This window comes from Cibotium barometz, chromosome 42, assembly GCF_041138505.1.
Source record: "Cibotium barometz isolate CiBa-2024 chromosome 42, ASM4113850v1, whole genome shotgun sequence".
NCBI classification, from domain to species: Eukaryota; Viridiplantae; Streptophyta; class Polypodiopsida; order Cyatheales; family Cibotiaceae; genus Cibotium; species Cibotium barometz.
The window spans coordinates 31,546,480-31,618,568 of NC_141087.1; the positions used below are offsets into that span (position 1 = coordinate 31,546,480).

At 41.5% G+C, this 72,089-nt stretch overlaps 3 protein-coding genes and 1 long non-coding RNA gene across 5 annotated transcripts; 2 read left to right on the forward strand and 2 right to left on the reverse strand.

Moving 5' to 3' along the window:
* Positions 1-20,361: 20,361 nt before the first annotated feature.
* Positions 20,362-22,859, reverse strand: LOC147614370 (uncharacterized). Its single transcript, XM_086780511.1, has 2 exons — positions 22,689-22,859; positions 20,362-20,637 (listed from the first exon to the last, which is right to left on the reverse strand). Exons 1-2 carry the CDS (start codon positions 22,857-22,859, stop codon positions 20,362-20,364), a joined length of 447 nt encoding a protein of 148 aa, XP_086636637.1.
* Positions 22,860-58,797: 35,938 nt separating this feature from the next.
* LOC147614371 (uncharacterized) lies at positions 58,798-59,539 on the forward strand. The gene is made up of 5 exons (XM_086780513.1): positions 58,798-58,842; positions 58,942-59,004; positions 59,105-59,256; positions 59,351-59,483; positions 59,525-59,539. The coding sequence occupies exons 1-5, from the start codon at positions 58,801-58,803 to the stop codon at positions 59,537-59,539; spliced, it is 405 nt and encodes a 134-aa protein (XP_086636639.1). The 5' UTR covers positions 58,798-58,800.
* Positions 59,540-59,589: 50 nt separating this feature from the next.
* Positions 59,590-60,576, forward strand: LOC147614372 (uncharacterized). Of its 2 annotated transcripts, none has more exons than XR_015263029.1 (5): positions 59,590-59,733; positions 59,821-59,959; positions 60,046-60,139; positions 60,247-60,348; positions 60,456-60,576. It is a non-coding gene; the product is annotated as an uncharacterized LOC147614372 (long non-coding RNA). The 2 variants fall into 2 exon arrangements; XR_015263030.1 differs by having other exon boundaries at positions 59,860-59,959.
* A 1,713-nt stretch (positions 60,577-62,289) lies between these two features.
* LOC147614373 (uncharacterized) lies at positions 62,290-63,905 on the reverse strand. The gene is made up of 4 exons (XM_086780514.1): positions 63,461-63,905; positions 62,822-63,212; positions 62,558-62,733; positions 62,290-62,346 (listed from the first exon to the last, which is right to left on the reverse strand). The coding sequence occupies exons 1-4, from the start codon at positions 63,869-63,871 to the stop codon at positions 62,290-62,292; spliced, it is 1,035 nt and encodes a 344-aa protein (XP_086636640.1). The 5' UTR covers positions 63,872-63,905.
* Between the last annotated feature and the right edge of the window lie 8,184 nt (positions 63,906-72,089).

Consider the following 72,089-nt stretch of genomic DNA (forward strand, 5'->3'; position numbering starts at 1 on the left):
ATGGACTGGACTCTATGAATGCGAGCAGTCTAGCACAGTTTAGCTGTTACGCCTCCTCACCCATGACATTCTTCTGTCATCTTCGGCATCTTGGTAGCTCCGCCTTGCAGCCATCCGCTTCTTGGAATCACTTCTCAGAGCGGCAAACCAGACGCAACTGCGCTCATCTATGAAAACCCTATTGCTTGGATAAGATGCTACATGTACTACAACACAATAAGGCATAGTAGCGTTTCTAGCAGCGCTTTTATAACTATAAACCCTGGCCAATGTTGGGGCTATTTCACTATTAGAAACGCTGAAATTTTTGCTACAAGCGGGAGCGCTGCTCCAGCAACATTTTTAGCATAGCGAAATATCGTTGCACACAATTTCGCTCTACTAAAAACGTTGCTGAGAGCAGCGAAAAGAAAACCTAGGAAAAAAAGCTAGGGCAGACTCTGCCCCGGTTTTTTTTATAAAAAGATAATCATAGAAGATTGGTAGATAGACATAATTCAATCAAAATTAATTTGTATTAACATTAACAAAATCATATATACATGGAGTTCAAGTGATTACAAGACATATACAAAATGACGTGAAAGGGACACTCTTAATCATCATCCTCATCCTCTAACTCTACTAGGTCTTTATCTCCACTTTCTACGTCTTCGTGTTCTTCTTGTGCATAGTCTGAATCATCATCTTTATCCTACATGCATGCACACATGAATAAGATAACTATAAAATTGTCAAAGAGAACATATAGAAAAGAAAAAGGCTTATATGCTACTTACCTCATCAGCTATAGTTTCCAAAATGGCCTCATTTAAGCGAATACCTCGCACACACATCCATGCCCACAATTGCGCTCGAGGGGCTCTATACCCATAATCATATTCTTCCTTTGTTGGCTTGCATCCACAATAATGTAATGTATAAATATACTCAATGCATAAACACATAAAACATACAAAACCACAGAACATACAATGTGCATGCAAAAACTATGTCCATGCCTGTTATCCATAACGTTGGGAAATAATGACAAGTAGGTTTGTAAGATATCCAGGTCTGGGAAGGGTTGATCGGAATTGATTTTCGAGGAGGTGAAGATATGATCCCTAAATCATACATACATTCAATCATATATATGAGACATGATTAGAATAAGCATAGAGAAGCTCTCATGCATGCAATTCTATGCATAAGCCTATGCATAGAGCTCAATGCTCAGTGCACGTAGCTCAATACATAGAGGTTTATGCATAGAGCTCAATGCATTGAGCTCATGTATAGAGCTAATTGCATTGAGCTCAATGCATAGAGCTTCATGCGCATACAGCTTTTTTCATAGAGCTTCATTGTTGAAAAGAGATCTATGCATGCAAGGAGCTCAATGCATAAAAGCTCATGCAAAGAGCTTAACATTAGGAATTTTTTGGACCCAAAGAGGGCCTCTTGGATTAACTTTTGATTAGGGAATTGACCAATAGGAGGAGGGCTCGGTGCACATTTTTGACTTCTTTGACCCTGGGGGGCCTAGGCTTTGGTTTGCTCATGGGGCCTAATTACTACTCTTGTCCCCTACCTCCTGGGCCCAAACTTAGAGGTCCCCCCACCTAGAATCGCACAGATTAAAAACCCTAAAATTTTAAAATTTTAATTTTTTTTTCCAAAAGTGTGTTTTCCCTCTCAAACTTCCCCCCAAAATACTCTAGGTTTGGAAAGCTCATTTTGAACCTCTTTCTTCCTCTTCTAAGCTCTCCATTGCTGCAGAAACTCCATACCTCTTAAGCTCTCCCTCCTTGTCAAGCTCCCTCAGTCTCAAGCTCCCTCTCCCTCTTTTTTCCTTTTCTAAGCTCTCCATTGCTGTGCAGAAACTCCATCCCTCTCAAGCTCTCCCTCCCTCTCAATCTCCCTCCACCTCAATCTCTCTCTCTCTCTCTCAAGCTTCCTCCCTCTCCATTGCTGCAGAAACTCTATCTCTCTTTAGTTTACTCTAGGTTCATAAAGCCTATTCTCAAACTCTTACCCTCTTTTAAGCTTTCCATTGCTGCACTGAAAACCCTGAACTTTCTCTCCTCTCCACTCCTCTGTTGTAAAACAAGCTTTTCTCTTCTCTTTTCTTACCACCATGGCCTCTTCCAGTAATGTGAGAAGACCTAGGGAGAAGGTGGAAGAGCTTGTGCTGCATAACACAAGAGATGAGAATGGAGTTTGGACTCCAACAAGATTCAGGGTTGGGGCTTGGGTCTACATGCAGCCAAGCTCTAAGGGACCACATCGAGTGCGTCAACTGGGGAATATGCTACATCATTAGAAGGGGCGGCTACAAGGCTTCAAGCATACTAGGGAGGAAGGACTAGTTGCCATAGTGCAACATGTAAATTGTCAGTGTAACATAAACACAGCTTTAACAACATGCTAATATTGGATTTTTTGTTTCAAATTTTCTTATGATCCTCCATTTTCTTATGTCTCTTTACAAATACTTTCCCCTCTAATTATGTTGAGGAACAACCACTCCAAAGCCTCACTGGAGTTTTCTATGCTATGCATGCATCCATTGGAGAGGCAATGTTTGTATCTCAAAGCCCAAGTGATCTTGTACAGAACAATATCTTTTTCTTTTCTCACTCATATTTTGTAGATAAAAAACCAGGTTTATTTGGCAAGCTAGAAGAGATCCCCAACCCCCCTCTTAACAATCCCGAATGGCCCAAACCAGATGCTTGGACCATCTTATGCTTAAAGTTTAAGATGGTAAGTGATATCAAGACATCACTCAAGTTTTCAAAGGCATCTAGGTCAGTAGGGCTAAATTGGTTTTGTCCTTTACATGTTTTTGTGCACATGTTCAATTCCATGCCAATGCACCAAACAAAAATAATGTATATTTGTAAGGAGGTACGGTCTGACCAAATTCAAGGATTACTAGGAGAGGGTTGGAAGGTTAATGAGGGGTCACATCAAGGTGATGTGTACAAGTGCAATGTAGTAGATTCTACAGTGTCTTGCAGGTTCTTGAAGGCACGCTCTATTTTGTACATGCGTCTGCACTACCAAAGATGGATGCAAAAGCACGGGACATGGATCCCACTTCAAGCCTCAGAAGAAGAAATTATGCTTATTGAGGTAGCTGTGATGATGCAAAATGGATGGATTAAGCGAGTGGTAGCAAGCAAGCATTGGAGTCTAATAGACCTGCGTCAATACTTTAGCATCATGGGCTTTGACAATGTGGAAGAGTCAAGTTTCAAGTTGATGAGAAGAAAGGTATATCTGATTCCACTACATGTCTAGAATTAACTCTTACACTTTCTGGTTACTGTGCCACTTTCTATATTTTTACAGATTGGGAAGCGTAAGGAGGGGACAACCATGGGAATTATGTATAGGAAAATATTTTGATTTTTCCTTTGATTGCAGAGGGTGGTTAAAATTGACGCATTTGCAGGGAGAGGTGACGGCAGTAGAGACCAGGCCAAGGTCCATGGACATGATGCTGTGTTGGCGCACTATCTTGGTTGGCTTCTTGTGGTGGATGGCATCGCCATTATCCACATGGACTACACCCCTCAATATGCCTTCACTCTCTTCTTTTTGAAAGCCCTCTCTAAGGTGCTCTGTGTAGCGTCTATGGCACACAGCACCAAATGTATAGTTCTTATTAAAAAATCCCTTGCCTTCGATGTTTTTGGTTCTGGATTTCGGGGTAAGCTTCTTGCTCGTATAGGTATAGCCAAAAGCATAGGCATAGAGGATCCTCAAGAAATAGCCCAATCACTCTTTGAGCACACTCTGCCCAATAACAAGAGAAGGAAGCTCAATATTGTAAGAAAGCTTTTGTAAAGATGATGTATCACTTCTTATTGAATACAATACAGTTTTTGCAAACTTATTTTCATCAAGTATATCATTGTTTTTTCTAGTTTGTACCATCAATGTTTTTGTGAATGCATCAGAAATGACACTGGGAGCCTAGGGGAGAGTGCGAGAATAGTACGAATTTTGAGCCTGCACCGCTGCTGTGTAGAGCCCAAATTCGCACTGTTTTGACACAGCTTCCTCAGCCCTTCAGGAGCAATTCTGATGCATTGGATGACAAATAATGTATTTTTACATATGATTAAAGGTATTTTTATCTTGTAAATTACTATTTTTCATAATCAACGTAGCAGTGCCAAAACAGTGCGAATTTTGAGCTTGCACCGCTGCTGTAGAGCCCAAATTCACACTGTTCTGGCATAGCTTCCCCAGCCCTCCAGGAGCAATTCTAATGCATTAGATGACAAATAATATATTTTTACACATGATTAAAGGTATTTTTTATCTTGTAAATTATTATTTTTTATAATTAATGTACTCAACTTCATTATAAATGCATCATAAATGATCCTGAGCAGTGCTAGAATAGTGCGAATTTTGAGCCTGCAGAGCCTAAATTTGCATTGTTCTGGCATAGCTTCCCCATTCCTTCAGGAGCAATTCTGATGCATTGGATGATAAATAATGTAATTTTACACATGATTAAAGCTATTTTTATCTTATAGACTATTATTTCTCACAATTAGTGTACTCAACTTCATTATAAATGCATCAGAAATGATTCTGAGTGGCTGGGGGAGCAGTGCCAAAATAGTGCGAATTTTGAGCCTGCACCGCTGCTGTAGAGCCCAAATTCGCACTGTTCTGGCATAGCTTTCCTAGCCCTCCAGGAGCAATTCTGATAGATTGGATGACAAATAATATATTTTTACACATGATTAAAGGTATTTTTATCTTATAAATTACTATTTTTCATAATTAATGTACTCAACTTCATTATAAATGCATCAGAAATGATCCTGAGTGGCTGGGAGAGCAGTGCCAGAACAGTGCGAATTTTGAGCCTATAGCGCCGCTGTAGAGCCTAAATTCGCACTGTTCTGGCATAGCTTCCCCAGTCCTCCAGGAGCAATTCTGATGCATTGGATGACAAATAATGTAATTTTACACATGATTAAAGGTATTTTTATCTTGTTATAATTAATGTACTCAACTTCATTATGCATCAGAAATGATCCTAAGTGGGTAGGGGAGCAGTGCCAGAACAGTGCGAATTTTGAGCTTGCATCGCCACTACATAGCCTAAATTCGCATTGTTCTAGCATAGCTTCCCCAGTCCTCTAGGAGAAATTTTGATGCATTGGATGATAAACACTGTATTTTCACACATGATTAAAGGTGTTTTTATTTTGTAAACTACTGTTTCTCACAATTAGTGTGCTCAACTTCATTATAAATGCATCAGAAGTGATCCTGAGTGGCTAGGGAAGAAGTGCCAGAATAGTGCGAATTTTGAGCCTACATCGTCGTTGTTACAGAGGTCAAATTCCCACTGTTCTGGCGGCACATCTTCCTCAGTCCTCTAGGAGCATTTCTGATCCCTTGGGTGATAAACTCGCACATGATAGACACTCCATGTTAAACAAACATGATGACATCGAGACATTGTAAGAGAAACTTAAAGGGGGGTTTGAAACAAAAGAGTTGCTTCAAAAAGAAGGTTAACATCTAAGACCTCTAGATCATGTCTCTCGCTCACCTCGAATGCGCCGAGCTAGTTACATGCCCTTGGTAGATATGGTAATCCTCTTTGCATGTATTGCAACAAGGAGGTTGGTGTCTTCAAAAAGCCCAACAAGGTAAGCCTCGGAGGCTTCTTGCAATGCTTCAAGGGCAATCCCTTGCACACCGAACTCTGTTCTTTATCGTTGGAGCATCTCCTTCACTGTGCGAGTGAAAGGGGCTCTTCTTTCAGCAACTCAGTGTTCCTCTGATAAAACTTGATTTCTTGATTTATTGTGATGCTTGCAAAATTGAGATTGGAGAATATGGGTTTGCCAAGCTACACTTGTAGTCAATCTTCTGCAGTATCCTAACAAGCCAAGCTCTCCTTCACCAACAAATTGCATAAAAGATGATAAATCGCGGAAAGGAGGGTTTGCTCTTAATGGAGGGTCAATTGGATAGAGATGCCCATCAACCCAAAGATCTACATTTTTCTCCTTAGCTATCCTACGAGCTTGGACAGATTGTGCATCAGTAGGATGGGTTTTTTAGAGCTGCCATACTCTTCAGGAATACGAATGTGTAAATCAACCTTCCATTTTCTAGCTTCACAAGGGGCTACACACACAACTTGCAAAGGCTCCATAGCTAAGCAGAGGAAGAAGCTAAAGCAGAGAGATCCTCAGAGGGGGGGGGAGAGAGAGAGAGAGAGAGAGAGAGAGACTGTTAAAACTTTGCTGTTGGAAGTTTAACACAAATCCGTTTTTCTAAGTAGAAAATGATATTTTTGATATACAAATATACTTACATGGAGTTTCTCATCAATAAATTACATTTATGAGAAAATTTAAAAAATAATAATTTTTGGGATCCCCACAATTTCGGGATCTCATGGATGTAGTGGTTCTCCTGATAGTTAGTTATGTTTATGGGGTTGTGGGGACCTGACAGTTAGTTATGGATGTACTGGCTTCTGACAGGCTTCTGACGTGACCCTTGATTACAAGCTTTTTGGAGGGAAATTTTTATTTTCATCATACATATTGGTTGGGTGGTGTTTTTTCCACCTCAAAATGTAAAAAATAATTAATTTTTTTTTCACTTTTTGGGGCCCACCTAAATACGAGAATGTTTTGCTGATGTGGAAGGGAGATATGGTGGGAGTTAATGAGAAAGGAGATTTCAAACTGACAAGAAAGATTCAATTTGTAGAGAGTGAAGATAAAAAATTCAAAAAGTAAGAGAGAAAGTATGAGAAAAGTCAAAAAGTAAGAGAGTATGAGAATATTCCATTTAAAAAGTGAAACTAGGGGGGTATGGCTGATGTGGCAAGGAAAAAAAAAGGGTCATCATAGCCTTTGTCTCCCTTAAGCCCAACTTTTTAAGCTCTAATCCCTTAAATTTAGGAATCCTTAGGAGGCCCTTTTTGGGTCCAAAAAATTCCTAATGATACATAGAATCGCATGCATAGAGCTCATGTAAAGAAGCTTCATACATAGAGCTTCATTGTAGAGCATAACTACAAAGAAAGCAAATGATCCCCCGCATCGTAGGGTGTCAATAATATAAAATAGGTTGCCGACCACTTACTTGAAAAGAAATGAAGGCAAAAAGATTGGCGAGAGGTAGAGTTGCCAATCAAAAGAGATTCAAGCTGTACAAAAAATAAAACAAGGGCATAGAGTTTAAGGTGAGTATTATGCAAAGAGCTCCATGCATGTAACAAAACATGAGCTCAATGCATTGAGCTTAATGTATGGAGCTTCATGCAAAGAGCCCCATGCATGCAACAAAGTATGCGCTCAATGCATAGAGCTCAATGCATGGAGCTTCATGCATTGAACTCTATGCATGGAGCTCAATGCAGAAAGCTAATCAAAAGAAGCTCAATGCATGAAGCTCAATGCATTGAGATTTGTGCATTGAAGCGCTCAATGCAAAGAAGCTCAATGTAAAGAAGCTTTGTGCATTGAAGCTCAATGTAAAGAGCTTCATGCATGCAACATAGAGCTTCATGCATAGAGCTTCAATGCATGAAGCTCACATGCATGAGGCTCTATGCATGCCCTATGCATTGAGCTCACATGCATGAGGTTCTATGCATTGAGCTCTATGCATGCATTAACACTAGTTTGGTACCAAAACAGGACACTTCAGTGTCCTTTTTTGGGGGTTGCGAAAAAAAATCAAACTCCTAACGTAGGCTTTAAAAACCAAAATGCTTCATTGGGCATGTAGAACATAACCCTATGCTTATGTAAAAAATGCTAAACATATAAAATGCCTTTTTATTTGGAAGTACATAAGCAACAAAGTAGCATATGTCTTGAAAATGAACATTTTTCAGGATTTTTCACGATTTTTCTAAATATGCAAGCATCATTCTGTCAAAAAAAAAATCCAATGATATCAATAGCATTTTTCCCAAGATATTTTGATAGCATACATCGGTCCAAGGAGGTAGAAGTTCACCAAAAAAATCATTTTCCTCTCCTAGAATTTTTTCCAAAAAAGTTGTATAAAATCAGCAAAAGTAACGCGTATTATCAAAACTCAATCACGCCACTAAAAAAAATTATAGCCCTATCAATGAGAATGTTGATTATTGGTTTTCATGCTTGAGATGAGATAAATAAGCCATAATTTGATGTGTATGACACTAACTTAGCCTCCACTTAACACTAGTTCTGTAATTGGACACTTAAGTGTCCTGAGACACTAAAGTGTCCTGAAAAGTTCTTGAATTTTTGTGGGCAATCTATTAAGAGTTTTGAAATGCTTAACATCCACAGATGTTCCTCAAGACCCAAAAAATCCTTGAGATTTTTTAAATTTCACTTTTCTTAGCTTTTGCAAGGTAATATTTTAATTTTCTTAGACACGTGCTGATAAAATGCATGATTTTTGCTGTTTTCAAAATAGTAGTAATTTGGACATAACTTTTAGAAGGGACATAGTTTGATCATGAAACTTGGCTTGATGGAAAGCCCATGATGTAAACTAAATCCTGGAATCATCAAACGATAATTATTGGATAAATTTTTGACTCGCTAATATTGAAATGCATTTTTTATACAGGTGGAGCATGAATTTTTCTCCTTCCATATGCAAGCTAATAATGTAAAACTTGAGGTGCACCCATGTTATATAGGGTAAATACTACTTTTTTTTTAAATTTTCCAAAACTTTAGAGCCACTTTTTGGACCTCTTCTCATACATGGCCTTTTGCGCAACCTGTTTTTAATACATAAAATGTCTAATTATGAGCCTAATTTTGATTTTCATCAAAGAGGAAAGCTATGTAAGTGCATTATTTGTTGTAACTATAGGTGTACACTACTTGTGCAAGCATAGTTATGATTAGTTTTTGATAAAAGATGATCAAATTTTACATTTTTTATTTTTTACTATTTTTTTAGAACTAGGCGATAAGAACCTACTTAAGTGGAGGCTAAGTTAGTGTCATACACATCAAATTATGGCTTATTTATCTCATCTCAAGCATGAAAACCAATAATCAACATTCTCATTGATAGGGTTACATTATTTTTTAGTGGCGTGATTGAGTTTTGATAATACGCGTTGCTTTTGCTGATTTTATGCAACTTTTTTGGAAAAAAATCTAGGAAAGGAAAATGATTTTTTTGGTGAACTTCTACCTCCTTGGACTGATGTATGCTATCAAAATACCTTGGGAAAAATGCTATTGATATCATTGGATTTTTTTTTTGAGAGAATGATGCTTGCATATTTGGAAAAATCCTGAAAAAAGTTCATTTTCAAGACATATGCTACTTTGTTGCTTATGTACTTCCAAATAAAAAGGCATTTTATATGTTTAGCATTTTTTACATAAGCATAGGGTTATGTTCTACATGCCCAATGAAGCATTTTGGTTTTTAAAGCCTACATTAGGAGTTTGATTTTTTTTTTCGCAACCCCCAAAAAAGGACACTTAAGTGTCCTGTTTTGGTACCAAACTAGTGTTGAGTAGGTTCTTATCGCCTAGTTCTAAAAAAACTGTAAAAAACAAAAATACAAAATTTGATCATATTTTTTCAAAAACTAATCATAACTATGCTTGCACAAGTAGTCTACACCTATAGTTACAACAAATAATGCACTTACACAGCTTTCCCCTTTGATGAAAATCAAAATTAGGCTCATAATTAGACATTTTACGTATTAAAAACAGGTTGCGCAAAAGACCATGTATGAGAAGAGGCCCAAAAAGTGGCTCTAAAGTTTTGGAAAATTCAAAACAAAGTAGTATTTACCCTATATAACATGGGTGCACCTCAAGTTTTACATTATTAGCTTGCATATGGAAGAAGAAAAATTCATGCTCCACCTGTATAAAAAACATCATTTCAATATTAGCGAGTCAAAAATTTATCCAATAATTATCGTTTGATGATTCCAAGATTTAGTTTACATCATGGGCTTTCCATCAAGCCAAGTTTCATGATCAAACTATGTCCCTTCTAAAAGTTATGTACAAATTACTACTATTTTGAAAACAGCAAAAATCATGCGTTTTATCAGCATGTGTCTAAGAAAATTAAAATATTGCCTTGCAAAAGCTAAGAAAAGTGCAATTTAAAAAATCTCAATTTTTTTTGGGTCTTGATGTTAAGCATTTCAAAACTCTTAATAGATTGCCCACAAAAATTCAAGAAAAATGCTAACTTTCAGGACACTTTAGTGTCCTCAGGACACTTTAGTGTCCAATTACAGAACTAGTGTTAAGCTTTATGCATTGAGCTCTATGCACTGAACTCTTGGCATGCATTAAGCTCTATGCATGAAGCTCTATGTATGAGCTCTATGCATAGATATTAATGCATATAACTCATGTATAGAGCTCAATGCATAGAGCTTCATGCAAAGAAGCTTCATGCATAGAGCTTCATGCATAGAGCTCAATGCATGAAGCTCATACAAATGAGCTTCATGCATTGAGCACGCAACAAATACATGCTTAATGTAAATGAGCTTCATGTATTGAGTATGCAACAAATGCATGCAACTAAAGAATACAAAAATGATCCTCCACATCGTAGGGTGCCAATAATATAAAATAGGAGGTAGGGATGCCAACCACTTACTTGTTGCAAGTAGCGTATATATATATATATATATATATATATATATATATATATATAATATAAAAAGATAGAGATCCTAGTGAGCCCAACATACAAAGAATACAAAAACAAAGCAAAACCCTAAAAACTTAAGGGAAAATGTTGAGATCTTACCTTAAGAGGCTTGAAGATATGAGGAGTCTACAATTTTTTTTTTAAAAGAATAGTAAATCAACATATTATTAGTACTCTATGTAAAAAGGTTTGAAGTATAATAGCTATTATTATGTGAGAAAGGAAGAGAAGAGGAAGAGGAAAAGAGAGAGGTTAAGATCAAGGTGAGTCATCCTAACTCTAATAGTATTAGAAAGCTTATTAGGCATGCACTCATTGAAAGCTTGTAAGCAATGCAACCCTAATCCTAGTTTCTAAATAGAAAGCCTAATAGAGAGCTTTGATGGAGAGCTCTCCATCAAAGCTCTATATTAGGGTTTCTAAAGTAAAGCTAGAGTTAGGGTTATGATTAGGGCTTAGAGTAGGAAAAAGAGAGGAAAGAGAGGTATGAGAGAGGAAAAGAGGAAAAAAACTTATAAGGGAGTGGAGATAAAGCTTTCATGGGAAAGCTTATTTGCAAGGGAGATGGAGATAAAGCTTATTTGCAAGGGAGATGGAGATGAAGCTTTCATGGAAAGCTTGTTTTCAAGGGAGAAGACAAAGAATAGAGCACATACCTTTCTTTGTAGAGATAACTTGAGGGAGAGTGGATGAGATGGAAGGGATAGAAGTGACACATATGCAGAGAATCACACAACTTGTGATTTAGGACATTTTAAATTATGGTTTGAAATGGGATAAAAGGCAACGAAAATACGATGGGAATATTTTGTAGGTTGCTGCTCTCAACAACAAAATGACATTGCTAATTTTGCTGCTCAGCAGCGTTATTTCGCTGTGTTAATCAACAAAATAACGCTACTCAGTAAAATATCATTGCTAATGCTACTATGTAGCAAAATTTCTAGCACTTTACTGCTTGCAGTTTTTTACAACATGTGACTTTTGATATCTTTGTGTGTACTTGTGGCATAATTACACGTCTAGCTCTAATTAAGGAGTTGTGGGGGTTGATTCCAAAGCATGGTTGAAGGAGAATATACAATGTACGTGTGATCGATGCAAGGCCAATATATACGACAACATCATATAACAACTGATTATGTCCATACATATGGGCTTAATGAGGCATTACCACACAAATGATGAGATGGAGGAGACCCATAGGAGAGTGTTATACAATATGCCATACCATTCCATGGCATCAGGGATATTGCAAAAGGTGGTTTGGCTTCATAGGGAAAGTATGCTTGAGATTCATCCTCTCCAACCAATAAATGAGGTGTCTACCCATTGCCACATGAGGACGAAGAGGATTTCATCATGGAAGAGATGGTGGATGATTTCTTTAGACGGAAAGTCACAGATAATAAAGAGCAAGCTCCAATGTTACAAGAGGAGAAAACCTGTGCAGAGAGGCAAGCACCTCTTTGTATGAGGGATGTTCATACTCTACACTCAGAGCAAACTTGGAGAAATTAAACTTGGAAAAAACTTATGGATGGAGTGATGCAAGTGTTACAAGTCTTCTTAGGTAAGGTCTAATCGATATATTATCTTACAAGTTTTTGGCTCTTGTAGATATCTTGACATATAATTTATTATCTTATGTGTAGGCTTCTCTTCAGAAGATTCTTGCCAGAATCATGAGAGGAGGCTCGTAAATTGCTCTCTATGCTAGGTATGGAGTATATAAAAATATATGCATGTCCCAATGATTGCATGCTATTTAGAGGGGCTCATGAAGATGCAACAAAATGTCTAAATTATGGAGAGGGCCGATATAGAGATGATTTTCAAGGAGACAAAATCCCCCGAAAGGTGTTGAGACACTTTCCTATCATTCCTTGCATCCAACACACGTTTAGATGTAAGAAGGTTGTAGAGCTCATGACATGGCATGCAACTCATCGCTCAATCGATGGCATCATGAGGATCGCAACAACAGAGCAGATAACTAATTCACCAGTGTGGCATAATTTGGAGCATCAATGGTGGCTGGAGTTTAAAGATGAGCCCGTCACTTATATCTTGGCTTAGCCATGGATGGTGTTAACCCATTTGGATTCAAGTCTACATCATGGTCTACTTGGCCTATTATGTTAGTGAAATACAACCTCTCTGCATGGTTGGCAATTAAGAAAGGTCACATCATGCTTGCTCTCCATGTACCAAGTAAGTATAAGGTGAAGAACATGAATGTATACCTCGTGCCTTTGATTGATGAGCTTGAGACACTATGGTGAGGTATCAAAGTGCATGATGTCTTAAGGCCAATAAATAAGCATGATGTGGAGGTGAAAGGAGTTTTTCTATGGACGACGATGCATGACCATCCTAGGTTCTCAGAGTACTTAGGTATATATATACTTGAACTTTCAAACTTTAAACTTACCTAATCAATAGATATATGAGAATCTTACCCTACCTCTCAATAATCTTAATTTCATAATAGGTTTTACAACCTCTAGACATTTTGCATGTCCAATTTGTGGACCATCACTTGTTTCAGAGAAGAGGCCCCTCTACACTAAAGAAGGTGGTGTATGACAAATATCATTGATTCCTTCCCCCTTCATATCCCATCCCAATCATGTGCCACATGATGTCTCACCACCCATGGTGTATGACAAATATCATTGATTCCTTCCCCCTTCACATCCCATCCCAATCATGTGCCACATGATATCTCACCACTTGTGATGAGAGGTAGATATTGGTTTGAGGCATGGAGAAGCACCCCAAATCCACCACCCATTGGGGATGTCAAGACACTCAATCTTCTTTTAACTCCCATATTGGTGTGAGTTGAAGATCGGACATCTCTTAGATCCCATGCACATCTTCAAGAATGTGACAACAAATATATGGGACCATTTTATTAGTAAAAGAGATACCAAGGGTGCAAGGAATGACTTGAAAAAGATTGGTTACCTTCAAAGTGCATGGCCAATTATAAATGAGAGTAGTTATACCAAAGTTACCATGGGTATTATAGAAGAAGAAGTAAAGTAAGGTGAAAAGCATGAATGCCTCTTTTCGTACACCAACTGGAGTAATGCATTCATTGAAGGGTGCCTTTTCACAAATACTAAAAGGAAAGGAGAGAGGCAATTATATGGCCTCAAGACACATAATTGGCACAAGATATTACATGTATTCAAACATTCAGTTATTCATTTTCTCTTTATGGTACCTACTTTAAAGGCTCGTATACTAACTTGTTTTTTCTAATCATAGCTTGTTCTTCCAATATCTATCTATAGGTGAGAGAGGCTATTTAAAAAATGGGAATCTTGGTGAGGTATGAATCTTCTCTTAACTTCACTATCATTTAATATTTAGTATTCTCGATAAATAGTATACATGATTGCTATGTATCTATGTATGTAGGTATATATCCTCAAAGGAGATAGACTCTACATCCATTGACATGGCTCATCTCAATGCTATTGAGGCAGTGTGTATGATCGAGGAAAACTTTCCTAGAACAATACTGACTAGCCAATTGCATCTTGTGGTAAATTTGATTGATGAAGTGACACTTTGTGGTGTTGTTCGTGTTTGGTGGATATTTTTCCTTCAAAGGTTCATGAAAACCTTAAAAGGACTTTGTGAGACAAAGAGCAAGGCCAAAAGAAATCATGGTGGAGGGATGGTTGATGCAAGAGTCTCTTGTGTATATCTCAGAACATCTCTCTTGAATAGATCCCTCCATGCCACGATTGTGGAGAAATGAGGAGGAGGACTGACTAATCAGTAATGTGCCACAAGGAAAAGGAAGGCAACAAAGAATGGATGAAGCATTACGCCAAAAGGTGATTACATTCTACATTCTAAATAGTCCTATCATCGAAGGAAAAGGAAGGCAACAAAGAATGGATAAAGCATTATGCCAAAAGGTGAATACATTCTACATTCTAAATAGCCATATCTCATCAAGAAGTGGATTCGGAGACAAGAATTCAATCAATAGACAAAAGGATGAGAGAAGGGCTTTTAGAAGAGCAAATAGACATTTCCACCTTAGAACCTCTCCCAAGTGTGATCAATATAGAATGGCTTCATAAGGTAATGTCGGAGGCATAAAAAAATAAAGACATAGTCACAAGATAAGAGCCGTGAGTATGCACAAGGATGTGACCCTCAAGTAAGTATATCTTTCATCTCTTTCTCATGCTTATATAGCTTGTTTAATGCATTGCACTAAATACCATGCTTTTGTTTGATGTTAGTACAAATTATATAATGCAATATGGTCAAAAGGAAGACACTTTCACACAAAACGTGTGGATTCTAAAAGGAACACATTTAATTGTGGTATTATGGCAACTTTTGAGCAAGAAAGTCAAGCTACTAGATATAATACCAATGTCATAAAGGATAATCTTGAGTATTGTAGGACTATTTAAGATATTCTTGAGAGCATTCAATCTATTCATCTTTGATGTCAAATGGTTCAAGGTGATATATAGAAGTGCCCAAGCAACATGAAGAAACATACAAATGTATTTTTTCAAATTGATTCCACCAAGTTTTAGAATGATGAAAAGGATACTTTTGTACTACCTCAATATTGTGAACAAGTTAGTATCCAAACTAAACACCAATAAATTATGATGTAGTACAATGAATATGTAGATTGCGAGCATGTTTAATGACAACCCCTTTGCTTTGATATTTTAGATTATGTTTTACGCAGATTGAATTGATCCAAAGTGGTGGTATGTTATATAAGTTTTCTCGTTCAAAACATATCTTTCAAGATCAAGATGTTGAGACTGAATCTCTAGATGAGATGCAAGTACTACCTCAAATGGACTCATTAGAAGAAAACGATAATCAAAATGAATGAGATAATCTAGAGGAGTGTTAAAAAAAGCCATACATTTTACAACCTCTCCTCGGTGTCTTATTTTTATTGTAATTTCACATTACTAGATCGTGGGCCATGCACAAGCACGATCCCAGTCTGCCTACACAAGCTTATGTATAAATCTAGAGAGAAATGTTAAGCTTTTAAACTTTTGGGTACCCAGTGTGAAGTGGGACGCCGGGCAAGAAGCCTTTGCATATAAGAGACTTATTGTAATGTGAAGACACATAACATGATTACTTGTGAATGGATTTTGGAGCTCTCCTTCTCTTCTTTGCTCTAGTTGATTCATTGTGATCTATGCTTGCTTGCTTGTATGCTCGATGGGATGCTTGTGAATGCTTGTCTTACATACTTGAGTGAGTGTGGTTTGCTTGTGGTGGCAGATAGGGTGAGAAGAAAAGTGGGTGTCAAGCTCTCTAGCTTCACCTAACCTTCTTCTTCTTCTTCATGGTAGCATGAGTGTCATGTCAAGCACAAGGAGTGAGCTCGGATGACTAGCCTCTGGGATTGACAACCCCTTAGGTCTCGGTTTCACTTCTCCTCTTGCTAAGGAAGAGCTTCCATGACTCAAGACATGGATCGGAAAAACGACAGATTTCCTAGCACGTGCTATAACTTGATCTTGAGTGAGAGAAACCAAGAAGTCTCCATTGTTTTCTTCTATGTCTACCATTCATTTTGTTAAGATATAGGTGGATTGGTGTGTTTGTGTGTGTTTGAGAGTATGAAGAGTGTTGAGAGTAGTAGATAGATGTGTGAATTTGAGGGATTTGAAAGAGAGATGCAAGATAGAAGAACTAACATAATCATTTTCTGTAATTTTTGTGTTTTGTAGGTACTAATCATCAAAAAATTGCAAGAAGAACGGGTTGAGCTTGCTCCCCGTGTGGGAGATCGAGGTAGGTCTATATCTCTCTCATGTAATTTCTTCTTCAATGATTGAAAACCCTAATAGATCAGGGCTTAATTAGAGCATTTTTCAATGTTTTATTTTTTCCATCCAAAAGCCTTAATTGATGTTTAATCTGCTTAGAGTAAGTATTAATCCGTGCCATAAGGGCATGATCCTATAAAGGGGAGATGGCTAACCACACTTCTACAAGGAGGCTACCCAAAATCACCAGTATTTGTGCCAAAAGTAACATTATCAAACCTGCAAAAACAACTCTCTGGAATATTCGGATCGCTCGATTAGTTTCGGATCGTTCGACGCATTTTCGGATCGTCGACCACCTGATATCGGATTGTTTGACCTGATAAGGTACATGGGAAAAGGGAAGTGATTAAATGGCATTTAGAGGTACCTTTAGTGATGATTAATCACTGAGGAGGACGGGTAGAAACGTGCCAAGGGTACTTGAAAAGACTGCACATATACTGGCGCAGGACTTTTCGAATCGTCCGATCCCACTTTACTTTTTGGATTGTTTGCGATTTCGGATCGCCGATCCCATTTTCAAGATTAGATCGTCTAGAAAAGATCGGATCGTTTAAATTCAGATCGTCCGATCAAGGATTTCGGATCATTGACTAAATTTTGAGATCATGTCCAATTCTGATCATCGAGAAGATTTTTGTTCCACCCCATGAAAAATCAAGGCATCAATCTTAAGGTACCATCATTGGTGTCCCAAAGACCTACCAAGATCCTACATGGCGATGGCTATTTTCTTGGTCTTGTTTTTTTGTTTCTTTATTTTTTTATTTTTTTAAATACATATATAAAATAAATGTAACAACTATTTGTCACTTACATAATGCCTAAAGATCTAGAATATAGCTAAAGAATGGTTCAAGAAATGTAGAGTGAAGTACTTGGCATACTCCTTCGGCATACCTTACTTTAGATGTAGAATAGCAGGACTATGAATTTTTCAAAGAAGAGATACTACATTAAAATTCATCTAAATAGCACCAAATAGAAATTTTGACCACTCAGCATGCAATACAAGTAGTCTCCAAGAAGTGAACAATGAAGAACTACAAAAAGTATAAATATAAAGAGCGAGATTTGAATACACCTGCTCAAATGGAAGAACTGTCGCCATGTTGCCGCTTGTAAGTTTTGAATGGAAATTGATGTGGAAACTTGAATGCTTGGCATACCCTAAAAAACCTGGAAAGTGGATTGCACACTACAATGCCATAGGTAAGAATATTAGGAAATACAAGAAATGAAGCTCATCGTAGAAGGTCCTCGTCGAAGAGATATAACATAAATTCTAATTCGGACTCCTCATCGCTAGGCTCCTCATCCTCAGTGGGTATACCTAATTCATATCCTTCCTATATGGTGTGTTCGGCAAAGGTCTCATGTCATCCTCACTGTGGAACGGAATTGGTACTATAGGCAAGTTGGTCAAGCACTTGCCACCATGGAAACTATCAACAAAGTCATATATCATTATTCGAAATGGACAAGTGTGAGGTAACAAGGTCTCATATATAGCGATAGGGCTAAGGTGTCATAGCGGTCCATTCTGCATTGCTCTACCTCTCTTGTTCTTGCATGGTTCTTACTTCATGGGTTCCACCTACTGAGTAAAGGACACTCTGATTGTCATGTCACTGAAGGGTCACTCCTACAAGGAATTGAAGGAGTCCCATCCCATACCTCCTAAAATAAGTCCTACATTGCCAACAAAGGTGGGATGCAACCGCGAGCATGTGACGCTCACAATCACAGCAAGGATTAAGAGGGTGGAACTGTATGCAGAATAGGTCAATGAAAGCTCTCTCACAACAAACCTCACCTAAGGGTGCATAGAAATAACGTGAGTGGGTTTGGAAATGAGGAATACTTAGCTCCCCTTGGTAGTACCATTCGGTAGTGTTAGCATCCAACATCGGCGCACTAGTGTTGCACCAAGTAAAATCCATCGATCAAGACCTGCAGTGTCACATGCAAGATTTCCAAAAGGTGGGATTACCGGACTATGATAATTTTCTATTTGGTGATGTGTTTGTGCCTCTTCTCATCTATTTTTTGAGTTTTTTTGTTTTGTTTTTTTTACTTTATGGGTTAGTCATGTGTATATTTCCTAGAGGTATGTATAGGGTTAGTGTAACTCAACATCTTTGTGGTGTTATTAACCAACAAGCTCCCTCCCAATATAAGTAGAAAGTTGTCCGAGAGAGCTGAATATGGTACATGGGTGTTGATTTAGTGAAAACTCCCCCCTTCCTGCTTCTGGTCATCCCCAAACTTCACAGAGATTGGTGTAATCTTTTTGCAGCCAGACTCTCCAACTCGTGTCAGTTTGAAATTGATGTTTAGGAATACACTAGACTGCTGGTTGCATTTGGCAATCGAGGACCAAAGCAGGCAATGGGCTCTCATAAGAGACGATTGAAATATTTGGTTCATGTAGAGGTTTTGCCTTTTGTGTGACAGTTTTAGGGATAGCAGGCCTCTCCTCTGGAATCGACTGTTTTGCAACCACTAATTTAGGTTGGGTTTGACATGATGATGAAGCGTTGGTAGAAGCCTCATCCAAGATGGAGGTTGTGTATAACACCCCCCTTCCTAGGTCAAATTCCATCCTCTGAATAACTTTAGGAACCCAAATCTTTTGAGGTATTGGTAATGTAGGTTCAATTGCAATTTGTTTCCCTTTGTCAACATTGGAACTCCGGGTGGATGAAAGTATTGATGGTTTGCCCTACAAGCTAGCAGATGTGGTCGACAATGAGTTTGTTGACTGTTGCTTGTGCTTTGGTATCCAAATCCAAGTATTACCCTTGTAATAGCCTTGAGCTTGGAGAAGGCGGTTCAGGATCCATCGAGTGTTGACCTTTGGTTTGGTTCTTTTGTTGCAACAATTTCTCTTGACCTTGGTTGGGCAAGGTAGAGTGGGTGGAGAAGCCTTGGGAACCCATTTGAAAGTTGGTTGTGGTTGCCTTTGTAGGACCCCTGGTTGTAGTTGGGTATTCTTTTGGATAGGTGTGGGAGCACAACTTGGATTTGAAGAACAAGTACACTTCTTGTGGCCGAGTCGATTTCGCATTGAGCCGCCATCATCCATGTCCTTCCTAAGATTACATGTTCTTTCAAAGTTCTTGCCGGCATGACTAAGAAGCTACCTTAAATGTGAGTTTTAAGTAAACCAAGCACTTTTGTCTTCTTGGTGTGGATCCTCTCTACTCTCAAATCACATTTTTCATGTTGAGGTTTATCCAATTGATTTCATGTAGCAAAAGAGAGTAAGTTATGACTAGCACCCGTGTCAAGCATAGCATTGTAAAAAACCTTAACATAGGGGCTAGGTAATTCAGTTGGCATCCTAAGAGGTGGAATATGATCATCATTATTATCCACTTATTCTCCGATGTATGCTTGTGCAGCAAGCCTTAAATTTGCTTCGTGTGGCATTGTTGAATCCTTTTCTACCATTCTCGTGCTTCTTCTCAGGCTTGGATCTTTTTTTGATTAGCACATTCCTTAGCAGCTTGTTTGTCATGGGAAGCACGCAAGGTTTCCTCAGTAAGAGGACCGTAGTATTTCTTAAATTTGCTACCATTCAGAAAACCAACAGCCATTAAGAGTGTCAAAGCGAATAGTACCTTGTAGCATAACTTTACAAACCCAAAATGGTCCTTTGCCCGTGTACTTGAGCTTCTTTTCTTCTTCTCATTTTGGACCCCGTACATAAGTACAAGATCTCCTACTTGGCGAACCGTGTTTTTCTTTGGTCCTTCTCACTCAGCATATTCTGCACAGCAAGTTGTCGTTCCTCCTCAAGTTATTCCAAGACAAACAACCTATCAAAGAGCTCATTACCTTGAAGCTTCTCAGTTACAACCACCCTTAAGTTGGGAATCATGAACTCCCAGGGCATTACTGCCTCAAGTCCACACACCATCTTAAATGGCGTGTAACCAATTGTAACCTTGTACGAGGTGCGGTAGGCCCATAAAGCTGAGGTGAGCTTTGATTCCCAATCGGTGCGTCGAGCCTCTATAGTCTTAGTCAAGATAGAAATCAAAACCTTGTTGGTGATCTCCAGTTGACCATTAGCCTGAGGGTAATAAGACGTTGACTTATGATGTGCGATCATAAATGTGCTAGTGAGATGCTTGATGACATCATTGATAAAGTGTTTGCCTTGATCACTCATCACTAGTTCAAATGGACATCCCAAGCGTGTAATGATATTTTCATAAATAAATTTAGCAGTTGTCATGGCATCTACTTTCCTTGAATCTCTTGCTTTAGCCAATTTTGTGACATAATCAATGGCAACAATTATAAATCGTGCCTGTGTGCCACCCGTGCAACAAGACTGATTGGCCCGATAAAGTCTAAGCCCCATTTTTCAAAAGGCTGGTCAACTCTAACAGGATGCAATGGCATCATGTCCTTCTTCTGCGGTTTAGTGCAACGTTGGCTTTCGTCTCACAACATTTGACAAATAAAGCATAATCCTTGAAAAGAATTGGCCACCAATAACCCGATTGGAGTATTTTCTTGGCAGTGTTTTCTGTTACAAAATGCTCACCGGCTACCCTTTGGCGTGCTTGTTCGATGATCATTAGATACTCATCTTCTCGAGGGTAGCATCTAAGGATGTTATCCTTACCTCTTCTATATAGAGTTCCAAACAACGATAAGCTGGTAAGATTCACTCTCTTTTAGCAACTTCCTTGCCAAATCTTTTGTCAACTCTTTACCTTTGGGAAAACCATTAGCTAGAAAGTTAACGATTTTCACGCTCCACTGTGGAATAGGCTCTACCTTGAATAGTGTCGCATCTAGTAAGTCATCATCGACTCTAATAGGTGCTTCACCATTAGGTGTGCGAGGTAAATGATCCGCTATGACATGTTTCTTGCTAGGTCTTACAACCACTGTAAAATCAAATTCAAGAAGAATCAACAACCATCTAGTGATTCTTCCTATGGAGAATGGTTTATTTACAAGGTATAACAAGGCTTGATGTGATCAACGTAAAATACAAATTTGTTGGCAAGTAGGTAATGCCAAAATTTCTTTACAGTATATACCATTGCCAACCCTTCACGCTTAGTGGTGGTATAATTCATTTTTGCCTCGTTAAGTTAATGACTCGCAAAACTAATGGGGTAGTCCAGCTTGTGCTCACTTGGTTGTGCTGGGACGCATCCAATTACAAAGTTTGACGCATCCATGTGCACATGAAAAATGACATCCCAGTTAGGTGCTCCCAGGATTGGAGTACTTGCCAAATCTTACTTAAGCGTAAGTCATAAGCTTGTTGGCATTCCTCGGTCCATATGAATACAATCAGTAGGTTGTACAAAGGACGAGCTATCTCAGTGTAGAAAAGAATAAACCGACGGTAATAGTCGACATGGCCCATGAATCTCTGGACTCCCTTATAGTTTTTTGGTAGGGATAATTCTAAGATGAGTTTGACTTTACTTTCATCAGTGAAATCCCATTCTTGGACACTATATGCCCTAGAATTACTGTGTTTCACCCAGAATTGGCACTTGTAAGAATTCAAGGATGTGCGATACAATCTACACCTTTTAAGGATCTTCCTCAAGCACGCTAGTTGGAATGAACACACAAATCATCCAAGAAGGCTTCTAAAAACTTTCTTAGAAAATCCTTAAACGCAATGTTCATGAGTCTTTGGAATGTGGCTGGTCCATTAGTTAGGCCAAATGGCATAACTCTATAAGCGTACATGCCATCTTTAGTAACAAAAGTTGTTTTATCTTGGTCCTCAGGTGCGATAGAAATCTGGTTCTAGCCTGAGTAACCATCTTAAAAGCTATAAGCTTCCTTTCCTGCGACTCTTTCAAGCACATGTTCTGAATATGGCAAGGGGTAGTGATCCCTGCTGCTGCGCGTTGTAGCATTCATTTTCTTGAGATCGACACATACTCAGAGTTTTCCATTTTTCTTGAGCACAACCACAATGGGGGAGACCCATTCTCAATGACTAATCTCATAGTTGAATCCACACTCAATAAGTTTGTCAATTTCTTCCTTGATAATTTTGGCATACTTGGGATTCATTTGGTAAGGTCGTTGTTGGACTGGTTTAGCATTGGGTACCATAGGGATAGTATGTTGTACTACCTCGACAGGTACTCCCTTCATGCCATGATAAGTCCAAGCAAAGCAATCCTCAAACTCCTTCAGAAGAGCAATGAGTTCAACTTCTTGCTCCTTGGTGAGGTCCTTAGCAATGTAGACTAGTTTGTAATCCTCTCCTGGTTCAGCCAAGTCTACTTCTTTGACTTCAGCCATGGCCATCATAGACTCCTCCGTTTTTACTCTTTGGATCACGTTTAGAGTTATCAAAAACTAACTTGTGATCTCCAATTGTGTAAGACTTATAATGCTCAGGTGTGGGATGCAAATCAAGTTCTCGTTCTTTTCCTTCCTCGCATCTCCTCGCATTGGCTGTTGCAGCCTCGGTCTCTCGCTCGTTTTGCACTTTCTCGCTGTTTCGTTTCCTTTGAGCTAAACGATTAAGTTTTGGCTCATCAGAGACTTTCACCTAAGCTACATTAGTTGGGGTGGTTTACAATATATGACCTTTTGCAACTCCTCACCCCAATTGTCTATGAACTTTTGATGAACCTCTATTGCACCAATGTATTGTAGCCATTGGGCCATGGTCATTCTCTCTTGCAATTTCAGTTGTCTATTTGCTCTTTGACGTTTTTGTTTTCTCCATATCCTTAATGTTTTTATGGTTTATTGGTAAGCTTCCTCTTCGGGTTTTGTTTTCGTTTCAGTCTCCGTTTCACTTGGCTCAGTTTCACTTCCTGATGATTGTGGTGGGGTTGATATTGTCTCATTCTCATACTCTTCTTCAAATGTGTTAGCCTCATCGTTGTATGAATCAGATTCTTCCTCCCATGTTGACTCAAGCTCACTGTAGTCTCGTGTTTCATCAATGTCTGGGTGCATGGCACTCATCATTTATAAGGGTACAATTTTAGGGAGTTCCTCACCATCAGGAGTTACCCATGTTGTTCCACATTTACTCCAAGTGTTGATGGTGGCCATCATTTGGAGCCAATTCAAATCATCCCCCTTATTTATGGGTCTTGGCTCATAAGATGAATCCTTTCGTGAAGTTCCCACGTCACTATCCTTCTTGCAAGTGAAGCAATATTGCAAGGGAACCGAATTGATGGTGGTGTCAGAATGATTTTAAAAAATTCCACCACTTCCCATAGGATGCACGTGACTGAACACAAGGTCTACTCTCAAGATTGAGTCATCAAATTGTAGGTAGATATGGTTTCTTGCCTAGTCATGGACCATTTTAGCTTCATGCATAAAGGGTCATCCTAAGATCATTTCATAGGAGTCGGGTTGTTTGGAAAAGTCCATAACTATGAAGGTATGCTTCACTCAATGTTTTAGCCCTTTGATCTTAAGATCTCGCAACATTCCAATAGGTTTGGCGATCGCCCCATTAGCCATTTTAACCACAATGTCATAGACTTCAAGCCTTGGTCTGCTCATCTTCTCCCAACACTTTTTGGTGATTAAGCTCACTCCCGCACCACCATCCTAGACTCCCATTACAGTGATCCCTTGGCAGTGACCATAGACTTGGCATTGTCTTCGTCCATTTGAGGCTCTAGCGTGATATCATAGAGAGGATGTCTCCTGTGTATGTCTATGAATGGTGGTAATCCAACATTAAGTTCTCCATCAAGAAGAGCTTTCAATGCAACAAATAGTTCTGGGTCACCACACAAACATGCGGTAATTGTGGTTTTTGTTTTTGAAGCCATGAAGTCCATTAATTTAGGAATGTTCAACGGAGTACTCGTCACCTCTGCCATACGAGGGAATTGTTGAGACTGGAATCTCCACCTCTTCAACGGGATGAGAGATTTTGTAATCAAACATTTTTCTAGAAAGATCGGGATCCATTCTTGGGAGAGGTGAGTTTTCAGTTCCTTCCAAAATGACACTAGGAATGTCCAAGGGTTTATGGGTCATGACATGTTTTAAATTGCTAGGATGGACAGTGTCTGAGACTCGCACTTGTGTTGGTTTTGGTTCTAACTCATCCTGAGTCCTTGTAACCATATCCATGAGCTCATGAAGTTGTTCCAGATCCGTTACTGGGTCAGGATATGAACCAAGTTTGGTTTTGTGTGGGTTCTTGTTTGTGTGTTTCATCTCCTTTGGTTTCCTTAGGTTTTGTTTGTGTGTCTTTTGTTTGCCGCCAAACTCGGTCTGTGTGCTGACTGAGTCAGAATCCTCTCCAGCCTCATTCATATAGACTAGATCATTGGATGTTCCCAAGTTTACCCGTTCTTCATTTTCAGACGGTTTTCCCTCCTTTACAGATTTCTTTCTTCGGCTCTTCTTCTTTTTTGGTCGTGCTACTAAAGTAGCTTGTGCTTCCATTTTCTTCTCCACAATTGGTGTGTTTTGCACCATGAGTCTCATTATGGCATTTACAGATGGTTTAGGGTTCTTTAAGATTGCTCTCTGGTTTTGGTTTCTTACACCAATCATGTTGAGTGGCATGATGGTAGGACCAGTCTGCTGATTACAATTACAAGTTTCATTGGGCAATCCTTGATCCAATGATCTATGCTGCAATGATTGCAGGTTGCAGGCGGCATGCTAGAAGATGCAGCGTGTGCTATTAATTGGTTCTTGATGGGCATTGAGAGATCCAATGTGGTCCCTAACAATGATAGCATTGAAGAGGCATTCTCTTGGTAGTGGAGTTAATGTCTCGACCTCTTCCTACTGGTATACCGGTTTGACTCCTTCTCTAGCATCGACTACGTAGTAGTAGTCCGCATAGAGCTCTATAGAGTCATCAGTGAAGTGAGATGCAGTTTCAAGCTCAACCTTGTATTCTGGGTAATTGATAGGCTCCTTAAAACCTATTTTATTAAGTAGTGTAATCCTTGGAGATGGGGGTTGAGGTCCTAAAACTGGTAGAGGTATTGACACATTTAGAGCATTGTAGATGCCCTTTGAGATTGGCTATTGTGTCGGATGCTCAACCATGGATTGAGGCAGTGTAGAAAACACTATGGTTTACGGTTGTGGAGGCACTGGTAAAGCCAATTGTTGGGGTCTAGAAGCATTATCTAGAGCTTGTAAGCGTGTGCAGCATTGTGAGGCTTCATGACCATAGCATCCACAAAAGGTATAAAATTACGCTCTTAGGATGGGACACTTATTGGTGAAATGCCCTTGTCGGCAAATTGAACACCATGGTAGCTCCCACCTTAGGTACATATGTACATTTTCAGGAGCTTTATTGGCTCTAATTTCCTCTTGCAGCGCTTTCATAAAATCCATGAAGTTTAGTTTCGCTAAAGTGTTATCTTTAGCTGTGGGTTTGGCACTGGTGGTGTTATGCTCTAAAAGCAACAGATCTGGTATCAAAGTCTCTAACCTCCTTAATCATGAGATTATCTTCCAATTGGATGGCATTATCTATGACTTCATCCCAAGTGATGATCCCTCTAATGACCATACCATTATAGATATCCTCATGTTTAAGCCCATGGATGAATCTATCAGCAGAGCTGATTATTCAAGAAGCGTTCATGCAGGGTGCAGCGAGAGTGTCAGGACTATGGTCCTACGGAAGTCGAACCCTAGCATAAGTTAATAGCTTTCGGAGTCTCGAGAGTATTATTAGTGCTAGCGGGGTTCAGGGGTTAATGGGCGTTAGGGTTTGGTCCATGTGTGTACACATCTAAGTTAGCACGGCTCTTAAGTAAGATGGGCGGCCAGGCTAGGAGGTGTGGACACAGGCCAGGGTTTTGGTATAAAACCCAACGAGAAACCCTAACTCGTCATTATATGGTTGGGAGGTGAACCGACTTCCACCCTCTCTTCTTCTCCACGCCTAGGCTATGGCGGCTTGAGGAAGACGCAGCCGTAGCGGAGGCGTTACACTGGTATCAGAGCTAGCGGCGACCGGCGTGACCTGCACGAGAAAAAGAGCTAAACGCTGCAGCAAAAGAAACGAGCGCCGCCGCCCGTACGGTGACCTGCACGAGCGCAGCCTACACGCGTCCGCGTGAACAGCCCATAGCGAGCGCCGCCACCTACCCGTCGTCCGTACGGCCTTAGCAGACGGCCACTACAGCGGACGCCTAAGGCGGCGACCAAGGCAGACCGGCAGTCCTCGAAGGCGATCGGTGAGCGATCGTTGGCGCGCCGTTGGCGAGCGCGCGAGAATTCTCCCTTACTTGAGTGGCACAAGGGGGAGGCTTCACCATCCAAGGAGTGGGGTTTTGAACCCACAACCTCAAGCTCCAAGGCAAGTGTGCTAGCCACTTCACCTTTTCACTTGTGTTGTTCTTCTCTTCAAAAGAGCTCTACTTATTCTTTCAAGAAAGGACACAAACTACAAGGAAAGTGACACAAACTACAAGGAAAGTGACCTTTTCACCTTCTTCAATTTTCCTTCTTTCAATTTGTGAGAGGAGTTTTCTATGCTCCAAGTTTGGAAGTTTTTGGTGGACGGATCTTCAACGACATGCTACAGGCAACACACTTTTTTGCATGCATGTGTTGATTGACGACTCAAGTGGTGATTTCTTCTCGATTTCCGTGCATGCAAGAGGAATTCTTCTACGACGCTTCAATTGGAGTTCGCTTTTGAAGGTAATCCGTTCTCTATTTGTAAGCACGTGCATACCATGGCCTCAGCGGAACCGTCTCATGTTCACTTCGATTTTGAGAATGATATGCATGATGTTAGTGAGGCACACCCTTTGGGTGGTGGTGTGGGTGATTCGCGACAGGCCGTTGCGCCTGATCGGGATGACAACATGACCGATGCCGAAGGGGGTGCGAGTCCAATAGATGATTATGGTTTGGTAGACACGGTAGAGTTTGGGCGTCTCACTTCAAGGGTAGTTGCACTTGAGCGCACTATAACAAATGTCAATACCAATCTCACAAACATGAGCACGCTTTTTACTGAATTTATGGCACGTTTTGCAAGTGGATCGGCGGCAAGTGGAGGGCCTATTCCGATAGTTATGCCTCCTCTTGTTCCAAATCCTATAGTAGAATCTATTGCACCATCTGCAACGCAGGAAGGGGCTATGTTGAAAAACGTGAAGCCGCCTGTGTTTAAGGGAGAGGAGCGCGATCGTAACAAGGATGCGGTCCATACATTTTTACACAAGTGGACGGACTTGCATCGCTTACGCCGCACTCCCGCTGCTGTTATGGTCACTGAGACGAGTCTCACACTTGAAGGTAAAGCCTACAAGTGGTGGATGAGTCTACCTATTGAAACTCGCCCTAAGACTTGGGAGGAGTTTGCGACAGCATTTAAAAAGGAGTTCTTACCACAAAACGAGAAAGATCGGAGTTGGACAGCCTGGGACAAGTGCAAGATGGAAGGTCTTACACTTAATCAGTATGTGTCCAAATACCGTGAAGTCATTCTCAAGCTAGATGGTTTGGACGACTTTCAAAAGGTTCGTGGGTTTGTTAGAGGCCTTGATAAAGAATATCAGGCAAAGGTTAAAACCCAATATCCTAAAACTTTGGAAGCGGCTATCCAAAGTGCCCTTATCTTTGATGACACCATGGATAAGAAGGGCATGGATAGACCGGCCAAATTCAATGGCTCGCAATTTAATGCTAATAAGCGTAAACTTGCCAGCAATTCTACTGAAAACACAAAGAAGTCTAAAGGGTCAAGTGGTCCGTTGTCTTCACAAGACTTTGAACGGGCCAAGAAGGAGAAACTATGTTATCATTGCTTAGGTAGTGATCATGAGAAGAAAAATTGTCCACAGTTGCCTCGCAAGAATAAGGATAAGGAGAAGGTCAAGGAGAAGGCTGTACACATGGTGCAAACACTTCCCTTGGATGCTGATCCTAAGTATTCTGCGGTAGAGGTTTCGCACACTGCCGAGATGCATGAGTGTAATCTCACTGCATCTATGTGGCAAGAGACAGTTGGACCACATGATTTGGTCCGTATGCATGGCTCCATTTATGGTCATCGAGTACGTATTCTCATTGATGATGGTGCCACGCACAATTTCTTGAACTATGCATTAGTTAAGAAATTAAAGTTGCCGGAGACAAAGAGTTCTCATCGTTATGTGGTGTCCACCATTCAGGGGGATGATCACGATGTGTGGGATACTCTAGTACGGCAAGTGCCTGTGTTTGTGCAAGAACACACTATGGTTCTTGACTTCCAAGTGATGAATATGTCTCGTGCGGATGTCATCTTAGGACGGGAGTGGTTGTATGGGTTAGGGTCATCCCTCAAAAGGAGTTATGAACATAATACGTTTACGTTTGAGGCCAATGGTAAGCATGTTTTACTTATTGGGGAACGTGATGTACCCCCAACACCACTCATATGTAATGCCGAACTCTCTTTTTTGGAGCATAGTAATCAAATAGAAGAAGTCTATTTTTGTTATTGTGTGTCTCAAACTAGTGGGTTTGATGTGCATGATGTTTCTTCTTCAAATGAATCTTCCTCAGCGATGCCTTCTTTCTCTTTACCTTCTTCTAAAATCTCTTTAAATAATCTTAAGCAACCAGTTAATGCTTTGTCTTTGCAACAACTGTTACAAGAATTTAAAGATATTTTTCCTAATGAATTACCAGAGGGTTTGCCACCCGAACGAGCTTTGCCTCATCGCATTGATGTCGTTCCGGGCACCAAACCAATTAGTAAGCCGTCGTACAGGCTTAGTGTGACTGAAGCAGCTGAGGTGGAACGTCAGCTTGCTGACTACCTTAGTAAGGGCTTCATTCGCCATAGTGCTTCACCATGGGCATCGCCCATTCTTTTGGTGAAGAAAAAGGATGGATCCATGCGCATGTGTGTGGATTATCGCTCCTTGAATGCGGTAACCATTAAGAACAAATACCCGCTACCTAAGATAGATGAGTTGTTTGATCAACTCAACGGTGCGAAGTATTTTTCTAAAATTGATTTACGTTCAGGATATCATCAAGTGCGTATTAACGCTGATGATATAACCAAGACTGCGTTCCGAACTCGCTTTGGACACTATGAGTTTTTGGTTATGCCGTTTGGGCTTACTAATGCCCCGGCAACGTTTATGACGCTTATGGATAGCGTACTAAGGCCGTACTTAGGCAAATTTGTCATTGTCTTTCTTGATGACATTTTGGTCTATAGTTCGACTTTAGAAGAGCATTTGGAACACTTACGAAAAGTTTTTCAGTTATTACGCGAGAATGCACTTTACGCGAAAGAAAGTAAGTGTGAATTTCTCAAGGATAGCATACAATACCTAGGTCATGTAATTTCTGCAGACGGAATTGCTATGGATGCTAGTAAGGTTGATGCTATTATGCGATGGCCAACACCTCGAAGTAAGGAAGAACTTCAAATCTTCTTGGGAATGGCAGGATTTTATCGCAAATATGTGAACGGTTATGCCAAGATTGCCGCTCCCATGACTGATCAATTGAAAGGTGCGGCAATTACCTTTCAATGGCGTGAGGAGCAACAACGTAGCTTTGATAAGCTTAAAGTTGCTTTGGCTACAGCTCCCATCTTGGCAATTGTGGATCCTCAAAAACCATTTGTGATTGAAACGGATGCCAGTGCTAAGGCAGTGGGTGCGGTTCTCATTCAAGATAGTCATCCTGTTGCCTATGAGAGCAAGAAGCTCAATCGTGCTCAACAAAACTACTCAGCTTATGAGCGTGAGCTCTTTGCCATCATATATGCCTTACGAAAATGGCGACATTACTTATATGGTGCACAATTCGAGCTTGTTTTTGATCACGAAAGCATAAAGTGGTTTATGAACCAAACAGATTTGCAGGGTCGAAAGGCCAGATGGGCTGAGATCCTTCAGGAGTATGATTGCAAGCTACGCTATCGCAAAGGACGTTACAATATTGTAGCTGATGCTTTGAGTCGTATGCCGGAGATTAATTCGCTGCTATTCACAGAGTTGAAAAGCGAATTGTTAGAATCTTTACGAGGCAAATGCAAGCAGGATTCAACATACTCAAAGGTGTGGAATCATGTTCAAATGAGGGGTCCCTCTCACTCAAACGGTAGTGTTTCCAGTTCTTCCACACATGGTTCTTCTTTATCACAAGATGAACTACAGCGATGGAAAAACTTTTCCATCGATGATGGATACTTACTCCACAAGGGGAGAGTTTGTGTTCCATTGGACTTAGACACTAGGCGCCAAATTGAGTGTCATGATAGTCCAAGTGCAGGTCATGCGGGCATTCGCAAAACGTATGCTCTCGTAAGAAAGCATTTCTATTGGCCTGGACTTCACAAGGATGTTACTGACTATGTTCTGCAGTGTCAGAAGTGTCAAGTGAACAAAGCAGAACGTCTTAAAGCTGGCGGGTTACTGCATCCATTAGAGATTCCTGACGGAAAGTGGGAAAGTATCTCTATGGATTTTATAACGGGCTTGCCCACAACGAATCGTGGACATGATGCCATTTGGGTAATCGTGGATCGATTAACCAAGCTTTGTCGGTTTGTGCCTACTAAGAAAACAGTTACAACTCCAGAATTGGGACGCCTTTTCGTGGAGAATGTTTACCGACTTTATGGCTTACCATCCAATATTGTCAGTGATCGCGATCGCAAGTTTAACAGCCATTTTTGGCGAGCAGTATTCAGTAAGTTGGGTACTATGTTGAACCTTAGTACAGCTGATCATCCGCAGACAGATGGTCAGACTGAACGGGTTAATCAAGTGCTGGAAGATATGCTTCGGGCATATGTCAGCAAAAAACAATCTGATTGGGAGTCTTATTTGCCTATTCTTGAGTTTGCTTACAATAGTGCAAAGCATGTCTCGACAGGCTTTAGCCCTTTCATGTTGATGTATGGTTTTCAGCCACGTTCACCAGTGTCGGTGGGACTGGCGAATGAGAAAATCAGTCAGGTTAAGGATTTTATCCAAGACCATATGGATATGTTGCGCCTTGCACGATTAAATGTTCGTCAAGCGCAAGATCGTTACAAGAAGTTTGCGGACCAGAAACGTAGGCCACTTCACTTTCAAGAAGGTGATTGGGTGTTTCTGAAGGTACCAGAAAACTCCGTCAGTTTAAAAACGGGTCCCGTACCAAAATTGTCGCCCCGATTTTGTGGACCGTTTAAGATACTCAAGAAGGTGGGCCTAGTAGCCTATAAACTTGAGTTACCAGCACATTCCAAGGTTCATCCCATCTTTCACGTAAGCCGTTTGAGGAAACGCCTTATGGGTCATGAAAGGCCGGTGGATGATTCTTTCTTGGTAGAATATGTGGAACCCCCAATACTGCCTCATGAACCAGAAAGAGTATTGGATTATCACATGTTACGTACTCGCCACCAAGTTCGGAAACAAGCTCTTATCAAGTGGAAGGACCGTCCAGAGGAAGGCTCCACTTGGGAAAACATTAGTGTGATGAGGAAACGTTTCCCCACTTTTGTTTTCGAGGACGAAAACTCTTTTCGAAGGGGGGAGTAATGTCAGGACTATGGTCCTACGGAAGTCGAACCCTAGCATAAGTTAATAGCTTTCGGAGTCTCGAGAGTATTATTAGTGCTAGCGGGGTTCAGGGGTTAATGGGCGTTAGGGTTTGGTCCATGTGTGTACACATCTAAGTTAGCACGGCTCTTAAGTAAGATGGGCGGCCAGGCTAGGAGGTGTGGACACAGGCCAGGGTTTTGGTATAAAACCCAACGAGAAACCCTAACTCGTCATTATATGGTTGGGAGGTGAACCGACTTCCACCCTCTCTTCTTCTCCACGCCTAGGCTATGGCGGCTTGAGGAAGACGCAGCCGTAGCGGAGGCGTTACAGAGAGTTCAAATGTTTACGCGTCGGCTAATGAAATCTCTAACCAACTCCCCTTCATCTCTCTCAGCTTTGTGTAGCTGTGAACCTACACTCCATAATGCCCCTTCTCACACGAATTGCTTTAGGAACAATCTTCTAAGAGTCATGAAGTTCAAGCTTTCCTTGACCCTGAGAGTTATGTACCAATCCCCAGCCTTACCATCTAATGTTAGACTAAAGGCATTGGTCTTGGCAACCTCATTATGTTCTCCTAAGGCCTCACATACTTGATCAAACACCTCAATGTGTCTCCTAGGATCTCCATCTCCAATGAATTTATGGTTCAGTTTTACTATTTGAGCAGCCTTTCCAAAATTTTATCAGCTACCACCATCTCCCACAAAAGTGAAAAGATGCAGGGGGGAAGAGAGCTTGAGCTCTTGCAAGCACACACACACACTCACAAAACCCTAATAGAGAACACACAAGGTGAGAGGCTGAAAATCTTCTTCTTCTCTACTCAACACTCAACACTCCATATACAAGAATAAGAGTACACACAATATGAAAGGTACTCAACCAAATACATACACGGGTTCTCTATAGTGTGAACCCGACTAAATGAGCTGGCGCTATAACTATGCCAGTCTCTAGAGTGGCTGTCACACAGCCTGTCATCCCACTGGCCGCATATCACCCAAGATCTCACCAACCATGCCAGTGGTGTAAGTGCGGGGCCTATCCCCCAGGCGGGTCATCAGTGTCCACCGCCTCACTAGAGCTCGATATCTCAACACTCCCCCTCGAGCTCAACTCCATCTCATGTACACCAAGTGAAGCCCTGAATCTGCGGAGCTTCTCTGTACCCAATGCTTTGGTGAAGATATCAGCTACCTGATCCTCTGTGCTGACATAAACAAGGTCAAGGTCTCCTGCCAAGACCTTCTCTCTGACGAAGTGGTAGTGGACCTCTATGTGCTTCGTACGAGCATGAAAGACTGGGTTCCTGGCCAACTGTATACTACTAATGTTGTCACAGAAAATGACAACTTGTCTATCCACTGATAGACCCAAATCTGCAAGTAGCTTTCTCAACCAAGCTACCTCACATGCTGCCATAGCAGCTCCTCTGTACTCGGCCTCTGTACTCGATAGAGCAACCGTAGGTTGCTTCTTGCTGCTCCAAGTCACAGCAGCACTCCCCAAAGAAAACATGAATCCACTGGTAGATCTTCTATCTGAGATACTACCAGCCCAATCAGCATCTGTGTACCCATGTACACATATCTCTGTCCCAGTCTCATAGAATAGTCCACAATGCAAAGTAGACCTCACATACCTCAGTATGCGTCTCACAGCATCCAAATGCGGTTTCCGTGGAACCTGCATAAACTGACTCACCAACCCAACAGCATAGCTCAAATCTGGTCTGGTGATCGTCATGTAGATCAAACTTCCTACTATGCTCCTGTACATAGTAGGATCCTCCAAGATCTCTCCTGAATCTGCACTCAACTTGCCATTCTGATCCAATGGCACAGAAATAGGCTTACAGCCTGTCATACCATACTTGGACAACATGTCCAAGCCATACTGTCTCTGCAGTAATCCAATACCATGTGGTGACTTAATCACCTCAATGCCCAAGAAATATCTGAGCTCCCCCAGATCCTTCATCTCAAACTTCTGTCTTAGCAGAATCTTTACATCAAAGATCTCTGCATCATGGTCCCCCGTAATGATCAAGTCATCTACATAGATGACAACAAGCACAACTCCTCTATCACCATGTCTCACGTACAATGAGAAATCTGCATTGGCTACATGAAAGCCAATAGTGACAAGATATTCAGAAATCTTGTCAGACCATGCTCTTGGTGCTTGCTTTAAGCCATACAAGGCTTTCTTCAACCTGCAAACATGCTCGGGGTGACCCACATCCTCATAACCAGGTGGCTGCAACATATACACCTCTTCTTGCAAATCCCCATGCAAGAATGCATTCTTTACATCCATCTGATGTAAAGACCATTGCTTTGACGCAGCCACTGCTATCACAACTCTCACCGTTGCCATCTTGGCAACTGGGCTGAAAGTTTCTTCATAATCAATCCCATATGTCTGCGCATATCCTTTGGCTACCAATCTAGCCTTGTACCTGTTTATGCTTCCATCACTGTTATGTTTGACTTTGTACACCCACTTGCATCCAATGGCTTTCTTGCCTTCAGGCAATTGCACTAAATCCCAAGTTTCATTTCCATATAGTGCATCCATCTCCTCATCCATAGCTTTCTCCCAATGCACATTTCCAACAGCCTCATCAATGCATGTGGGCTCAACAACCTGCACAACCTTTGCCATATATGCATAGTGATGTGCCACATAACCATCATATGTAAATCTCTGCACAGGGTTCTTCACTCTCCCTGATCTTCGCAGCTTTTCATTCATGGCTTCCATAGCCTTCTTTACACCAGGTGTTCTCATAGCTGGGATCCCAAGCTCCTCATCAAGGCTCATATCTGAGCCACTGGACTCTCCATCAACATGAGAATGCCCTGCAGAAATGTCAGGCATACCAAGGGGCTCAACCACTTTCTCTTTTCCTTTACGTGATGTACTAATCACATTTGCAGGGCTGGTATTATGACGCAGCCTGCCACTCCATGGTCTATCAACAGACCCACTAGATGAGGACTCTCCTGGTCCACTCAAAGACTGTGATTGCTGACCTGCATTCTGTGCAACCACACTTCCACTCAAATCAGCCCCAACAGCTTCTTTTCCAGCAGCATACCAGCTGCTCATCTCATCAAAGACAACATCCCTGCTTACCCTCAACTCACGTGTAGCAGGGTTATAACACCTGTATCCCTTTTGCTCAAGGGAGTATCCAATAAACACACATTTTTCAGCTTTTGGATCCAGCTTAGTTCTCAACTCATCTGGCACATGCACATATGCAATGCATCCAAAAACTTTCAGATGAGATAAATCTGGTTTTCTGTCAGTAAACCTCTCCTCTGGAGTTACATCATGTATGGCTGCAGTTGGAGTCCTGTTCATGATGTATACTGCTGTAGAAACAGCCTCAGCCCAATAGCAATGCGGCATATTTTTCTCTTCCATCAATGCCCGCGCAATCTCAGCAATGTGCCTGTTTTTCCGCTCAGCAACTCCATTTTGCTGCGGAGTGTATCTGCATGTATACTGTCTCCGAATTCCATTCTTCTTCAGAAATTCAGAGAACTCATTGGAGAAGTATTCTCCCCCTCCATCTGACCTTAGGCACTTGACATATTTTCCTGTTTGCTTTTCAACCAAAACTCTGAAATTCTGAAAGTGAGTGAAAACCTCACTCTTCTCCTTCATGAAGTATACCCACACTTTCCTTGTGTGGTCATCAATGAAAGTGACATAGTACCTGCAGCCTCCCATAGACACGGTCTTCGTAGGACCCCATACATCTGAATGCACAACATCTAGTGCATTTCTGCTCACATATCTGTTACGTGGAAACACATGCTTTGTTTGCTTCCCAAATTGGCATGCTTCACATATTTTCTGCATACCTTCCACTTTAAATTTTGGCAGCCCTGTCACAATTCCTTTTGTCTGCATAGACTTCAATCTCTGCACATTTACATGTCCAATTCTTTTATGCCATATGTCTGTGTCTGCAACAACTCCTGAACCATTTGCAAACATCGCAGCACTCATTTCAGGCATGTCTACATCCAACGTAAACATTCTGCCCACTCTGTTGCCTTTTGCAACCAACCTGCACTTGTCTTTGAAATCTTCAACATAACACCCATCAGGGTTAAACCGAACCTGCAACCCCTGCTCAATCATCTGGCCAACTGAAACCAGATTCTTTGTTATGTTCGGTACATGAAGTACATCTGCAAGGTACTTCACTTTGCCACCCTGCATAGATAATGGCACATCTCCAACGTGGGCAATTGGATGAGCAGTGTCATCCCCTGTTTCCACAAAACCTGGTCTTTCCGGGTTCTTCATCTCCTTGAACCACTCCCCATGACTCGTCATGTGGTTCGAAGCGCCTGAATCCACATACCACACATTATCTTTTTGTGCTGCATCAACATTTTCAGACATGGCATTCACGACATGCTGCATAACAAACAACCTCTCATTATCCTCATTATTTCTGCTTGAGGATGCATAGTTGTTTTGCTGCACTTTCCCATTTTGCATGTCAGCCTGCTTCTTATAACATTCTGACTGCACATGTCCTGGCTTACCACAATAATAGCATTCACGTGCATCATTGTATTGCCTTTGCCAATTTCCACGGCCTCTTTGACTCCCCCTGCCTCTGAATTTGCCTCTTCCACCTGCGTGTTGTTGTTGTTGTTGATTCTGGGACTGTTGTTGCTGCTGCTGCTGCTGGCCATAATTTTGATTACCTGTTCGGCCACCTCCTTGACCGCGTCCACGGCCTCCTCTACCTCGTCCTCTTCCTGAACTCGTGTAGAAGGCCTGTTGCTCTGAACTGTTTTTGCTTTGTGAAGACTGTTGGTCTTCACCCAAGTTCTTCTCTTCAATAATCAGCATAGACACCAAATCTGTAAAGTTGGGAATGTTTTCCCGAGTCTGAATAGACGTCTTAAACGCCTTGTATTGTGGCCCGAGACCACGTAGACAGACTTCCACCTTGTCATCATCATCTACTGATACACCAATAGATGCAAGGGATTCCACAATGCCCTTTATCTTCAACGCATAGTCATTCACAGACATGCTCTTTTTCTCGACAGTATGAAGTTCATTCTTCAACTGTATCTTACGTGCCTTGGTATTTGTTTCATAAAGCTTTACCAAGGTGTCCCACGCCTCCTTGGGGGACTTGGCATCCTGAATGTGCCCAATCATGGTGTCCTGTATACTAATGGAAAGCCAATACATTACTTTCCTGGCTCCTTGGTTCCAATCTTTAAACTCTTTCACATCTGCAGCAGTCGGATTTATATCCGGTATCTCTGGTGCCTCTTCATGCTCACCTTCAATGTAGTCCCAATAGCCTTTTCCCATCAGGAAATTCGTTAACCTGAACCTCCAAGCATGGAAGTTATTCTTGTCCAGCTTCTCAGCCACAATCTGTGTTATGCCATCATTAGACATCTTGCCAAACACACAATTTTACCAGAAACTGTACTCTGGTTTTTCTGCACAACCTGCAGTATTTTCTGCACAGCGGTACTGGAGTACTCAAATGTCACAATCAGTGACTTCAATGTGCATACATACACCCAATGGCAACTGTAGACCTCTTTGCAGCACCCACAGTGTCTGCACAGTCAATCTCTCTTCCTGCAGTTCTTAAAACAGAGTTCTGCAGAGAATCGGTGACTTACCCGCAGTGCTCGAAATCGCCTGCTTTCTGAAAAACGGAGGTCCAGACGCGCCCGAAACGCGTTTTCGGCCCGGAATTTCAGTCCAAAGGACTGTATAGTTGCCCTGTAGCTTCACTCCAGCGAAGAAAGCTCCTCAATCGGAGATCGTTTGCCGGTGCCTCCCGTAGAGCTCCCGACAAGGGTGTAGTCACCAACACAATAGGGAAGAGTAGTTGCAGCTCTTACCCTCGTACCGCTTCCTGTGGTTCTCTTACTTGCAGCTCAGCCCTTGGCACGAACCAGGCTCTGATACCATGAAAAGATGCAGGGGGGAAGAGAGCTTGAGCTCTTGCAAGCACACACACACACTCACAAAACCCTAATAGAGAACACACAAGGTGAGAGGCTGAAAATCTTCTTCTTCTCTACTCAACACTCAACACTCCATATACAAGAATAAGAGTACACACAATATGAAAGGTACTCAACCAAATACATACACGGGTTCTCTATAGTGTGAACCCGACTAAATGAGCTGGCGCTATAACTATGCCAGTCTCTAGAGTGGCTGTCACACAGCCTGTCATCCCACTGGCCGCATATCACCCAAGATCTCACCAACCATGCCAGTGGTGTAAGTGCGGGGCCTATCCCCCAGGCGGGTCATCAGTGTCCACCGCCTCACTAGAGCTCGATATCTCAACAAAAAGGTGCTATGCTCTCAGTTACTCCCCTTCCTAAAGGCTTGCAGAAAGGCAACTGGGTCCATTGGCATAGCTGGTGCTGGCACAATACGTGCAAGCACAGGGGTGGGCGTAGGCGCAACATATGGCATTGCATGAGCTGGTTGGCAATGATGGCTATGTCAGGAGCATGAGCTGTTTGCATTGAGGTGATAGGAATCGTGGTAGTAGCCAACGTGGTAATTGTGGGCATGTGAATAAGAGGCAACGACGTTGCATTAGTCATAGGTGTCGTGGTTGGTGGTATAGCACCACCTTCAGGATTAGGGAATATGCTAGCAGTGTCCTGGTGGGTAGGGCCAAGTCTAGGGTCTAGAAATGTGAAGCTGGTGCTAGAAAATCGGTTGGGTATGAACCTAGTTGAGTAGATGCCAATTCCTCAAAATTGGTTTCTAGAACACGTCTAGATCTCAAATGCATGTGATTTTAGGCTCATATAATACCTTAATGAAGCTTTGAAATTTTTATTTCTTTCTTTGTTTTGAATGTTTTTTTCAATTTTTGGTTAAATTGCACCTTGTTGTGCTGTAGGCCGTGAGTATCAAGAAAGTGAAGTCATTGAACCCTAAATATGCAAGAAATCACGAAACCGAAAATGGTTTGCCTAGACTATATCTCAAACCAATTTAATAGCCTAGACTATATCTCAAACCAATTTAATAGCCTTAAGAGGCTCTCGAAAATGGTTTGCCTAGACTTTATCTCAAACCAATTTAATAGCCTTAAGAGGCTCTCGAATCAAAATAGTGGCGCTCAAAATTAAGGGGGTTGAAAAGAAGATCATGAAGCAATTTACAGAACTCAGTGTTTCGATAACTGGAGAGAAAGTTATGGCAAAAAATATGCACTCCAAACTTTGTGGGGGTCTAGTTCAAAAAGTATGGGGGAAGGAGGTGAGAGCCTTAAGTAATCCCACATGCTCACTTTAAGGAGAGGGCCTCAAGCTCCTGACATCTAGGAGTGGAGAAAATGAAAGAGAGTTCTCCCTCTTCTTAATACTCTACAAAAACTCTTCGTTTCTTGCAGGTCTTACCAAATAGGTAAAGGTAAGTCTAGATTACCCTCCTTAGCACAGTTTTGTCTTTTGGTAGGCGTGCCAAATAAGAAAGACCGGACTAGCCCTTTTAGCATAGTTTCCTCTTTTGGCAAGTGTACCAAATAGACAAGACTAGACTATCCCTTTTAGCACAGTTTCCTCTTTTGGCAGGTGCCGAACTGCGTGAACTCCTTTGATTTTTAATTTTTGTTTTTTTTTACTTTTTTCTTTACTTTTTTACTTTTATTTTTTACGGTTTCGGACTACGATTTCATGATTTACCCGAAAAGAAAATCTTATCAGGTTTTCGAATTTTCTCTTTTTTTTTAAATTGATTCCTCTTTGACTTGGGGCCAAAAGCCTGCCACAACAGTTAATATGGCCAGTCCATCAAGGTTGTCAACTAGTGGCCCAAACTAAATGGGAATTAAGCTAAGCTAATCTATGTTTAGCACTAATACAAAAACGTAAAAAATTAGCAAAACACAAAAATCAATCTGTTTTACAAATTCTCCCCAAATCGTTGTTTCTATCATAATTTCTCCATGTAAGGAGTCCAAATTAGGATAAAAACTATCCCCAAAAACTAATTTTATAGATCTAATTAACCTAATTCTTTCAATTCCTAATCCAATTTACTGATTTTAAAAATTGAAAATATAAAAATAAACAGAAATACAAAAAATGCACAAACAATGTGGGCGGTCGGAATGTTCAAGAAGATGATGGATCAAGAGTGGCAAACCCTAGCCGAATCAGAAGGTGCAGGAGAGTTGCTCGATACCTTCAACGAGGTTGAGACAGTGGTAATAAAAAATATGGAACCTCTGTGAAGGTGTAACCAGAGCTCGTAGCAGAGAAGTGTTTGGCCTGCCATGCTCAGGGACAGCAAAGCCCAAGTTACTACCAAATATTAAAGTGCAGCTAGATGCTTAGATCCCCAAGAAAGGGGGAATGCATCAACTCAAGGATATAACTAACCTAGTTAAAAAGGAGTTGTATCAATTCTTCCTGCATAACATTGCCTTCATGGCCAAGACAGAAGATATGTCTCAGAAAAATTTCAATTTAGTAAGGCACGCAGGAGAAGGCACAGAGGGGATTAATTGGGCAGCCATATATCTAAAAAATCTGCAGAATAGAGCAAAACAGGTAGAACAACACCATAACCCATGCACACGTAAGGGCCTTGGCTCAAGCAACAAACATCTCCCAGGAAAGGGAAAGAAGCACGAAAGGGACAGGGACCTTCCCAACTCAAGGAAGGAGAACACACAAGAAGAAAACAAGGAGAAAATAGGAAAGGAAGAAGAGACCAAGAAAAGAAGAAAAGCTTTCTTTGATACATTCACTTAAGAGGAAGAAGAGAAGGATGATGAGTTTGCCAAGTTTATGCATCATCAAAGAAATCTCACAAAGAAGGAACGTGGCCTACAACAATAGGAACAAGAAGCGGACTAAGAGAAAGAAAGGAAGGAAAAGGAACAATAGGGTGTAGACCAGGGGAAAGAAAGGAAGAAAAGGAACAATATGACAAGGCCCGGGAAAAAGAAGGAAAGAAAAAGGAAATGGAAAACAAACCCGGGAGGAAGAAAGGAGGAAAAAGGAAGAGGAAGACAGGAAAGAAAAGGCTCGGGAAGAAGAAGGGATAAAGAAAGAAGGTCGAATCTATCAAAGCAACTCAACAAGCGGGCAAGGAAAAAGCCAAAGAGCCAGCCCAAAACAGCTGGGAAAATTGGTTTAGGTGGGAGCAAGAGGAAGACCTACGGAAGAGGTGGGCAGAACAGGAGGTCCAACTCCCTCCTAGAATGGACAGTATGATGCCCAAGATAGTTGACACACCATATGCAAGGTTGCTAACTAAGGTTTGAGCGCTGTCTACATGAATGAATCAAATTCAGTCAAGGAGTATGAAACCCAGGCAAGGGCCATGGTGAGAGAATTGGCAGAGAAGCTGTGCAGGGCACAACAAGAAAACCAGGCCCAATCTAAGAGAATAGCAAAGCTGGAAATAGAGGCCGCCACTCTCACCAAGGAACAACAAAAGGCCCTGATTCGGGAGAGAGAGAAAAACGAAGAAAACCACAGGGTAAGGGAGGAACAGCAGGAGCTCAAGAAAAAAGTGCTGGCCCTAGAGGAAGCAGCCAACCTGTCCCAGCAAGCACTGGAGGAGAAGCAAAAGAAGCTAAAAAAGTACAATGCCTTGTACAAACAAGAGGCCGAAAAGCACCGAGAAGCCCAGAAGGAGCTAACTATTGTTAAAGAAACAATAGAGGAGGGCACAGAAGTCTAGACCCGGACTTTCCAAAACACAAGGGATGAAATGATTGCAATGGCGACAGAGCTACAAGAAGAAAAGGAGCGGAAGAGAGCTTATAAGATGATGGAAGTGGCCGATGAGGCCCAATTCTTGAACCTCCTGCCAGATGCCCGGAAGAAGATGACAAAGAGAATAACACAACATGCAACAAGGAACAAGAGAAGGGGGAAGGGGAGAGGAGGAGCTCCAAGCAAGCAATGCAACCACACACACAAGAATAGAGAGAGGGCACAAAAGATAGAGGGCTGAATTCTTGTCTTCTTCTTCTCTATCACAAGCTCTCTCTACAATACATAAGAGATAAGAGCATAATGTACAAAACCAAAATAAACATACAAGGCCGGGCCATAGTGTGAACCTGCCTAAGTGAGCTGGCTAACTATGCCATAACTCCACTACCCAAAGCTAGCTGTCAAAGTGACAACACACCACTAGCGATATCCATAATGTCTACCAACCGCCATAATGTCATAAGTGTGTAACGGTCACCCAGGTGACTCACCGTCATGCACACTAGTTGAGCTTGACATCTCAACACTTCCCCGCAAGCTCAATGGCATCTCATGTACTTCAAGTAAACTCCTGAACCTGCGAAGTTTCTCTGCTCCCAATGCCTTCATGAAGATGTCAACAATCTGATCCTCTGTGCTGACATAAACCAGATCAACATCACCTGCTAACACTTTCTCCATGACAAAGTGGTAATGCACCTCAGTGTGCTTCGTTCGTGCGTGAAAGATTGGGTTACTAGCCAACTGTGTGCTGCTCATGAGAAGCAATTTTTCCAATAGAGAAGGAAATACCCACATTACGCGTTGCCTTGGAATCTCGACTAGGTGAGAAGGAATCTTTACAGGCTCGATTATTGGCCTTGGTGAGGTTGGATGAGATACGTTTAACGGCTCTGCAAAATGTTGAGGCGATGCAATATAGACGAAAGGCTTGGCACGATCGTCACATTAAGGTGAGGGAGTTTCAAAAGAATGATCAGGTTTTAGTCTATGACAATCGATATTATAAGTTTCCTGGCAAATTACAAATGAGGTGGTTAGGCCCTTTCAAGGTGTTAGAGGCCTTTAATAATGGTGCTTTGATTGTCCAAGACCCTGATGCTGTAATAGCTCCTTTTCGTGTTAATGGTCTTAGGGTGAAATATTATTTTGTTTAAGTTGGTAATTACGTGGGTCATTGTATATTTTTCACATGAGTTTTGCTCTTTATTATTTTGTGTTGTTTTGATGAGATTGGTGGGTTTATCAGGTTTTGGTGCGATCGATTCGATTTTCTTTCATACAGGTGGTATGGAGTTCTCTCTCAATGCTTTGTTTTATTTTCTTCATCCTTATGTGGTTTGGTTTGGGTGGGATGGTATTTAACATTAGTTGTAGACCCTGATTGGGTTGATGAGTTGGAGTGGTTGTTTCGGTGGTTGGCTGCCGGGGAATCTCTTCCAATTGCCGAGAGCGACTTTGGTCGCATGGCCCAATCTTTGGCCGTTATTGCGCCAGAGATTTTTGGTTCAGGTGTGGATACCTTAACCGATGCGTCCGATGATTCTTCGGATGATTCTTTTCATCCTGAAGATGTTGTGGTAGACTATCTTGATGAGGAGGATAAGGATGAGGGTTTGGGCTTTGGCCTTCCTCATGGCTTGTATCGGATACTTCTACCTAGAGAGAGTAGTTTTGTTTCGAGAGCTGTACTTTTGAACGAGACAGACAACCATGGGGTGACACCTCAACTTTTGCCTTTTGGTGTAGTGAATGCGCCTGTGAGTTTTCGCACCGTTTTTTCTGAGTCCCATGATGTCAATTAGTTTTGTTTTTCTTGTTATTTATTTCAAAAAAAAACTTTAAAAAGAAACAATTGTTTTGTTTGTGTGATTTGTTATGTGTTTTTGTTGTTTGTTTTGGTTTGCATGTGGATTGTTTTTTTGTGTTTGTTTGTTTTCAATTTTAGGTATATTATGTTTCCTGGAAGTTGTAATCTAATTGTTTGAATGGTTAGTATGTGCAGATATGGTATTTTCTTTGTATTTTTGCAGCATTGCTAGGTGCAAGGAGATGAGGGAGTAACTTGGGAACAATGATATCATAGTATTGAAGATTGTTTCTGGACATGCAATTTTTGCTACTCAGAGGATATGCAGTGTTCCACAAGTGTATTTTCTCTAATATATTTGGTTTTTTTTTTGGGTATCGCTTGCATGGTGTGTAATAATGGGGATTGTGAGTTGTGTTAATCCAGTTGCAGTTGCTTGGTACTTGACTTATATGATTCTTTCTTTTGGAAAGATTTGGGGTTTATTAGTCAAGGATACTAATTCTATGAGTTTCTTGCTGAGCTCTGTAGTAGAAATTGGTCATTACCACATTCATCTTAACTAGGCATGTGCTGCATTGACTATATTTTTTCTCTTTAATGGTAGGTAACAGCTTGGAAGTGCTTAAGAACTCTAGTGGAAGGAACTTTTCTCCCTTATTCCTGGGTTATAATGACCATAATAGTCTCGATTTTCATGATGAGCCTGGGGAGGGTTTTCAAATCATTGCCTTTAAAAAAAATGAAAAAAAAGCAGAAAGAAAAAGGAAAGAAAAAAAAAGAAAAAATTCAAATGTATGTATGTGGTATATGTGGTCTATCGCCTTAATGGTTCTTGGTAGGTGAGGAGAGTCATGCTGGCAGGGTTGTCAGTACTCTAAACCGATGCCTTGGGCTGTTTTGGAGTAGCCATCGTCATGTGAGCTTGGTAGGTTCTTGGAGTCAACCTAGCCGGGTGGCAAGCTCTGAGAATCGCAGCCTAGTTTCACATGGGGTGGTTGCCATTGTGGTGTACATTTGGTGAAAAAAAAAAAGAGAAAAAAAATTGAAACGAGAAAGGCATGGTTCTGATATAAGGGAATTACAATCAGGCAATGACTTCCATGGTTAGTTGTGCTACTATTATCTTTATGATGAAGTGAGTGGGAGGTAGTTTTCCTAGAGTTTTGTAGTTATGGATGGGTTGTTTCCTATTTGTTAAAGTGGAAATATTATAGACATAGTGAGGATGTTGTGGTAGTTGCTAATTTTTACTGTTTCTTGGGATTTGATGTTTGCTTAATAAACCTTTTTGGTTTATCTATTGGTTAGTGTTATATAAGTTCTTGTAGTGGTGTTTGCAACTTGGATTTTCATTCACTCATTTATGTGTGCTGATGTGAAGGTGTTGAAGGTTTGTTTTTTGTTTTTGCTTGTTTGTTTAGTACGGTATAATTCTAGTGTATGGTTGGTGATTGTTTCAGAGTGATGAAGTGGAGATGTGATGCTAGGCAGTGATTGTGAAGAAGTTAAGTGTGGGGGAAGCTGTAAAGTGAAGTTGCTGCTGTGTTCGCGAGGATGCTCACATTTCAGTGTGGGGGGAATGATGACCCCTGGATCGAAGCCATTTTTTAGCAATTTTTAGGGTTTAAACAGGGTCAATTGTGGTTATTTTAGGTGCATTTCCATGGTATTTGAAAGCATATGTGTGTGGAATGTCATGGTATTTGCATGCATCATGATTGTCGATGTTGTCCATTGGTGTAAGCAATTGCATGGGAATGGTGACGATTAATATTGTTTTGTACATAAAGAGGAGGTTGTATGTCAGTGGGTAGAGAGAAGAGAGAGATCGAGGGGAAGAGAACGAGGGTTAGTATGATGAGTTTCGAATTCAAGCTTTGAGGATGGTTAGGTGGGAACGCAAGTTTGGAGACCTTAATGTGGTTACAAATGGAAAATTTCAAATAAAAAAAAAGAAGGGTGGGTAGTTTTAGCACCCGTTGGTACCCTCTTGAGAGAATATAAGAGAAAGAGAGAGGGAACATTTCTTTCTCCATCAAACGCGAAGGACACGAGGAGGAGGAGGAGGGGGTAAGCCTGCGCTGTTTGTTTGTTGTTAATTTATGGGTGTGTGCGTGTCTTGTATGAGAAAGAGAGAGAGGGTAGCCACAAAGAAGGCGACGTTGCGTAGGTGCAGGCAGAAGGAGGGGGAGACCTCTGTGGTGGTGGTCAATGGCCGCCATGGCAGCGTGGTGGCAGGAGCATGAGAGCGCCCGTGTAAGGCACGCCGGAGCTTGGCCTTATGATTGGGCTGCCAGCGCAACACAGAAGGCGAGTGGGCCGCCTGTGCATCACAAGGAGGCCGGAGTGGCGGCATCTACATAGGCAAGGAGGAGGGATTCATTATCTTATGCGACAGAGCGCATCACGTTAGCAGGCAGCGCGCAAGCGCTGATTGACTGGTGAGCACAGGGCTTGGAACCGCCTCTGCATTGAGGACATAGTTGAGCTAAGCCTTGTGGGATCATGTGTGTGCCTGTGGCTCGTGAGCGTGTGCCTCAGAGAGAAGGCAGGCCATCGGTCACTTGACGTGATGGGCTTGTGCGACTTAAGGCCATGCGCCACAAGGTGGTCGACGGCTAGGCCAACCCCAACGGATGGGCTGGCCGACTCTGCAGGACCCGGACGAGCGCATGGAGATGAGGGCCTTGGCCGGGCGCCACAGGTGGGCTGGCGGGTCACTTGGAGATGGCCGGCGGGCTGCAGCCGAGTGCGCCTGAGCACTAAGGCCATGGGGTGTAGACCAAGCCCAACGGATCAGCGTGGCCGGCACGCATGGAGAGACTATTGACTTGTGCATGGAGGCACCCATGTGGGCCTTGCGCGCTAAGGCAAGGAGATGGTCGGCACATGGAGTTGGCCGTGTTGGTCACGCATGGTGGATGGTGGTCGAGGGCCATGGAGCGAGTTAGCCAAGGGGATGGCTTGGGTGCTGAGGTTGGCATGGAGTTGGCCGACTGTATGCTTGGCATGGAGAGGTCGCATGGCCGAGTGGTCTTAGAGCCGAATGGCCTACACATGGGCAAGGCACTGTGGAGGCAGTCCTTTGGCTGCACTGCTAAGAGGGCCACATGGGTAGCGGACTAGTCGTGTGGGCAGCGTGTGTAAGCAAGGGTAGAAGAGAAGAGAGAGAGAGGGAACTATGGTTGTTAGTGGGCTGGTCACCTGTATGAGAAAAAATAGATAGAAATGTGGCTCTGGAAATGTCTGTAATGCAAGAAAGGAAGTAATGTGGCTACGCTATATGTGTGTATATGCAAAATAGGAAAGAGAGAGAAAGAGATTTGATCACTTTGACATGGTGCATACTTAAAAGTAAAAGCATGAGAGTGTGAGAGAATGTATTAGATTGTGTGCATACTTAAAAGTAAAAGCATGAGAGTGTGAGAGAATGTATTAGATTGTGTGCATTATTCTTGTGTTTGTGTTTCAGGAGGAGGAAGAGAAAGAAAGAAGAAGAAGAAGAGAGTTCACGAGAATAGTGAGTAGAGAGAGAGAAGAAAGAAAGAAAGAGTTTTAAAGTGTGAAAGAGAGAGAGTGAAGAGTGGAGTGAAGTGAAGATTAGCCAAATGTTGAATGCAGTGATGCTGTTGCAGATTGACTGAAACGTGGAAGTGTTGGAAATATCGGTTTTCTTCATTAAATTCTTGGAAACAATTTACACAAAACCATTTTGACATTAAATTTCTTTATTCAGTTTAGAATGGTGAAGTTGTGTCTTGATGATCTGTTGGGTCGTAGTAGTTTGTTCTTTTCCATTTGTGTGTCTGTGTGGGTGTGTGTAAATAAAACATTGTAAATTATTTCATACAAAAAGATGACTTTTCGGTGTGTGTTTCTAGGATTTAGGCTGTGTGTGGTTGTTATTTAGGACGCATTCACTGTTTTAGTGGGTATTTAGTGCGTTGGACTAGAGAGTAGGAAGGCCAATCATTTTTGATCCACTAAATACCCACTAAAACAGTGAATGCATCCTAAATAACAACCACACACAGCCTAAATCCTAGAAACACACACCGAAAAGTCATCTTTTTGTATGAAATAATTTACAATGTTTTATTTACACACACCCACACAGACACACAAATGGAAAAGAACAAACTACTACGACCCAACAGATCATCAAGACACAACTTCACCATTCTAAACTGAATAAAGAAATTTAATGTCAAAATGGTTTTGTGTAAATTGTTTCTAAGAATTTAATGAAAAAAACCGATATTTCCAACACTTCCACGTTTCAGTCAATCTGCAACAACAGCATCACTACATTCAACATTTGGCTAATCTTCACTTCACTCCACTCTTCACTCTCTCTCTTTCACACTTCAAAACTCTTTCTTTCTTTCTTCTCTCTCGCTACTCACTATTCTCGTGAACTCTCTTCTTCTTCTTCTTCTTTCTTTCTCTTCCTCCTCCTGAAACACAAACACAAGAATAATGCACACAATCTAATACATTCTCCCACACTCTCATGCTTTTACTTTTAAGTATGCACCATGTCAAAGTGATCAAATCTCTTTCTCTCTCTTTCTCTCTCTTTCCTATTTTGCATATACACACATATAGCGTAGCCACATTACCTCCTTTCTTGCATTACAGACATTTGCAGAGCCACATTTCTATCTATTTTTTTACTCTTACAGGTGACCAGCCACTAACAACCATAGTTCCCTCTCTCTCTCTTCTCTTCTACCCTTGCTTACACACGCTGCCCACACGACTAGTCTTCTACCCATGTGGCCCTCTTAGTAGTGCAGCCAAAGGACCGCCTCCACAGTGCCTTGCCCATGTGTAGGCCATTCGGCTCTAACACCACTCGGCCATGCGACCTCTCCACGCCAAGCATACAGTCGGCCAACTCCATGCCAATCTCAGCACCCAAGCCATCCCCTTGGCTAACTCGCTCCATGGCCTTCGACCACCATCCACCATGCGTGACCAACACGGCCAACTCCATGTGCCGACCATCTCCTTGCCTTAGCGCGCAAGGCCCACACGGATGCCTCCATGCACAAGTCAATAGTCTCTCCATGCGCGCCGGCCACGCTGATCCGTTGGGCTTGGTCTACGCCCCATGGCCTTAGTGCCGCTCAGGCGCACTTGGCTACAGCCCGGCCATCTCCAAGCGCACGGCTACGTGACCCGCCAGCCCACCTGTGGCGCCCGGCCAAGGCCCTCATCTCCATACGCTCGTCCGGGTCCTGCAGAGTCGGCCAACCCATCTGTTGGGGTTGGCCTAGCCGTCGACCACCTTGTGGCGCATGGCCTTAAGTCGCACAAGCCCATCACGTCAAGTGACCGACGGCCTGCCTTCTCTCTGAGGCACACGCTCACGAGCCACAGGCACACACATGATCCCACAAGGCTTAGCTCAACTATGTCCTCAATGCAGAGGCGGTTCCAAGCCCTGCGCTCACCAGTCGATGCGCTATGTCGCATAAGATAATGAATCCCTCCTCCTTGCCTATGTAGATGCCGCCACTCCGGCCTCCTTGTGATGCACGCTGCCTGCTAACGTGATGCGCTATGTCGCATAAGATAATGAATCCCTCCTCCTTGCCTGTGTAGATGCCGCCACTCCGGCCTCCTTGTGATGCACAGGCGGCCCACTCGCCTTCTGTGTTGCGCTGGCAGCCCAATCATAAGGCCAAGCTCCGGCGTGCCTTACACGGGCGCTCTCATGCTCCTGCCATCACTGCCATGGCGACCATCGACCACACAGCGCAGGCTTACCTCCTCCTCCTCCTCCTCGTGTCCTTCGCGTTTGATGGAGAAAGAAACGTTCCCTCTCTCTTTCTCTTATATTCTCTCAAGAGGGTATGAACGGGTGCTAAAACTACCCACCCTTCCATTTTTTTATTTGAAATTCTCCATTTGTAACCACATTAAGGTCTCCAAACTTGCGTTCCCACCTAACCATCCTCAAAGCTTGAATTCGAAACTCATCATGCTAACCCTCGTTCTCTTCCCCTCGATCTCTCTCTTCTCTCTACCCACTGACATACAACCTCCTCTTTATGTACAAAACAATATTAATCGTCACCATTCCCATGCAATTGCTTACACCAGTGGACAACATCGACAATCATGATGCATGCAAATACCATGACATTCCACACACATATGCTTTCAAATACCATGGAAATGCACCTAAAATAACCACAATTGACCCTATTTAAACCCTAAAAATTGCTAAAAATGGCTTCGATCCAGGGGTCATCATTCTCCCCACACTGAAATGTGAGCGTCCTCGCGAACACAGTAGCAACTTCACTTTACAGCTTCCCCCACACTTAACTTCCTCACCATCACTGCCTAGCATCACATCTCCACTTCATCACTCTGAAACAATCACCAACCATACACTAGAATTATACCGTACCAAACAAACAAGCAAAAACAAAAAAACAAACCTTTAACACCTTCACATCAGCACACATAAATGAGTGAATGAAAATCCAAGTTGCAAACACCACTACAAGAACTTATATAACACTAACCAATAGATAAACCAAAAAGGTTTATTAAGCAAACATCAAATCCCAAGAAACAGTAAAAATTAGCAACTACCACAACATCCTCACTATGTCTATAATATTTCCACTTTCACAAATAGGAAACAACCCATCCATAACTACAAAACTCTAGGAAAACTACCTTCCACTCACTTCCGTATTTCATAAAGACAATAGTAGCACAACTAACCATGGAAGTCATTGCCTGATTGTAATTCCCTTATATCAGAACCATATCTTTCTCGTTTCAATTTTTTTTCTCTTTTTTTTTTCTTTTTTTCACCAAATGCACACCACAATGGCAACCACCCCATGTGAAACTAGGCTGCGATTCTCAGACCTTGCCACCCGGCTAGGTTGACTCCAAGAATCTACCAAGCTCACATGACGATGGCTATTCCAAAACAGCCCAAGGCATCGATTTAGAGTACTGACAACCCTGCCAGCATGACTCTCCTCACCTACCAAGAACCATTAAGGCGATAGACCACATATACCACATACATACATTTGAATTTTTTTCTTTTTTTTCTTTCCTTTTTCTTTCTGCTTTTTTTTATTTTTTTTAAAAGCAATGATTTGAAAACCCTCCCCAAGCTCATCATGAAAATCGAGACTATTATGGTCATTATAACCCAGGAATAAGGGAGAAAAGTTCCTTCCACTAGAGTTCTTAAGCACTTCCAAGCTGTTACCTACCATTAAAGAGAAAAAATATAGTCAATGCAGCACATGCCTAGTTAAGATGAATGTGGTAATGACCAATTTCTACTACAGAGCTCAGCAAGAAACTCATAGAATTAGTATCCTTGACTAATAAACCCCAAATCTTTTCAAAAGAAAGAATCATATAAGTCAAGTACCAAGCAACTGCAACTGGATTAACACAACTCACAATCCCCATTATTACACACCATGCAAGCAATACCAAAAAAAAAAAAACCAAATATATTGGAGAAAATACACCTGTGGAACACAACATATCCTCTGAGTAGCAAAAATTGCATGTCCAGAAACAATCTTCAATACTATGATATCATTGTTCCCAAGTTACTCCCCCATCTCCTTGCACCTAGCAATGCTGCAAAAATACAAAGAAAATACCATATCTGCACATACTAACCATTCAAAAAATTAGATTACAACTTCCAGGAAACATAATATACCTAAAATTGAAAACAAACAAACACAAAAAAACAATCCACATGCAAACCAAAACAAACAACAAAAACACATAACAAATCACACAAACAAAACAATTGCTTCTTTTTAAAGTTTTTTTTTGAAATAAATAACAAGAAAAACAAAACTAATTGACATCATGGGACTCAGAAAAAACGGTGCGAAAACTCATAGGCGCATTCACTACACCAAAAGACAAAAGTTGAGGTGTCACCCCATGGCCCTCTGTCTCGTTCAAAAGTACAGCTCTCGAAACAAAACTACTCTCTCTAGGTAGAAGTATCTGATACAAGCCATGAGGCCAAAGCCCAAACCCTCATCCTTATCCTCCTCATCAAGATAGTCTACCACAACATCTTCAGGATGAAAAGAATCATCCGAAGAATCATCGGACGCATCGGTTAAGGTATCCACACCTGAACCAAAAATCTCTGATGCAATAACGGCCAAAGATTGGGCCATGCGACTAAAGTCGTTCTTGGCAATTGGAAGAGATTCCCCGACAGCCAACCACCGAAACAACCACTCCAACTCATCAACCCAATCAGAGTCTACAACTAATGCTAAAATACCATCCCACCCAAACCAAACCACATAAGGATGAAGAAAATAAAGCAAAGCATTGAGAGAAAACTCCATACCACCTGTATGAAAGAAAATCGAATCGATCGCACCAAAACCTGATAAACCCACCAATCCCATCAAAACAACGCAAAATAATAAAGAGCAAAACTCGTGAAAAATATACAATGAACAAACTTGACCCACGTAATTACCAACTTAAACAAAATAATGTTTCACCCTAAGACCATTAACACGAAAAGGAGCTATTACAGCATCAGGGTCTTGGACAATCAAAGAACCATTATTAAAGGCCTCTAACACCTCATTTGTAATTTGCCAGGAAACTTATAATATCGATTGTCATAGACTAAAACCTGATCATTCTTTTGAAACTCCCTCACCTTAATGTGACGATCATGCCAAGCCTTTCGTCTATGTTGCATCGCCTCAACATTTGCAGAGCCGTTAAACGTATCTCATCCAACCTCACCAAGGCCAGTAATCGAGCCTCTAAAGATTTCTTCTCACCTAGTCGAGATTCCAAGGCAACGCGTAATGTGGGTATTTCCTTCTCTATTGGGGAAAAATTGCTTCTGTACCATACACTAGAGTGAAAGGTGTATTTTGAGTCGTAACCTTAAATGTGGTACGGTATGCCCACAAAGCCTCAAACAATCGCTCATCCTAATCGCGTCGATTTTTCGATACTGTCTTGGTTAAAATCATTCCCAGTATTTGATTGGTCACCTCCACTTGACCATTAGCTCGAGGATAATACGGAGTGGATTTCCGATGCTTGATTTTGTAAAGTTCCATTAATTTCGTAATGGTCTCATTTAAAAAATGAGAACCATGATCACTCCACCAACTCCAACGGACAACCAAAACGAGTAATGATATTTTCATATAAAAATTTGGCGACATCCAATGATCTATCCTTTTCAAAGGTTTAGATTCAACCCACTTGGTCACATAATCCGTGCACACAAGAATGTATCGATTGGATCGATAAAAACGAGTGGGTGGATCAATCGGACCCACAAAATCAATTCCCCATTTCTCAAAGGTTTTAAAGCCAAGATTGGATTTAAAGGGGTTGCAAATTGTGGTGTGGGTCGACCAACCCGTTGACAATTATCACAACGTTTACAATGCTCAAAAGAGTCTTTATAAACAGTTGGCCACCAATACCCTGCTAACAATACTTTGCGAGCGGTTAATTCCCCCGAAAAATGGCTTCCACATGACTCATCATGAAGTGCACGTAAGATAGAAGGTATCTCATCCTCTCGCACACAACGACGATACACCCCCTCCCTAGAAAAATAACGATACAAATAACCACCAAAGAGGGTGTAGTGGCGAGATTGCAATAAAATTTTCTTTTTTTCATACTTGCTAGCGCCTCCTGGATAATGAGCAGTGCTCAAGAAATTTGCAATATCCGCAAACCAAGGAAGTGTACAATCGGTCAAAAATAATGCCACATCAGGCAATTCATCATCCACTCCCCCTCCTCAATATCCTCAGTCAAAAGCCGAGAAAGATGATCCGCCAATACATGAGATTTTCCAGGACGAGTAACCACCTCAAAATCAAACTCTTGAAAAAGTAACATCCATCGAATTACTCGCCCCGCAAGATCTGTCTTGTTCAAAAGGTATCTTAGTGCAACGCACTAAATACCCACTAAAACGACCCTTTCTTGGTACGTTAGGTTAGGAACAAAGGTGGGCAAGCTTGTGTGGCATGACAAGACATTGATGTGTAGAATGCTTTGAATGCACATGTGGTTGACTACGGTCATCCTTTGTAATGGGGTTGTGGATGTACTTTACACAGAGATGGATTAGTTATGTAGTTGTTAGCACGTGCATGAACTCTTATGAACCGCAGCATCTTGCCTTGTTCATGAGTTTTAACTTGTTTAATAAAAAGAAGAAGTAAAAGAACAAAAAGAAAGAAAGATAGAAAGATAGAAAAAGAGAGACAAAGAAAGAGAAAAAAAAAAGAAAAAAATGAATGCCTCTCTCACCACTCCCTCTCTCTCTTTCTCTCACTCTCTCTCCCCCCTCACCCCTCCCTCACTCTCTATCTCTTTCACTCTCTCCCTCGCCACCCCAGTGACCACCCCCCTCACCTCTCTCTCTCTCTCTCTCTCTCTCTCTCTCTCCCTCTCACCCCCCCCCCCCTCTCTCTCTCTCTCTCTCTCTCTCTCTCTCTCTCTCTCTCTCTCTCTCTCCCCCTTCTCCCCGAAGTTTTCCCAAGTTTTCCATGTATTTTTTAAAAAAATACATGGAAAACTTGGGGAAACTGCGGGGATTTAAAAATACATGGAAAACTTGGGGAAACTGCGGGGAGAAGGGAGAGAGAGAGAGAGAGAGAGAGAGAGAGAGGAGAGAGAGAGAAACAATCTCTCTCTCTCTCTCTCTCTCTCTCTCTCTCTCCCCCCCTCGCCAACCACCACCCTCCCCCTTCCCCATCACTTTGTCTGTCACTCTCTCTCTCTCTCTCTCTCTCTCACTGCCTCTCCCCCCACCGCCCCACCAACCACCCCCCACTTCACACCCAAATTCAGCTTTTTAGTTCAATACTTTTTCATTTTGTTGGGATGACAGAGGATACCCCATACAGGTACACGATTTGTCTCATAGGCCGAGTTCGGTTTTTTGGAAGACGTTAATAAAATCTTTCTTTCTTTCTTTCTTTCTTTCTCTCTCTCCCTGCCAAATCATCACCCCAACCTCTCTCTCTCTCACTCACTCACTCACTCACTCTCACTCACTCGACGCGCAGCCCTCTCTCTCTCTCTCTCTCCCCGCCTACCACCCCACAGCCGTCCCCCCTCACCCCCCTCACTCTCTCTCTCGCTCTCTCTCTCGCCTCACTGCTGGCTTGCAGTCCCCCCTCACCTCTCTCTCTCTCTCTCTCTCCCCCTCTCCCTCTCTCTCCCCCTGCCGCTGTGAACCCCCCCTCTCTCTCTCTCTCCCCCCACCCCTCTCTCTTTCAGTCCCTCTCTCTCTCTCTCTCTCTTTGCTAGCCTCCCCAACCCACCCCCCTCACCCCTTCTCTCTCTCTCTCTCTCTAACCCACTGACATACCCACTCTACCCCCCCCCCCCCCCCCACACCAACACCACCCTCCCCATTCCCCCCACACCAACACCAACACCACCCTCCCCATTCCCCCCATCCATCCCACCAACCAAAAACCCCCCCTCCCTTTTTTTCCCTCTCTTACCCTCCTTCGCATCTATTGAGGCACCCTTCTAACCGATGCCCCAAAAAATAAAAAATAAAAAAATGAGCGAAAGGCCTGAAGCGAGTGGATGGGTGTCAGTATGATTGGCCGCAACCGGTGAGCTACAGACCCCCCTTTTTGTAGCCTTGGCATTCGCCTCACCTCCTCTCCCTCGCCTTACCATTGCCCCATGCCCCGTATTTCGCTTCTCCGACACGGCGGTCGAGTGCTTCAGATGCTCCAACTTCTCCAACCATCCAGTTCCCCAACTTCTCTTCTCTCCAGTCAAATGTAGGCATTCATCGGGATGGTGAAGAATGGAGTAGTGGTGGGCCACCCTGTAGTAGAGGCCAACCGGGTCCCACCATAATCTGCCATCTCTTGATTGTCTGATGTCCTTGAACGGATTAGACTCTGCCACCACTTCACTGATCGACTCTCATATCGTCTTGCTGTCACACTGTCATCCGTCTCCATTTGATTGATCGACCATCATCTCGTCTCACCGTCACGTCTGCCACGTCATCTTCATCGACTCCACGGCATCACCAAGCACCGTGTGCTCTACGGCCTTGAAGATCTAATATTCCTAGCTAGCATTGGAGTGCCACATAGAAGATTCTCCTTGTGAATCTATTTGTGGGGTTTTCAATTGTACCAGTCATAACTTCAAGTTGCATACCATGTGGGCTAAAGCTAGCAGGCTCACTTTTGCTAGTAGCCATGGCCACGTTGCTAACATATTGTTGTTAATCCTTTCATGTGGAGGCTTTTTCAAAGCCTAGTTTTGTGGGAAGCTTAGTGGTAGTAGTGACGACAAAGGTAGAGCCGAGGTTAGGTGTCAACTAACTTGCCAAGGAGGCGGTGTCGTTAGTGATGAAATTTCAAGGCTGCAATGGGCTTCAAGACCCATTTTGGTCTTCAAATGAAGCCCTCTTTAAAAATTGGACTTCAAAAGAAGACCGCGTGAGGTTAAAATTATTGGGTACTGGATTTCACATGAAGGTCAAGTCAGGGTTATAAATTTAGGCCTGGATGTCATAACTCCATTGTATAATTTACCACCAAAATCCTTTTGGACTAGTTTGCCTACATGATGAGCCTCACCAACTTTATCAATCTTACCACTAGGAGGCACACCCTTTGCCTTAGTGACTCCCTTTTTTTATCGCTTATTTGTTACTACTAGTGTTAATGAAAAACCGACCTTAGGCTAAAATTCCAAAATCCCTGGGTGAATTTTGAGGGTGTCCTTAAGAGAACCAACTAATTAGTAGAGGTTTGATTACTTGTAATTTTTTTTTACACCGATTGAGAAAAATGTTTTTTTGCATTTTACCACCACTTTCTCCTCTGCCTTGCGCTTTGGCCCGAGTGGCAATTCTGTGGAGTCAAGGTAGGATGGGCCTGAGACCCGGTGTCAAGTGTGTGGAGCTGGGGCCCGGTTGCCGTGTGGAGTGGAGTTAGATGGCAGGCGGGTGGTGGGTCACGGCGTTACGTGAGAGGCGACGGGGGGCTGTTGGAGGGGCTTGCCTCGTCGCTATATCGCACGGTGTCTTTAAGAGGCGCCTTAGGTGGATCGACGGCTGAGACGAGCGCGCGATTCTCGGCCGTCGGATCACATGCGATTAAAAACTAAACTAGGACGAGCAATCGACGGCTGAGACGAGCGCGCGATTCTCGGCCGTCGGATCACATGCGATTAAAAACTAACTAGGACGAGCGCAGCGCGAACTGGGAGAAAAAGATCGTACGTCTGAGATGATCCGGCGATTCGTGGCCGTCGGATAACACCGCTAAGACCTAGCGACCTGTCGCTATCCTGCAGCCACCCCAGTCCACAAGGAATCGCGCGCTCAACGACCTGCACATCCGCCATACCTGCAAGTCGGCTGTAACGTCCTCCGTCTCACAGAAGTCCAAGTGCCGACGGTGATACAACGACTGTCCTCCCTCCCTCAGCCGTCAATCAAACTTTTGAAAATCAAACGCTATATCACACGGTGCCTTCTTCTTGCATTCTTCCTTGACGTTTTTTTTTATTTTCTTTGGAGACATAGTAGCTTGACGTTTTTTTTTAATTTGTTTGGAGACATAGTAGGGTGCTTGTTGCTATGCTTAATGCATGCAGTAGTATGTGTTCATGCATGCATGACACACTTACAGCGTTTGCGTAGTTTAGTACACAGTCCTAGTTTATCCCTAGTTTACTATACAGACAGACCCAGTTTGAAAATCAGCCTTCTTTTAACGATGGTGCTTATTGCATGCATGCTTATAGCCAGCTTTGGGTTCACTTATTGCCATGATTAATGTCTTCTTGTCATGCATGTGTTTTAGTAATATGTAACCATGTATACATGACACACTTAAAGCTTCAACCTAGTTTAACCCTTGTGCACTACTTCTTGTAGTCTTTCTTTTTTGCTAAAAGTATGTGGTACCAATTTGTGTATGTCACCTCTTTATATTGATGGTTCTTTGGTACTCATTGCTATTAGATGCCACTTGCAAACCCTCCTTATGAGGAGATAATTCTTCCTTCTGGGAAACTTGCTCGGCAATGTCGAGTCTCAGATACGTGTCCTAGATGGAACACGAACTATATCAAGAGAATTCATATGATTCGCCACTTGAAAGTCGACCATGGCTTAGAGGTGGATATCCCACTTCAAAAGACAGGATGCCCCTTGGGTGGTGGAATGCAAGGAGCTTCAAAGAGTGCTGCAAAGCAATCACAGACAAGATTTCTAGATGCAAAACGTAAATTTCAAATCAACATGAAAAACAATGAAAAGAAACAAAGACTTTTGGCTGAAGATGCTTGGAAAAGAAAGCTCCTACCAACTTGTCTAAGAGAGCCTATAACATGCAAAAGGGAGCATTCATCGAGGGATTTGTTGCCAAGGGCATGGAACAATACATGGAGAACAAGGAGAAACGCATTCAAGGGATTGAACGGCGCATTAAAGAGGGATACTCCAGACATGTGAGATTTTCTCTTGTCCTATTAACCTTAATTGTGAAATATATATATACCATGAATATTATTAAGCTCTCATTTTGCATCTTGTAGCGACGCCAAAAAGAAAGTGATGATTGTGACAATGATGATGGTGAAGTGGGTTCTCAACGGATGGAAAACCTCGATGAGGACATATTGACAAGCGGCAAGGATGAAAATCAAAAAGAGTCTCCTCCTTTGGTATGCAAGATATGATTTTTTTATTTTTTTAACTTGTTTGTTGTTTGTTATCTTTACTTTCATAACATGCCACTCTCTTGAAGGAAATCATTGATGAGGCGAACCATGAGCATGTGGCTTCATCTCAAGTGAAGAAGAGACAAAAGTGTGTTGTTTTTTCTCCTTTGAAGGTAAGAGATGGATGTACTGGTTGGTCTGAGGGCTTCTGATGTACTAGTTAAGTAGAGGGCTTCTTTAAAAACATGGTACTAACCTTAAATTGTATTTACCATGAAACTTCGTAATCTTCCAATTCAAAAGACTCGATCAAAGAAAAATGTTCAAATCCATGATAGTGAAGGCTCCTCACATGGAAACAAAAATTCGATGAGGAAGTGTCGATGAGAAATGTGGAATTCGAGGGAAAAGCCTCCCTTACAACGGTATGAAAATACTACTCTTCAACCTTTGTACTACTTTGAGGTTGTTTTCCTTACACTAATATACATAAATATGCTTTATTTCTTGTTTCCTCACTTTAGGAGAAAATTGTCAACAAGGAGGCTCATGTAGGACTCTCTAAAAAAAGTAAGAAACGGAAGAAGGTAAGGGGTGGAAGATGTCTCTTCGTACACAATTTAAGAGTAGGCTTTATTTCAAATACCATGGCTCCTTATGTCAACTCTTGTTTGTTTGAACTTGAAGGGGATGGCTTGCAATGTAAATGCAACTTATTTTGATATTAGCTCTCCGAGTGAGAGTAAGCCTTCAAATGTAATAATAACAATATCCACTAGTGAGATTAAGACGCACAATGTCTTGGGCAAGGTAAAAGATCTAAGTGCGGTCTATGAAAGGTATACTTTATATAACTCTATGGCTTGAATATTGAATTATCTTATCATATGCATGGTTTTAAGTTACGCAAGGATTGATTTTTTGGTTATGTAGACTTCAACACGGAGTGACTATTCACTTACACTCTACACGTTGGGGATTCATTGCCGAGGTGGATGTGCAATTAGCCAAGTCAATCATGCATGTGGAAGCGTCTACTCATGTGCTTAACCTATTTGCCATGTCGGTAAATTTTTCAATTCTGAAATATAGCTTTTGGATTTGCAGCTCAAAGATGCGTAAAGCATGTTCATTTTGTAGGTGGATGGAAAAAACCCACTATAGTTAGATGCTCTGGAGAAGGTTTCATTCGTGGATAGTTTGTGGTATGACTATGTGGCTTCACGGCGTCCAACGAGGAATACTTCCTTGCAAAATTTCTTTGGACATATTGATCTGAGCAAGCATGTGTTCTTGTTTCTACCTCTAGTACATAGGTAAGGTCAATACTTTACTCATATTGATGCATGTGTTCTTGGTTTTGTCATGAGTAGACAAAGCACTTACAACTTCATGTTTCTCAGGCACCACTGGACCCTTTTTGTGGTCTATAATTCCCACAGCATGAAGGTGAGAGGCTTGTCATCGAGAAAAAAATATTCTCCTTCACCTAGACTCACTGCATGTAGGGAATTCGGGCGAGTATGTTTCCATTGTGCAACGGTAAGACAAGAGCTTTACTTTGAAGTTCATGAATCCATAATGCTTGGGTAAATGCTAGCTAACATTTTACATCTATATATTAGTAGAGTTCTTGAGTCAATTTCTTCAAGTTGCACACATGGACCATTACAAGAGTCTCTTGCATGCCCATCCACTGGGTTTGAGTTGAAGTGTATAGAGGTATGTGAAAATTAATTTTGGCTTTCATTATTTCATAATATATATAGCATGATATATGGCATTTTTTGGATTCGATCAAATGAGACATACGTATGTAAACATTGTAGGTGCCAAAACAACCAAACGCAATTGATTGCGGATTTTATGTAATGGCATTTATCAAGAAACTAATCGATGGGAGCCTTATAGATACACCTCCAAAGCATTGGGTATCCACATGCTTATTAAAAAGCTTCCTTATGAAATCTCTTGCTATGTATGAGCTAAATGTGAATTTGGTGTTATAAACTCTAACATTGCTTTTTTCCTTGTGTAGCTATCAAAGAAGTGGTTCGACCATGGATATGTCATGAAGTTGAAGGATGAGTTCAGTTCTTGGCTTAGCCATGTATTGGATGAGCATCTGCCCTTAGCATCGTGACCTTCTTAGTTTGCTATATTAGTTTTTGGTCAATGGATGGCTTATGCCATTTTATGATATATGACATTGTATGTCTCCACGATAGTGAAGATAAGTCTTACTTTGGGATTTTATAGTTGGTACAAAATTACATTTCGAGATAAGTTGTGCACTTCTTGAAAGGCTACACTTCCATGGAATGCTAAATGTTTTGGTTGTAAAGATTTTGTATTGGATGAGTACAATACATGTGTCAATGCAGTACTTATTTTTGGTTTGCTCCTTGATTTTTACTTTATGCAAAACTGCGCTTTGTATCGATGTGAGGCTACTTGCAAACCTTATTGGCTTTATGAGTCTTCAATATCATCCATTGGCAAATTCGAAGGCAAAGTCCTAGTTTACTGCACAGTCCTAGTTTTTGCATAGTCCTAGTTTATTGCACAGTCCTAGTTTTTGCATAGTCTTAGTTTACTACACAGTCCTAATTTACTACAAAGTCCTTACAATCACCATATAAACAATGAGAGAGATCATCCAAATGCTTACCAAGGAGAGATCATAAACACTCAACAATGAGAGAGATCATACATAGATCCAATGCCACACAAATACAGAAAAATAACAGTACTTGCCACCATTTCACAACATTTGTACTTCGGCGTGTCTTAGTTTTTGCATAGACCTAGTTTACTGCACAGTCCTAGTTTTTGTGGAAAGGCTTACCAATGAGAGAGATCATACATAGATCCAATGCCACACAAATACTGAAAAATAACATAGTACTTGCCACCATTTCACAACATTTGTACTTCGGCTTGTCCTAGTTTTTGCATAGACCTAGTTTACTGCACAGTCCTAGTTTTTGTGGAAAGGCTTACCAATGAGAGAGATCATACATAGATCCAATGCCACACAAATACTGAAAAATAACACAGTACTTTCCACCAATTCACAACATTTGTTCATCGACTTGTCCTAGTTTTTGCATAGACCTAGTTTACTGCACAGTCCTAGTTTATGTGGAAAGGCTTACCAATGAGAGAGATCATACATACATCCAATGCCACACAAATACTGAAAAATAACACAGTACTTGCCACCATCCTCATATATCAAGTGTACAATAACACAAGTCTAACGCGCGATGCGTATATCTTTTCGAGGACTTGTCCACTTGGAAGAGTCAAAGAAAAGTGTCTCTCCTCATCCTTACAATCACCATACAAACAAGACATGATCTTACATTGCAAGCTTTGTAATCCATCGCATAATAGCACATACTTGTTTATGAGGATGCCTTCAACACCGACGGGAGCATGTCTTTCAGTTAAAGGCAATAAACCATGGCAAGTGTGACAAGAGAGGGTAGAAAGGGGGTCTACCAACAATGTTTTTGTGCAGCAATGTGGGCACCAAATACGTGGTCTTTTATCAAATTGAATACGATGTCTACCACGTTGATGTTTTCTTCTCAATACACCGGATACATGAGCTCGTTTGTTGGGGGGACGCAATTCAGCTTCCTGAAATGAAGTTGGAATGGTATTGAAAGGCTCTCTTGGCCTTCCATGGCCAAGCCTAGTTGTCGTCACATGTGCTTGAATTTGACGAACACTCCCTCTTGTAGGCATGTCAATCTCCTTTGGCTTGATAAGATTTGAAAGGTACTCCTTTGAGGTTTGTAGCTGTGTCAAGCATAATTCTTTTTTTGTAGAGTCCTTTGTGTCCAATTCTTCCTCTATTTGACTTAAAATTCTTCTAAATTCCTCAATGCAGAGATGAATGTCTTCACTTGTGTTGGCCTCTGTCATGTCCATCTGATTACAAGGGCTTGCAGAAGTCTCACAAATCTCATGATCCATAGAAACCATTCCCAAGGTGCGTGCATTGTCAATAATGGGAAGAAACTTGTATAACTCAGGAAAGTGATGCCTCATTATCAATCTTATGCCATATAAGTGCTTGCAGTCACTTGTCCAATCGGGGCAATCACAATAATTAGATTGCATACTCACATGATACCACTGGCTTGAAGAAGAGGTACTTTGAATCTTGAACGACAAGGCCATTTCATTGATAACTTTCAACGATGAGGGGTCACTTTCAAACCGTTGTAATATTCTCTCCCGAGCAGACAACCTTGAAGTGTGCATCTTTGACGATCCACGAATACTAAAGCGCCCATAATCGGCTAGATCAAGAAATACAAATGTCAAGAAGAGGATTTAAGATACTTTAAATGAATACAGCAAAAATGTTAAAAGAACTAGTGATATTACCTATTTCTTGCTTTTGCTTGAAGAACTCAAGCATAGTTCCACCCATGCGCCTGCCAGTCTTTGAATCGCCCACAAGAGCATGTATAAGTTCAAGCATGAACCGGTTGATTTGTGCATCCAAGAGAGTGTATTTTATGTACTGCCATAGGCGCTCCACCAAGTTAGTAGTATCAACATTCCCATAAGAGAACAATCGGCCAAATTTTGGCCATCGCCTTCGCCAAACACAAGTCGACCCACACCAACCATTTGTCACATATCGAATGATATTGTCATGGGCATTGTAACATTGTAAGAAATGTTGATACTTCTGTTCGAATTCCATTTCTGTGACCGAGTGCATGAGATTTGACATTGATGTGTAGATCTCATCTTGCAGTTCTTTGGAAACCTGCATTTTTCACATTTTTTTAGAGGTTAAATTATAACCCAAAACTCATATTAAATCAAACATCCTAAGCTACTCTCAATTACGCGGTCCTAGGTTACTGCATAGTCCTAGTTTACTACACAGTCCTAGTTAATGCACAGTCCTAGTTTACTATCCAGTCCTAGTTAATGCACAGTCCTAGTTTACTATCCAGTCCTAGTTAACTGTATACCCACAGTCCATAGCCTTGAAATATTGCAATCTCTTACTTGTGGTAACAAATTCTCAACCCAAGCTTTCTTAGCATGGAACCAACATAGGATGACATGGCATGCAACTTGTTGGCGAGTTTCTTGCTCTTGTTGAACCCAACAATGGGGATCTTCGTCAACCACCTTAAGCAATGGCTGTAGTTCTTGTGGACACTTGTCAATGACTAGAGCTGTAGGACGAATATCTCCCATTCTTGAAAAAACCATTTTCATAGTAATCTCCAAGGCAATGCTCTCTTGATGAGAGCCTGGGTCATTAGTGCACATCATACACCACACTGGAATGCCAACTCCAAGTTGGTTTGGTAGCACAGCTGCATATAATGGTAGGCCAAATTTATTTGTCTTGAAAGTACTATCAATAGCCCATGAGTTATGCAAGGAGAATCGAAGTGCCATTTGTAACATCCACGTATCTTGAATAATAAGAATGAATGGTTTGTCTTTGTCTTCCTTCGCTTGAGGATTGTAGGGCTGACAATATAGCACCTATATCCACGAAACTTGTAATTAAGAATGTATGGTAAGAAATAAAGGAACTCCAATGATGTTAAGAAAAACCACCAAACTCACCTTGTTTTGTGTCTTTAGTTTCAAGCATTCCATGTACATTAATGCCCAATCATCTTCTGTAGCTTTGTCTGCAATAACATGAATGTCAAGAATATCTATTCACATAGAAAAGAAACCGCGAATGTCAATGAGTATTAGAATTCTACCTTGATTGCGTACTTGGTATGACAACATGGAGACCTCTTTTGGAATCATGAAAAACCTAAAGATCGTGCGATCTAGGTCTGAAGATTTCTCCATATGCAATCTCTCTTTTGAGAGTGACATCCTTGCTACATGGCGAGAGCTACCAATGTCAAACAAATCCTCTATACAACGCTCAATGACAATAGGATGGATTGGCAAATGATATAGATCATTTCGAGTGCCAGGAACATGTCCCTTATGAGAAGCATATAATGAAATAATTGCTTTGTCTTTTGTATTCAAATACTCCACTTGTACCTTAAATGGACAGTGACACTTCTTTGAGGTCCTCAATCTCCTTAGTGTCCCCTTTTGACTAGGTTCTCCACCTCTATGGCACACGTAATCAACAACCCTCTTTGATGGCCCTTGGTTTTTTGTTGAGCAAACTTTCACAAGCCTCACTTTGTGCTCTATCATTATCTCTATCAAATGCCTCTCCACATTAGAGCTATCAATATTCAAAATGGTAGTGGGTTCTCTTTTTGGGTTCTTTTGAAGCCAACGTGGAATAGAATCTCCATCAACTCCTTTTACCATGTTTCTACAAGCACAAGAATTAATGAAGTCCTTTACATAAGAAATAGGGATTCCATGTTGACGAATGTCAACACACCATGTTTCTTTAATGGTTTCAAGGGTTTCCTTTATCCCTCTATGATCTCCACACTCCAATATATTATGACATGTCATGACAATATTTTCCCATTCCTCTATGCATGATATCCTTAAATTTGGAAATGACTTTAGGACATTGCAGTTCTTGCATACGTGGTAAGCAGCACAAGGAATCCTTTCCAAAGAAGGCTTCCAGGCGGGCTTCAAAACCATTGGAGTTTATTCACACTGACTTGTATGGAGGAGTTTATTCACACTGACTTGTATGACCTCAGCAGATACCATCATTGGGAGGAACTCTCTATTTCATGCTGCTTGTTGATGATTGTACCAAATTCACGTGGGTCTACTTTCTTTCACCACAAAAGGACCAAGCTTTTGCACGGTTCAAGGATTGGCACGTGATGGTGGAAAAAGAGTCTAGATTGCAGGTAAAGACTCTCAGGGCTGACAAAGGGGGTAAATTCTCTTCGAATGTTTTTCTCAGATTTTGTACAAACCATGGCATCAAGAGAGAATTGGCCAATACAGGATCGCCTGCAGAGAATGGAGTTGTAGAATGCAAAAACAGGAGTGTGGTGGAGATGGCGAGGACCATGCTAGAGCATCGTGATCTTCCTCGTCCACTTTGGGGAGAGGCTGTGGCAACGGTTGTCCATACCCTCAACCGGTCTCCAATGACTTCAGTACCTAATATGACTCCGTTTGAGGCATACTCCTCCCACTTTCGTGTTTTTGGGAGCGATGCTTATGTACATATTCCTAAGAAGCAGAGGGGAAGCTTGACTCCAAATCCCGCAAGCTTATATTTGTGGGGTATAATTCTCTTTTTCCAAGGGATACAGATTGTATGATCCAGAGAGGAATGAGATTGTTGTTTGTCAATCGAGATGTGGTCTTTGATGAGCATGTTCCAGTATCCACTGTCGAGGAGCCACCACTTCTTGGAGATCTTGAGGAGTCTGATGACGATTCCCAGTCCATTGTTCCAGTTGATCAACCACAGTCAGTACAGGAGGTTGATCCCATAGCTGGAGTAGAACCCTCACAACGGTAGGAAGCTCCACCATCTGTTTGAATACCTAGGTGGTTGATGGACACCCTTCTGGAGTCAGGTGTCACAAAGCTACCCTCTGACCACAGAGGACGGCCCTCTCAAAGATCGCACAGAGTCTGCAACAATAGCAATACAGTGGAGCTTCTTCAGGTAATCTATGCTTTGATGTCTCGTATTATGCAGGACAAGGAGTCCACTTTCGTTAAGGAAGCCCTTTCATAGGATACTTGGAACTTGATGCCATCGAGAAGAACAACACATGGGAGTTGCTACCTAGGCCGTCGAAACGGTCAGTCATTGGTGTCAAATGGGTCTTTAAGACAAATATGCGTCAGATGGGTTGGTGGACAAACACAAAGCTAGACTCTTGGCTAAAGGTTATGCTTAGCGGCGGCCATGCATCAACTACGAGGATACCTTTGCGCACTGACAACAAGGATGACCACGATTCGGATAGTTCTTGCCCTTGCTTCTTCTCAGAGGTGGCCTGTGTATCAAATGGATGTAAAATCTGCGTTCCTTAATGGTGACCTGCACAAGGAGGTGTATGTTGAGCGGCCTCCAGGCTTTGTTGTTCCAGGATCAGAAGGGATGGTTTACAGGTTACGTAAGGCCTTGTATGGTCTTAAGTAGGCTCCTAGGGCTTGGAATCAGAAGATTGATTCCTTCTTTGTTCGGACTGGTTTTCAGAGATCGGTTGCAGATGCCAACCTATATCTCTTTCGAAAACACGGCATGGTTACAATTATCATCCTTTATGTGGATGATCTCATTCTCACCGGCGATCATGTGGAGCACATTGGCGTGACGAAGGTTGCCTTGTCAAAGGAGTTTGAGATGACCGATCTAGGCCTTCTCCACTTCTTTTTGGGATTGAAGATCTAGCGGACCCAGAGGGGGTTTTTGTCTCTTAGTAGCGGTATGTTCATGAGTTGCTTGAGGCCTTTGGGATGGAGAACTGCAAGCCTATTACTTCGCCGATGGACCCAAATACAAAGTTAACTTTTAATGATCCTTGTGGGCCAGTTGATGCCTCGCAGTATCGAAAGTTGGTCGGTTCATTGATCTGGTTGCTGAACACCATATTGGACTTGAGCTTCTCCATGGGGCTATTGAGCTCTTTTATGCAGACACCATTGAAGTCTCATTGGAATGCAGGATTGCGGATCTTGCGGTATCTGCAGAGCAGGAGTATGAAGGATCTAGGACTCTTTTACACAGGAGGGGATGGAGTTAGACTCCAAGGTTGGAGTGACTCAGATTGGGGAGGAGATCCAAACACGAGGAGATCTACTTCAAGTTACAGTTTTACCCTCCGCTCAGGAGCAGTTTCTTGGAGTAGTAAGAGGCAGCCAACTATTGCCCTATCATGGACAGAGGCAGAGTACCGGGCTGCTTGTGGTGCTGCTTGTGAGGTTGTGTGGCTGTGGAGGCTACTAGGTGAGATTGGGTTTCCACAGAAGGAGCCCATAGTCATCCAGTGTGATAACCAGAGTTGTATAGCTATTGCTCGAAACCCGATCTTCCATGCCCAGACCAAGCACATGGAGATACAGTATCACTTTATACATGAGAAGATCTTGGCTGGTGACATCTTGCTACTTTATTGTTCGACGGAGGACAATGCAGTGGACCTCTTCACCGAAGTCTCTACCTCAGGCTATGCTCAAGCGGCACTCGAGCTCCCTAGGGTTGATTTCACAGAGCCAGGAGCTGAGAGAGGGTGTTAAAAGTCATCTCCTGTTTATACATATACACCATGGCCTCTGCTGAGAGGGTTGATTTCACAGAGCCAGGTCCATTTGGTTTCAAAAGCACCGCATACAGCGTGTGGCCAGTTGTGTTGGTGAATTACAACCTTCTACCATCAATGGCGATCAAGAAGGGACATCTTATGTTATCCCTTCTAATGGCAAATGAACGTGGTGGAAAAAGGGCCTAATACAACGATAACACGCCATGCAAGTGGCTATATAACTATTGACTCTACAAAGTTTTGGCAAACACAGAAAGATAGGCTCGTATTGCCACAACAATGTGAGCAGGTATGCATTTTTTTACTAATGTGTTTCATGTACATATATATCTAAGCTCGCGTACCCCTTCACTTTTGATATGCTAATTAATTACTGCAGTATGTGTATTTGAGTAGGTTATCTATCTACCAATGGTGCATGACATTAAATGGTGGTACGTCATCCCTATTGCACCACGTGTTCCAAAGTGATGTATAATAATGGGATTGTATAATGATATATACTGTAATGTACTATGATGTAAGATCCCCCTGTTCCCACCGAGCAACGGATTCGGTACTAGCAGCGGAAGTAGCACTTCTCGCACGGGACAGGGGTCCCACATTCGGGGCCTCGTCCACGGATATCCGGACAAGAGACTAATCCGTCGGTTTTTCCAAATCCGAACCCGGAAAAAACTTCCCTTACCCGGAAAGCACGGGCGATTCCACCAGGATAATTTTTTACTCTAACGTAGTCAAGATCATTACTGATCACGCTGATCCAACTGCACCTATAAAGATACTCGGTCGGATCAAGGAAGAAACTTGCACTTGGATCATTGGGATCAACGCTTTTTTCCCCATCAAGAGGCACAGCCGTTGATTCCTATCCATAGAACAATTACTATCCGGGACTTACTTCATCTATCGTAATAACAGAAATTGAGTCTCGGTTTATGGATCCATCAGTCCAGCCTAACCCCATCCGATCCCATGGGTTAGCCAACCGCCCAACCACTGTAGTGATGGGATCCAATTTGGAATTTGGTTAGGTTTTGTCCCGGGTACCAAGGAAAAGAGTTCCAAGGCCCCCTAGCCGGAATTTCATGCAAACATAAAACTAGCCACACCACTTACACACCCAATATGAAAATTGCCTTTTTCTTAGCATCAGCTAACTTTAAAACAATCCTTTAATGAAACCATAGTACCACTGATCACAATCTCCCAATTTATCCAGTTGATTCATAATTTCCCATCATTCCTTCATCAGAGTATCTATGGCATCATTGGCAACTAGAACGCTCACCACCTGTCCACACAGAGGCCGTTTCCATAGTTCCTAGCCCATAATACTCGGCAATATAATCACTTATCAAGATGGACTCTCGTTGAAGATCAGCAAGATCAACCAACAGATCCATATAAAAGAGCCATGGACTCATCCGTTGAGGACCAGCAAGGTCAGTCAACCAGATCCATGCCCGGTTTCACAAAACAACTCTTACTCCTTGTTCCAATATCTTCCTCGACGCACGCGTGGGTATCCTAGGCGACCCAGAGCCCGAGCACCGTATGGTCAGCACCCTCTAGGATCCTTCGCAGGTGACCTAGCGCTTCACTCATAGGCCGCTTCCTTGGTCCCTCATCCACCGTACCGGAAGCTCACCATTTTAATCAAACCGAGGCTGGTCAAGACCTCGGTCGGCCTTACGCGAGACGTCCTCCATTGACTCTCCGTCATCAGCAGTTGCAACTTTATCAGTTAGGTCTCCACGACCTTAATCACAAGACGGTCAAAATGCTTCCCCAGCATTCTTGACATAAAACAGCCATTTACAAATAGCATTTACAAACAGTTTACAAATACAGTTTCTATATTAACTCTCATTTTTCCACATTATCCCTCATTAATCCACATTACTTATTCCACATTCCATGTATATGTGTACTCATCCAATCACCTCCTTTTCCATCTCTTCACTTCAGATTCCTTCACATCACATATCATATATTCACATCCATATCCACATCCATACATCCACATCCACATCCACATTCACATCCATACATCCACATCTACATGCTTATCTCCATTTTCACATCCTCATTTATACATCCACATCCCATATCCACATTCATACATACACATCCATATATCCACATCTACATCCACATACATACATACATCCACATCCACATTCCACATTCACATCTATACATCCACATCTACATTCACATTCACATACATCCACATCCACATTCCCATACATCCACATCTATACATCCACATTCCACATTCACATCTACATTCACATTCACATACATCCACATCTACATTCACATTCACATACATCCACATCCACATTTCCATTCACATCTATACATCCAAATCCATTCACATCTATACATCCACATCTACATCCACATTTACATCTATGCATATACATCTTCATGCATATATCCATTTTCATGTTCATACATCCACACTCCCATCTCCATATCCACACATCCACATACATACATCCATTTTCTCATTCCCATTTATATAACCCCATATACTTTCACATCTAATCTTTTACATCACATCCATTCTCGCCCTATCACAACCCATATACATCTTATCCTATCACATACACTTCTTACCTCATCCCCCCATACACATCTTAATTCATCTTATCACATCCTAACTTATTTCATAAGCATCTTATCACCTCTTATCACACCTCTTATCACATCCTATCACTTTCCATACGTATCTTATCAATTCTTATCACATCTCATACACCTCTTATCACATCTTATCACATTTCATATCTTTTTTTTTTTTAAAGAGAATTCTTTTATTTGATATAAGATTTCTCTACACATTTATTTATACATAAATTCCATTTAAGGAGACTAACACTTTCGAAATTAAAATCAATCTTTTATGCATCTTCTTATGCATGATTTCAATTTGGTAGGGAATTATACTTTTAGAATAAAAGAATTTCTCTTATGCATCTAAGTTAAGCATAAAATCCATTTATGAGGAAAATCATACTTTTAGTATAAAAAGAATATCTTTTATGCATACCTATATACATGAAATCCAATATGATAAAAGTAACACTTTTGATATAAAAATTTTTCCTTTATGCATACTTCTATGCATGAAAATTAAAAATGATAAAAGTAACACTTTTGATATAAAAATTTTCCTTTATGCATACTTCTATGCATGAAAATTAAAAATGATAAAAGTAACACTTTTGATATAAAAATTTTCTTTTATGCATACTTTTATGTATGAAATAAAAAATGATAAAAGTAACACTTTTGATATAAAAATTTATCCATTATGCATACTTCTATGCATGAAAATAAAAATGGTAAAAATAACACTTTTGATATAAAAATTTATCCTTTATGCATACTTCTATGCATGAAAGTAAAAATGATAAAAGTAACACTTTTGATATAAAAATTTATCCATTATGCATACTTCTATGCATGAAAATAAAAATGGTAAAAATAACACTTTTGATATAAAAATTTATCCTTTATGCATAATATTAAAATTTAATTTCTCCATGATTATAATGAAATTCTTTCAATTAATCTAGGATGATGATTCCTAGAATATGGTAGGAAGTCCTCTTTTTATGCTTTGAATGAAAATTTTTTTATGCATAATTTTTATAAAAATTTTGCCATAGCTCCGCTGCTATGACTGATAAATCTCAATTTTTCTAAGGGATAAAGCTTATCATTAAGGAAATAATTAAAATGATTCTCTAATTAGATCCTTAATCCATAATGGATTGAATCATCAATATACATAAACTAAAAGCATAAGAAAAAGCCATTAATTTGGCCTCAAGCATAGCTTTATCTTGGGTTAAGGAAAAGCTTTATGAAAAGCTTGATTTGGATTGAGAATGGGTCATGAGTATGACCATTTCTTGAGTGAGAGAGAGAATTTACATAAGAATCATTAGAATTTAAACATAAATGAAAATTAACTTCAATAGCATTTATTAAATTATGTAACTCTTCACTACTATTCAAACTTCAATAGCATTTAAAAAAAACCATACCAATTAAACTTCTCAAGCTTGAGAGGGGTTGAGAAGAGAGAAACATTGAGAAATTATAGAAAGATGAATATTCACTAATTACCTTACAAGTTGCTTGATTATTTGTTCACGGTAGAGGCCCCCAACCAATCAATTGGTTAAGTATGTTGATGGAGCCACTAATGGGGATTGAAGAAAGAGGGAAGCTCCAAAAACTAGTGAATTATTAAATGAATTCACAGTTCTTGGCTTAGGTGGAGTAGAGTAACGATGCATAAACACTATATATTTTTCAACAAGGGTGAGGCTTCTATTTATAGGAAAAATTGAGCTCCTAACCAAACAAACTGATTCTAGAATTTTCTAAATCAGTTTGGTCAATATTTGACCATT

Coding starts and splice junctions, on each gene's coding strand:
- LOC147614370 (XM_086780511.1), bottom strand. CDS start 22,859: ATGGCTGAAGTCAAAGAAGTAGACTTGGCTGAACCAGGAGAGGATTAC. Junction 20,638..22,688: donor TGAAGGGAGTACCTGTCGAG/GTAGTACAACAT, acceptor TATTACCCTCAG/GCTAATGGTCAACTGGAGAT.
- LOC147614371 (XM_086780513.1), top strand. CDS start 58,801: ATGAGAAATGTGGAATTCGAGGGAAAAGCCTCCCTTACAACG. Junction 58,843..58,941: donor GAAAAGCCTCCCTTACAACG/GTATGAAAATAC, acceptor TCCTCACTTTAG/GAGAAAATTGTCAACAAGGA. Junction 59,257..59,350: donor CTAAGTGCGGTCTATGAAAG/GTATACTTTATA, acceptor TTGGTTATGTAG/ACTTCAACACGGAGTGACTA.
- LOC147614373 (XM_086780514.1), bottom strand. CDS start 63,871: ATGTTACAAATGGCACTTCGATTCTCCTTGCATAACTCATGGGCTATT. Junction 62,734..62,821: donor CAAGCAAAAGCAAGAAATAG/GTAATATCACTA, acceptor TTCTTGATCTAG/CCGATTATGGGCGCTTTAGT. Junction 62,347..62,557: donor CTTCAAGCCAGTGGTATCAT/GTGAGTATGCAA, acceptor TGGACATGACAG/AGGCCAACACAAGTGAAGAC.